Raw genomic sequence first — 69,065 nt, 5'->3', positions numbered from 1 at the left:
AAATTTCATTTTTTCGTATGATACCTGTACCAATCGAGCTGGAAATTATCTTGCTTTACTTCTAAAGTATTATGTTTATAAAACAAAGTTTAAAGAAAACTGTTGTAGGTACCTCTCTATACCAATGTTCAAAGTTTATTTTAAAGATAAACTTATAAGTTTGAAATACATTTCAGCCATAAATAATAAAATATCTGAATTCGAAAAGAATTGGTCTCAAGTTATCGAAACGATAGATAACTAAGCAAAAATTAACAACAGAATTTAAGAAATAAAGCAAAGTAAAATATCTCCTAACCTGCCAAAAGATCATCTTTAATAATACCAAAATATTGAAAAATAAAAACTTGTTAATTCCGACCTTTTATTAATAGAGCTAACCATAACTGTCTACTAAGAGTTATTAAGGGATTTTCATTTTATTAAATCAGTTTCCCCCATTTTTCACTTTTTTCTTCCTCTTTTCTTTCTTTTTTTTTCTTAAACAACTTGCGCATATTTCTGTTAAATATGTGCTCTTATTTCCTGTCTATATTTTTTTTCTCATACACATTTCATCATATTTTCGTAAAATATTACCCCAATTTGTAAATTGCCTGATAACAAATGTCAATGATAATATACGACTTAAGATAGTATATGAAGTAGTTATAAAAATATGTATACATAATAGATTACTAAGATTACATGTTAAACAATATGTCTTGATATTTACATTATTAATTCATGTAATTGTACGTTTGCATCATGTGTTTATATGTATCTATATATGTACGTTTGCATCATGTGTTTATATGTATCTATATATGTATACAATTTGAAATAAACGGGGTTACCAAAAAAAAAAAAAAAAAAAAATATTATATGCTTACGTGACATTATTATAATAATATGTTGGCTGTTTATTATGTCTGTACCATATACAAGTTTGATTAACATGTTTGATTAAGCAGATAATCTTCCGAGTGACTCAAAAGTGCAGAAAATACAGTTAAGTATCAATACAGTTTATCAACAAATGGGTCAGCTTAGATAGACATGTATTACTACCCGTTGTAAATTAATGCATTGAGAAGAACTGTTTCATATCAAACCTTCTAAATTAAGCAATCTGTAAAAAGTTTAACACCCAATAGCTTTTATATGTTTGTATAATGTAAAAAAATATATATGTGAATACCAAGGTTGCATGTATCAACAGTATATCTTATTGGCTCGACAGTTTTCTGACTTTCACGTTCTTATGCTTTTAGGACAAATCTAGTATTGTCAGAAAAAAACACACGGTGTTTTAGTACTAAAAATATATGTTGATACTTGTTTAATAATAGCCCAAAATTACTTTTTTTTTCAGTTTCTTATTTTTTTACGTTACTTTGTGTGTGTTTTGATTCTAAGATTATTTCTTATTCTTTTGATACTGCGTAATTTTATGACACTGTATACCACTGTACAGTTTTCTTAATAATTGATTTTCACCTCATATTGTATAGAACATTGACTTGCTGGCTATATAGATAATCTATGGGCATGAATGGCTCGACATTTAAGTAACTTTTCACGTTGTATTAGTTGATCATTCCTAATAATTGGAATAACTGGAAAATATAAAAAAAAGATAAAGTAAATTGTCTTGTTTTGGTGTTTTTAAGGCCTCTCTTCTTAAGTTATGAAAGCACTTTTACCCTAAAGGACATGTATCGACATATTGTCTATCTTTCACTTTGCATGAATCTATGGTGGCTGATTTCTGCCATTTCATGTTTTCGTGTTGGCGGGGCGAAATCACGACAACACGAAAACACGACAAATTTTACACGAAAACATGATGTTTAGAGAGTGCCGACACGACACATTTATTTGTCGCGTTTTCGTGTTGACGGGTGTGAATTTGTCGTATTGGCGCCCATATTTTATCGTGCTGTCGTGTTTTTGCCCCGCCGACATGAAAACACGACAAATACCTTATCTGTCGAGTTTTCGTGTTTTCGCCCCGCCGACAAGAAACACATGACAGATACATATTTGTCGAGTTTTCGTGCTGTCGTGTTTTTGCCCCGCCAACACGACAAATACCTTATCTGTCGAGTTTTCGTGTCTGTCGAGTTTCCGTGTTTTCACCCCGTCGACACGAAAACACGACAAATACATTATTTGTCGAGTTTTCGTTTTTCGCCCCGCCGTCCCGCCCTTCGCTTTGGCATCTTCAGTTAGACATTCGCACAACAGTTACTGAACTGAACGCAGCATTACTGCATGCTAGTAAATATAAGTTTAAGAAAAAAATGACGTTATGTTTCATGTATATATCGACATAAAAAGATATCAAAAGACAAAGAACGAATACCGGGTATCAAAATAATGTCTCCTCACAATTTAGACCCAAAAATCCACCTGATGCCACACTTGCAATCCCTTTATTTCAAAAATGTCCATGGAAATACCATCTGACCCCTTAAATAGGAGGCATGACCCCCTCACGTACGTAAATTATTTTTGACAAAAATGCAACAGGGACCACCATTTCATACCTATACATGTATTTCAAAAATGACAAGGGAGAGACCCTGTGATTCCACTGTCAGGAGGGGTTTAATCCCCGTACCTCAAAATTAGGACTCAAAAATGCAGCAGGGGCCAACATTTCATTAATATATTTCAAGCATTTCTAGGCGGACACGCCCTGACCTACCTAACATTAATGGTTACCCCATTCCGTACCTAACCCAACTTGGCTCGCCGGTGCCGCCTTCATTCTTAAGCTGTTGCCGCTCACCGCACTCCAATGAAATATTTCTGGAACCGGGTCTGTTATACATGCACTTTGTATTCTTAAAATCTGTCAAAAATAAAGAATGTCACGATGTGTATGCATTTCGGACCCATCTCTCTGGTAAATGAGAAAAGGGATCCCTCTCTGTTCGCACACAGGACATTCTTTGTCATAAACAATGAACCGCTTTATCTGGGAACTCGGAAAATCCAAATTTTCGTCCTGGAAGTAAAACATATGAACCACGGGAAGACGTAGCTATATACCCTTGCTTTTTTTTTAATAATAGTTACATTTGTTTTATCAGTTGACGCAAGTCCAAACGAGAATGGAATGTAGACGGAGGGTCCCAGCTCGGGTGAACACCAGGCCATGTTTATAAACATTATACGACTTTCCTTGAATGTAGCAAGTATCTAGTACCTTAGATGAGAAGTCGTTCATCCATTCTTATTTGTAAATCACTTAATGCGGTAATTTTCATCATATTTCATTAAAACGCCCTACTTTCGATTTTGTTAATGCACGGGATCCCTCTCGGTCGGTGCAACTTTGCTTCACGGGTTTGCATCCGGCACGGGAACCCTCTCGGACAAAATTTTCTATCAACACCAGCAGTCGCGTCCTCAGTATTAGAATTGTGAGATGATATTCTTATTGAAAACGACATCTTTTTCTAAGGGAAATAATTCATGGTGTTTTACCTCCCTGAATATGTTATTAAATTGAAAATAAATTAGCAATTTCACATAACATGCATATTAAAATTTTATAATCAAGGTAACCTATACCTTAGTGATACTTAAATCATTTTTAAACCAGACTTTGTTTAATTTGATTTGATACAAAGAGGGGCTATTCATGTATAGCTAGTCTGAAAAGGGGGCATTTCAGCAGCACATCTATAGGAACCCTCGTCCGCCCGGGAATACAAGTCTGTATTATTGTGCAGCTTTTAAATACGAATACCATATCATAATTCTAACACTGAAGTTAAATTGAGAGGGCGCCGGTGCTGATAGAAAATTTTGTCCAAGAGCGTTCCGTTCCGGGTGCAGAGAGTCGAGAGGGATCCTGTGGGGCAAAATTGCGTCGACTGAGAGGGATCCCGTGTATTAACGAAATCAAAAGTAGGGCGTTTTTAAGGAAGCGTGATGAAAACAACCATATACTGTGTATTTACAAATAAGATGGGATCAACGGCTTCACATCTAAGGTATTAGATGCTTGCTATATTTAAGGAAAGTCGCATTTAAGTTTCATAATCATGGCACGAAGTTAATGCGAGCAATACCCTCCGTTTACATTTCATCTTCGTTTGGACGTCTTGTGTCAAATGATAAAACAAATGTTACGATTAAAAGGTAATGGTAGAGAGCTATGTCTTCCCGTGGTTCACATGTTTTATGCAAACATGTGTTCATGACAAAAAAATTCGATTTTCCCACCTCCCTGCCAAAGCGGCGATGTTGGATTTCATTGTTTACCACAAAAAAATGTTCTGTGCGCGAACAGAGAGGGATCCATTTTTCCTTTTTCCACAGAGAGGTTTCCGATATGCATATACACCGTGGAATATCCTGTAAACCGTCCCAAGAGAGATAAATAGTCAAGTATTTTCTCGTTTTAAAAAGTTTATGAGGATGACGGAGACTTAATCTAACACACTAGTGTGATGTTGCCACTTTTAGATACCTAAACTGAAGCATGCAAGATATACTTTATACCTCCCGAGTACCTATGACTAATGGTGACAAGAAAAAAGTAGAGAAGGAGTTTTTAAAAAACTGACGCTTAAATATAGAACATTCTCAGAATTTTTATTAAAATGTCTGTTGGCATGTTGACGTAATAACAATTGTTTTTGTAACTGTCCGCTGTCTACGATATACTGCACATATTCATACTGAAAATGTTGACGACAATCATGCTTCGAGTAGCCTAAAGAAATACTCATATTGACATCTATCCACAACGTTTTCAGTAATTTACTGTTATGGCACTGTATATCATGGCACTTTATCTTACCTATACCTTGCGTAGAGTTACAGTAAATGAAACAAAATTACAATGCAGTTCATGTATCAACGAGAGCATGTGACAACATCTCAATAGCAACTGTTACAGTGTCGCTTAATATATGTCTTGGCTGAAATTATAAACATGTATAATAATTGAACCGACTACATGTATTTGACCCCCTTCATTAAATGTGTCCAAATTCAAAACGTATATAAATCATAAAAGAATTGATTTTATTAAAATTTTCAAATCACTCGTCTGATATAGAGTAATAGTAACATAAGGTATTTCCCATAAGAAATCGTCAATATCATACGTTATCAAACACTTCGCCGATAGACAGTCAGTGGGGGATGAAATGTAATGCTAATTTCAACTTCAAGAATATTTAGCTAATATCGTGTATCTGCGGTATTTGATGGAAGACTTCCAGTGTGTGGGTACGAATATACATTGTCACTTTACAGGAGAATATGAGTTAAGCAGTCGGTGATTTCAGTCGGTACCCGTCCCGTAAGCGAGGGATCCCTGGTTCCAGCCATAGCCTGACTGCACTTATTTCTTACCCTGTGGCATATATTTGATTTTGTAAAATATAAACGAAGACAGGTGCAACGTTTAAAACTCTCATTGAAGTTTAGTCGGACATGAAAATATTTCAGTTTGTTTTGTTTAACTTGTTGTTGAATTGTTTTGAAGCTTTCAACATATTTAATAAAAATGCCCCTTGATTATTTTGTTAAACTCACGAAAAATCTGTGCTACATGTTTTGTTTATCAAAGAGTACGATAGAAGTCTATAAGTAGACTATTTGGGTGAATAGAACGCAATCACGCAAAATAATGACTGTCGGTTTGATTGATTCATTATGCTTACAAGACGTACACCACCACTCACGGCCCTACCTATCACTGGCTTACGTTGCAACAGATACATATGATTGTTATTGAATATTTATTGAAACGTCCATGTGTTACATGTGTACCGGCAATAAAATGGAGTAAGTATCACCTAATTAGGATTTACTGTCTCTTTAGTCTTTACTACTTATTATAGTACTGCCCTAGTAGTGCTCTCAGGTGAGCTGTAGCGGTGCCCTGCTATCCGCCGTCCGTTCCTCTGTTTGTTAAACCTTTACTTGTTTACATGATAAAGATTTTGATTACCAAACTTGATTATTGTATTTTAATGAGGAGAATATCCCTATTAACAAGGATCAAAAAGATAACGTCAGCGTTTCCACAACGGAATTGATGCCGTAGGTTACAAACAGCAACGGCAGAGAACACGGCTGCTACCCATGCCGGTATTAATCATAAAGAACAAATGCGATAATGACGAAACTGTTTTCATAGATGCTGGCGATTAGCTCGGTTAGTTTCGGCGGTGAAACTGAAGACAATTTCAAAACTGACAATAATGACTAAACTTTCGTCGAAGATCATCCGGGCGACAACAGAAATGTCTAAATGACGGCGAAGTGTACATCTTCTACAGCCGAGCCTTAAAAGGTTACGACATAAAGGATAGCGATTGAAATGAAAAGTATGTTGACGCATTACAATTATGTAACGACGGACAGTTAACCTAGCCAGAATTGCTGAATTCTGCACGATTACTAACTTGTTCGAATATCAACAAATATCTGTCAGCCTGAAGTGGAGGACGAATGATTTCAGAAACAATATCAGTTATCAATCGTCGCAGAGAACATACGCCTTGCCCGAGTATCAGTCGAAGTGATCCATAGTTCTGCGCTCTCCCTTTTGAGTTAAGCGGGTGAACTGTCAAGAAAATTTATCTCCTGGTTAATAGTTACTACGTCCTAATTTAGATGATAGATATTCCTAATTAGTAGGTGCAAAATCCTAAATGAGAGATTTACGCCCTAGTTCTGGGTAACTAAGTACTTATTTGAAGGCAGTATGCTATAATAAGGAGATATTACAGCCTATATAACAAGTCCTATTTGGAAGGTTGCAGAGTCGTATTTAGGAGGTAGCTAGTCATATCTATAATGAATACTAGTCCTAATCATGAGTTACTTTGTCCTAGTAAGGATATATTTCAGTTATTACAATGAGAAACATTCAAAACTTTTACGAACGTAAAATTTGAACGCTTTCAAAGAAATTTAGGTGAGTGTATTAAGTTCTATAAAGTAAATAAATATGCACGAAGGATTTTTTCAAAGCGTAGAATGCAGTCAAGTGAAATAATATCAGATTCTCTTTGAGTTTGTTCGTGAGAGAGTACAAAACGTGCAACGCCTCCTCCCCAACGCTTGCAACGTCTTGCAAGAGCTTGACCTCTGTCGCTTTCTTGAAGCCATGGCATATTATACATAAACGAGTCCTTGTGAAACTACCAGATACACAACACTCTTGCGTTACACAATACTAAGTGTAACTCTTCGATAACGGCGATATAACAGAAATTACAAATGCAAGTGCTGTGAATTCTAACACTTTTGAGACAAAAATTGTAAGTTGTATGAATCCAACTTATCTATACTCGCCACTGCTGCTGATTTCTCCTACTAGTATGTGCCGTTATGTAGAGGCATATAGTGATTTTTTATAGGGATAGAGCAAAACTTTTTCCAGAAATGTTCCTGATGCCATGTGTAAACATTCGTGCACGTGGTTGTTGACCGAAATTTTGTAATTTTAATTGAGAGCGCGACGGCTCAAACTCACAACACCGTTTTGGTAGTCCGAAGTCTTGCTTGTCATGAAATTGTTTACAGCGTTTAATAATATATCGCATTTAGTAACAGTTTGATTACTGTTTAGTTTGAAATTAACTAAACTTGTTATAATCTTAATATTAGTTATGAACCATAAAGTTTTATTCATACAAACCCGATGGAAATGTTTAGGACAATTGGTATTACTAAGCAAAATACTCCTGTGGTCTTCATTCGTACAAGTCAGAATGAATCGAAGTTTTTAATTATCTGTCAAGTTCAGCGTGTTTAAATTCTTTTTCTTTGAAGGCATAACTCAGGAACCAAATTTAATAAAAGAAATAATGCAAAATTATATAGCTGCATTTTAATGATAGAAAAGAAAACAAGTTCCGATGAAGTTTTGGACATTTTCCTTTCATATACATCTTGTAATTAGGGAAGTGAGTAAAAATGAATTTCTTACAGTGATATTTACAACGACCTGAGTATTACTTTAGTGAAAAGTCGATAATGTATACTCGATAATTTTCTACATTAACACCGTGCAAATATACCGCACTGTTAGAAAATACATATTTACAAACGAAGCTGTATCCAATGGATAACAGTAGCATCTGTTACGCCACATGTATACAAATGAAAGGTTGTAAATCCAGATTGTACTAAGGTGTGTAATGTTATAGGATTTAAAATATATGTAAGTATTTTTACAATATTTTTTCAACGTTCAGTACTAGTTTAAGTTATAATCAGGTAAGTATTATTCAGCTATGCGATTTTACTAAGAGATTACAATTGGCCTAAAATGTGTGTTTCCTGTCTCTCAACCGACCTTGCTTTTTAACTGTGATATCGTATTCAAATGCAACCATATTATAATTGCAAGCCGTTGGAAACATTTCATAGATAGATCCAATGTGTCCGCCAAGTGTCCATATCTAATTAAATCAATGTTTATGCTGTTAAATTATACCTTGTTTAGATCTAGAGTGAAACTGGAGTGAAATAATGTCATGTCATAGTTTTATATTCCACCATTTCAAATACAGAATACGTTGATGGAAGCGTCTTTGCCTGAACAAAGTAGAGAAGCTAATAAAAAATGGAAAAATGCTCGACAGAGCCTCGTATTTATTGTTTTATTCTGCCCGTTTAATGGGTTCAATACGATTAGACACAATGATGTGTATCTAATGACTGCGTGCCTTGGAAATAAAGTATCAATAACTTAACAGAAAATGCATTTCAGAATTCCAATATTAGTGAAATGTATTTTCAAAGCTAAGGACTGTCGGTAAGAAAGCTGAAATCTATATATTTAAATGTGCTTATATTTTAAGGTAGACATGGACAAAAGCCAAAGGAAAGCCGTCATTAAGAATGCCGACATGTCGGAAGAGATGCAGCAGGACAGTGTAGACTGCGCCACACAAGCTCTTGAGAAATTCAACATTGAAAAGGACATTGCGGCTTACATCAAGAAAGAATTCGACAAAAAATACAATCCAACCTGGCACTGTATAGTTGGTAGAAACTTCGGTAGCTACGTAACCCACGAGACCAAACATTTCATCTACTTCTACCTTGGACAAGTTGCTATTCTTCTCTTCAAATCTGGTTGAAGCTGAAACAACACTTGATCAGTTGCAGCACTTATAAGACAATCTGTCTTAAAGCTTTTTTTATATTATTACACATAATATTAATGTGGTATCAACAAAGATGAACAAAAGATACACAGTGTTTAATTTGGAAAGGATGAGCTTGAGTGGTGAATAATGGTCTTTCTGATAAGGATCTTAAAATTGTGAAATTCATTTCTGAATAAAAAAAAAAAAGAAAAGAAAAGATCTAACAAGCGGAAAGGGTCACAGATTTTTATCACCAGAAACTGTAGCACAAAGTCAGTGTATATCTTATATGAATATGTAACTATCATTTATTTATCTACATATCTTTGTTAAAATATATAAATGCAAAATACAGGGCACAAAATTACTTTGCACATTCCAACAAACTCGTAAGTTACATATGTTAAGATAACACAGTTAATAGGGCTAGTCAAGTAGTTGCTTCATTGAATTCAGTTTGAGGTTGTTGATATTATCACGTTGTCGTTAATTCCCTTTTATGCTTTTTAATGAATAAAGTATTTACAATTCTGATTTTTCTTGAATTTTCAATACTTTAAGGCTCTGGAGTGAACATGGTTAGATATACATTTGAGGGTATTCTGCACTATGAATAATCAATACTCTAACTGCACATTGCTGAGCGATAATTCTTAATGTCAGCCTTAGCGTACGTTACGTAATTGCATATACATGCCTGAATGTGAGCGACTGTGAGCTCTTTCTGTCCTTCATATTTTCTTGAAATGAAATCTCCTTTAAGACCATTCGCTGGAAATTGATGGCACGAATGTTCCTTGGATGGTCCTCTATCGAAGTTGTACCTGTTCTTCTCCACTAAATTTACACGCAAAAATTGAAAGTCATTCGGCAGATATTTTTCTTTTTATACCTTCTGAAGCTGTGACCCTCTTGTTTAAAGGATGCTTAAGTTTTCCTGAACCTCTGGTTTATAAAAGACGAAATTATACGAAATTATAATACAATACCGAATTCGAAGAGGCCAACAGTAAGTCAGCCCATTTTCATTAGGTTTACACTTGCCTTGCTGGAACAAAAAAAAAAACAAAAAACAAAAAAAAAAAAACAAAAAACACCAGATACATTTGTAGATAAGTTCGTCCCATTAGCCATTTGTCATAGGCCGTGTCTGTTCGTACCTAACGAATTCTAACTTGTTTCTATTATTAGAAGCACCTAGATGTTATCAACAATGACTTGTGATGCATTATTAGAAGCCCTGTGTCAAAATTAAGTTCATCATTTTGCAAATCAGAGATGACCTTGATGTAGTTAGTATGTTAGATGAAGTTTGTTCTACCACTGTTGCAAAGATCATGTTGAGACGTATGTACCTAGCATATGAGAAAATAATTTAGAGATGCAGTAAAGTTTAACGTTACCTTATGACTACTGAAAATGTAAGGCTTATTAATATACTGGGCGTCATTGAAAAGTTACCACTTAATATACAAAATGTATACCTCTTTACTTTTTTATACAATATCGACGCCACTCTTTCATGGCCTGTGCGCGGTCTATTACTCATAGACCCTGTCTGATCATGTCTCCTAACCCATTTCATGACTGTCAGGTGAGAACAGCACATACGACGTGCAATTTCACGACATGAAAGTTCGGCGTCAACCATGCCAATGGCTTGATGGCGTTGATCGTGCCTTAAACGTGGCATTCTTAGCAAGGATATTCTGGTATTTTTAACGTATTCCGTGTAGTCTGTCGACTAACTTTCAAATGCGATGAATGAACGTGCCTCATATGGAGTTAATCGAATTCGACAAATCTTTACACCAGTGACGTCTCAGTTGCGTCAAAAATGTAGTCGTGTTATGCTTTTAACACAGTCCAATGCGATTTTTAAAATATAAGGGCCATTAGGGTAGTAACTTTTCAGTGACGCTGAGTATATAAGACTATTGGCAAACAAGACCGTCATAATTATAGTGAAGTGAACGCCTGGCCTACCTCCATGATGTTCAATGATTATTAACCCAATTAACTCAAAAGCCCGCCCGCTTAGCTCAGTAGGTAGAGCGTTGGTCTACGGATCGCTGTGTATGTTTGATCCTCGGGTGGGGCGTATGTTCTCCGTGACTATTTGATAAACGACATTGTGTTTGAAATCATTCGTCCTCCGCCTCTGATTCATGTGGGGAAGTTGGCAGTTACTTGCGGAGAACAGGTTTGTACTGGTACCGAATCCAGGAACACTGGTTAGGCTAACTGCCCGCCGTTACATGACTGAAATGACTGTTGAAAAATGGCGTTAAACCCAAAACAAACAAACAAACAAACAATTAACTCAAAAAGTAGGGTTTTGCTATTTGTTCTGACAGAGCGTAATTCTATTTTAGTAACATACATATTTAGTCTCTCGTTAAATACATACAATTTTATACCCATTTCATGGTTACATGATCAACTCGTACAATTTTTAAGTAGAAAAATATCACAATCTTGTGCGTATAGAGTAGACGATCACAATTTGATAGATGTTGTTATATTATACCTGTACGGTAAGATATCAATACGTTTTATAAAATATAGCAGTAAATTGTTACTATAGTAACGAGTGTGCATGGTATAGTGAAAACTCGATAATTTAACTCAGTTGACAAATAATAACCGTCAATATCATAATAACGAAAAATGCCAAACAAGTGAAAGTGATTTTACCTTTATGTTTATATACAATTCTTATATTAACAGGAGCTTGTGTAAAGCTGGATATTCGTGTATAAAGTTAGGCCTGTGAACAGTCTGTAGAAGTCTCAAAACACAACAAGCGTAATTCGTACCCAGATATAAGTTACTCAAGTCCGGATTCATCTCTAATGTTTACAGCTTTTTCATTTTTCATTTTTTTTTTTAATTTTGGATTTAACGTCGCACCGACACATGATAGGTCATATGGTGACTTTCCAGCTTTAATGGTGGAGGAAGACCCCAGGTGCCCCTCCGTGCATTATTTCATCACGAGCGGGCACCTGGGTAGAACCACCGACCTTCCGTAAGCCAGCTGGGTGGCTTCCTCACATGAAGAATTCAACGCTCCGAGTGAGGCTGTTTACAACTCTTTCTTTACCATCAAGTAGAATTAAATTCAAAGGAAATGAAATGTAACATTGTTTTCATTAGGGGTTCATTTTGCCTACAAGTATCTTACAATGAAAACTAAATGTTACTCGATTCTAGAAGGGACCTGGTACAGAGAGTTTTTGCCTTTATGCTTCTTTGCGTTCCGTTAAGAAATAAATGGCGGTTTTTAGTTCACATTAGGAGTATTTAATGTTCCACATTCACTTTAAACGAACTTTAATTGTTTCGTACTCAAAAGAAAACATATCTCACTTTAATATTGAAACGAAAGTTTCTCCTACATTAAGATTTTCTATACATCAGCTCAACCATTGTTCCATTTGTTGCATGAATTTGCTCAACGTTACCAAGGTGTGCTTAAAAAGTGGTTTGACTTCGGAAATACAGTCCCCTTTACTGAATTCGTATAAAAAAGTTTTAAAAGTAGCCTTAAGAAGGTTCTGGTGTCATTTTTTTTTGTTGGGTTTAACGTCACACAGTTATATTTCATATGGCGACTTCCCGGCTTTGATGGTGGAGGAAAACCCTCCGTGCATTATTTCATCACGAGTGGGCACCTGGGTAGAACCACCGACCTTCCGTAAGCCAGCTGGATGTCTTCTTCACATGATGAATTCAACGCCCCGAGTGAGGCTCGGACCCATGTGATTATTAACGAACACTTCTGAACGAATTTAACCCTCGTATATTTATGTTCTTTCCCTTGCATGTAAACTACAAAATGTAATATTAGACACAACAAAAAAAAAAGCGATAAGTTGAGAAGAATCGTTAAGGCAATTTGGGTAATTCAATTACAGAATCTCTGCTTTGGAATCACTGATCTACTGTATGCTTCCAGCAGTTGACGTTAATTAATGAAAGTGTGAGCATTACAGTAATATCACAGTGCTATAGACGGATAGCCACAGCACTTCAGTAAGGAGAAAGGAAATACATCGTGTAATTGCAAACTGATTTTAATACGGGTAAGAAATGCTTTATATTGAACTCAAATTTAGATAGCGATATGATTATTTAATGCTGTAAGTGGCAACGTTTTTTCCTCACAAATAGTTCTTCTTTAGAATCGAAGAGCAATATTTGTTTAGCTTTCCTGCTGTAGAAGTATGAATTTAAAAGCATTACTTATCACTAAGTTTTCATATTTAATAGTAAGACATTTCAAAATTCGCTATGTGATTTCTTCCAATAACAATTTCGAATTAAAATGTTTAATGATATCAATACTAAAATACCTTTTGCTTTTACGCGTTGAACATGCAGTTAAATATTTTAAATTGTACGCGTTGAACAAATCTTTGACGGCACATGGTGTCAATGCACTTTTGATAATTGCATCACTCAGAATGACTATTCATGTTGGAAAGTCTTTGATTGCAATGAATTTTTAATCATTTATTTATTTATATTGACCTAACCTGGGTGATGATTTTACTGTCACATTTTTATGGTATAAATTTACAGTATAAGTGAAAGACCTTGTAGAGTAGCATGTTTTTACACATGCATATATTACTTTGACTGGCGTAACTTCATCAATATAAGATTTGTGTTTAGCCTTAATTATCATATATGGCTATTTTAGCATTTTTGTATGTCACAATAATATTATAAGAGCGAGGTTAAATATATAAGTAAAGATACGTCAATACACACAAAAGTTGCAGTATTTGTATGCTTGCAAATCAGTATGTATATATGAAACAAATTTCGAAATTTTGGAAGTTGCAGAAGGAAAGATTGACGGTCATGTTTTACTAAGTTTCTTAATGCAAAGACGAATAAGTTTAAGTTTGCTGCGCTCACCTTAATGGTTCAACAATCATTTTGAAATTAAAATAAATACTTAGAGAAATATCATGTATGTTGTAGATTTACTCTATAACGAGGGGAACAGACAGTTAAGTGAGGAGAAATTAAAACAATATATACCAATTAATAGAAAAATATATCTAGTCAAAATGCATAAGTAAAAAAAAGACAGATCATGTATTTGAATCTATATTTAAAGATGTTGAATAATGCCATATATTTATGATACAATCCAAGATAGGACCACATTAATGGGAATATCAATTTAATTTCCGGGTAAACAATAATTATACTTGCTACAAACTCATATGAGCCGCATTATGTAAAAAAAAAAAAAACCAACATAGTGCGTTTGCGACCAGAATGGATCTACACCAGCCTGAACATTCGCGCAGTCTGGTCAGAATCCATGCTGTTCGCTAATGGTTTCTCTAATTGCAGTAAGCTTGGAAAGCGAACAGCATGGATCCTGACCAGACTGCGCGGATGCGCATGCTGGTCCGGATCTATGCTGGTTGCAAATGCACTATGTTGGTTTTTCATGGTGAGGCTCAAATATTCACATTCACTGTATTTTTGTATAGAAAGAAAACGCGTTTATTTTTGTATTTCACACCATTTGTGCAATAATGAAGGGTAGTTTTTTCCACGAGACAGCACGCGCGATCTAACGCCATTCGCAAAAACGTTAACAAAATGGCGTCTCTCGATAAAAAATCTTTCAAAATCAGACATCAAAAATTCAAAAAGAATATCGAATTTCAGTGAAATCTAATTTTTCTGATGGCAAAGATCAAAACTGAATCGACACGACTGCATGATCCTTTAATGATTTAAATAAAAATCAGGAACGAAATTTCTGTCGGAAGGCAAATTACTATTTAACATAAGTGGGTCTTTTTGGCTGTTCCAATTAGATGACTTATTTTGATTTTCTGATGATACTTATAGAAAGCAAACAACTTATTTTGTAGCTAGCTTCAGTAAAAATGTAAAGACTGAATGGTATGTTTGTGCGTAGACGGGTATTAGCCTCTTTGGGAATTCTTGTAATCGTAATTCATGGATTTTGCAAGAAATACCAATAAGGTTTACATCCGTCTTAACGAACAAGATGACAGCTTATAATTCTAGCTTAAGCCGCAGCTAGGAGACATGAGAGGTGCTGCGCATTTCATTATCTTTCATGAACAGACTCGCTCCAACCATATCTGTTATTACTTTGCTTGGTTGCGTTCTTTTCTTCAAAATAGTTTTCTTATAGATTTTACTATCTATCACAACAGCAATCTTTAAGTGCCGTGTGACGACTGTATAAATTCTCCCCAGTAGGATTCAGCGTTGTTAGATCCTCTGATCCTTTGAATCGTGGAGTCCATCACAATTCCAGTGCTAGGGAACGAAATGGCTGTTCCACATTTCCGAAATGTTACAACAGCAGTCGTGTGGTGGCTGTAAAAGCCTTCTGGTACTTCTAATAAATGTTGGGAGTGTTAAGGGGCTTTAAGTTGTCACAAATATTTTACCTCTCAAAAAATAGACTCAGTCTAATCGAATCTACAATTATTTTGCTTGCTCGCGTTATATCTACTGCCCTTTTATCGGATGCGGCTCTGTCACTCTGTCCGGAAGTTAAAGCAGAAAATCGACAGTAAGAAAGCAAATACTTCACACAGAAAATGTCCCTTTAACTGAACACACACTTGTACCATTCCCTGCTAAAAAGGACATACGCCGAGGATTGTTATACGCTAAGCACTGGTCCAACCGGTCTTAGATAAATGTTCAACAACAACATCAAAAGGAGTAAATGTCTGTACATTGTGCGGATACATGTGGATCATGATTATTTTTCACATTTAACTTTTAAACTGTAAATTCTATTAAGGCTGGTAGCTCTTCGCCGGATCACAAAAACACATGCATATTTTGGAGGCATGGGTGATAATATTGATAATTTTATAGTGGCAATTACACTGATAGGTTTTCCTCATTAATTAGAACCGAAAGACAATACGATTAACTTAATGAAGTTCACACGCTGATCAGTTGGCATTTATCTATATAGAATGTAATACTGTATACATTTGTTTCCTTTAGGGTTGCTATGGGAGACAAGAAAGTGACCATGAAAAGTGTGGAGATGCCGGAGGAGATGCAGAAAGCGGCTATAGAATTTTCCATCCGGGCTATCGAAAAGTACAGAATGGAGAAGGACATTGCAGCCTGCATCAAGAATGAATTCGATAGAAAGTTTGAGCCAACATGGCACTGCGTTGTTGGCAAGAAGTTTGGAAGCCTTGTATCCCACGACCCTAACAAGTTCATATACTTTAACGTCGGGCAAACAGCTGTTCTTTTATTCAGGGTCGGATAAACGTGTTTAAACTGAGACGTATATATTTCTTAATTGTCCTCATATGGGCTCTATACGCAATAAGAAATTCACATTTTGGCGATATGATCTGTTACAAGAAACCTTCCTTTAATTTCAAAAAACGATCTCATACAAATATTCTTGTAGTATTGTAGTTTCATATAATTGTGTAATGATATAGAGGAAGATCTATTGCAGAGTTATACATATATAAAATCATTTCACTTGTATAAATAAACAATACAGTTTTCATATTCGTTAAGAACTGCACTGCATGTCTTTTATTCATTCTCTCATATTTCTAGTTCTTTACTATTACATGCTACTGCGGCATCTCTACAAACAGTGAAGCTATTTCTCCTTTTCAGTCTGTTAATATATTGTCAATACATCTTGTGAGATTATCGTCTTGCTTTTATCTCCTAACCACAAAGAAAATTAAATCGTCTGAAATTTACAAAGGTTATCAAAGGAAATGTGCCATTTGGCGCTTTTGTCCATACTCATTTTAATATCCTTAAAGTTATTTCTTTTCAAAACATTACATTCATATGGCTTTATTCAAGTCAGTCTATACTATGTTACGAAGTTTTTATGCCAATCAGTAAAACACGTATGCCCCAATGACTCAAATAATTCTTTTTCAATACATGATCCATGGCAATTTTCAACATGATGTACTTAACTGGATAGGGATAAATCAAAAGTAGATGCTACGGATACTTGAACACATTACAAACATACATGATACATGTTCAATGATCAATACTGTATTACATCAAAGGTTCAATAGTAATACATTGTAAATCATCTGCAAAGACAAAATTGTCTTATATAATACTTTATAATTCGGTTACTTGTCCACACATGCTTAAAACCTGTTCTTTTCTAGAACATTAAGTTTGCTGACAACTGGAATTGCTTTTAAAACGACACTCCAACCTAGCTAATAAATCTTGCAGCAAAACAATCACGTTTAATGACCTCCCGACCACTGTCACATCTTCTTACATGGTACTTTTCCTATGTCTATCTAAGAAGAACATAGTCTTAATTTTTTCAAGGAACTCCCCCTTCGTTTGAGATTTGTGCAGTAGGCCTATGGAGATGATGAATAGTTTATTGTTCCGTAACTTTGCAATTTTAGAGAAACAATATATTGGCTAGCGTCAGTTTTCTAAAATACTGACTTGGGGGTTATATAATGCGATATCCTTGATACCTCCAACACCGTACGTAGGTGTTGCCGCTGTAGGTCTCTTTTGGAACGAGTCTTCAATTCCACCGTTACCATGAACCAATGTTAGTAACAAATATTTGGTCATTAACTTAAGGAATTGTTATATCCAAGCTCGTTTACCGTTTCCTTTATACCCTTATATAAATATTTAGTCTTCAAAACCATACCTATTCATGCACTTATTTTCGCGCTTACAACTTATGACAACTATCAAAGAAAAAAGATTTAAAAGATATTTGGTAGTAAAATCAGTGAAATGCATGATTTTCGAACTTCTTGCGCATGCCCCTCAAACTGATTTTATTTTCAAATCGTTCAATTATAAGTTGTACGCCTCTCGTAGGTGAAAATGTTAGTTAACTACCTTTATTGGATACCTTTTATAACAGGACTGGTGTTAAAATATCTATATGGGCGTTAAATTGTAGTTATAATGCTATGTGGCATTTCAATGTCTAATGTTATACACCTGATACTGACATTTTTTTAAGTAAACACCGTGCATATAAACCGCGATGTTAGAAAATACTAAGCCATATGTATGTGAAACACACCAATAGATGCTGGATATTAAGATGCAGGCACGGACGTATACTATACGCCCGTATATATCTTTCACTTTCATCGCTTAATCGGACAGGTGTGTTGACTTACAAGATATAATTAAGGTAAGTAATTTGATATCTTCTTCTGATGTCTTAATTTAAGACGTAAAAAATGTAATAAAATCAAAATGTAACGGTACAAAAAATCTTGATCTACAGAAAAAGTAGCTTATTAATAAAACACATTTTTACAGCGTACGTAAATTATTATATATGTCGCTAAAACGAAGAGCAGTATAATTTGTTAGTGTTTTAAAATATCCTGTTTAGTTTTGCAGAGCCAATTTGAAGATAATTGACAATCTAGTTTATAAATAATTTTCAACACTTTGTCTCATGTATCTTGTGTGAAATGTTACACCTGTATTTTTTAGCAAAAAAACCCTTTGAATAAGTAAACACAGCAGCGTAGAATGATCACATTTCATGGTGTATATTTTATTCCCCTCACTATTTTTATTATATCATCAATGTGCGCTTTTTGACACAATGTTCAGGTTCTCTTTAAAAGGCGATATATTCCGAATACCTGATTTTATTTCATTCTAATATAGTACTAAAATGTGATGAATCCGCTTCGTGCTTTCAATTTTGATTAACACTCGACGGTGAATTTTGGAGAAAAGAAAATCAAATACGCAACTATAATCGCACATAGACTAGAAAAAGCTATTGCCCATAGACTGTTAGCTGCAACGTTACTGAGAACAGGCGTTGTCTTGCATGAGCACTTAAAATTATGACTTTTGTTACCATTATTCACCCTATGAGGATAACTTCTAATTATCTTGTCCTTTAATTTTGCAACAATAGTGTAGGTTTGTGCACAGTTAGCCGGTTAAAAAATCCCCAGGCGCTGTCCAAACTGTATTCTATGATCCTCGTGTTATACATGATTTATATTGTCTATAAACGTTTCTAAACATATACATCATGTATACAGTCAAATATACACTGTTGTGGGGTTTTGCTTACCGTACGGTAGTGGACTCGTAATAACAATCGGCAATTTCCGTGATATTACGTATTCTACGGGTGCGGTTTTAGGCATTCTCCGGTTTTACGGGAAGCCATGTTGCCGTTGAGCTACATTACGTCCGAATAAAGCCGAAATAGCAAAAAAGTATACGAAATGACACGGAGATTACCGATTTTATTACGGGGTCCACTTCCTTAATAGAAAAGAACTATGTTCTTTGAAAGTGGCTAGAACGTGGTTGTTCCTTTTGAGTATGTGTCCTTGTTTGTATTTAAGAGATTATTTTTTCAAACTTTTAACTTTGTGCAGAGTAACAAAATATACGCACACGTATTCCAGTGCAAGTAGTATATGATATGTACGTGCTTTTTAAAAATTGTAGCTTCGTTTCTCCGTAACAGAATAAAGACACTATAAATGTAATTAATGTGATATCTGAATATTTAAGTTTTAAATTGCCAGTATTAACAATAGTTGTACTGAAATACATTTTGTACAAACAAGCCAATCTTTATAACTTGCTAAACATTTTTCATTTTCGTACATCTGTGAATGCAGCTAAAACAGAGTATCTTTATTTGAGAAAACAATGAGTAAAATTATTTTACATAAACGGACCATTAATAAAAATATCTATTTAAAAGGTAAAGATGTCGCACGACAGAAAGGCCGTTATCAAGAATGCCGACATGACCGAGGACATGCAACAGGACGCTGTAGAGTGCACCATACAGGCTCTAGAGAAATACAACATTGAAAAGGATATTGCCGCCTACATCAAAAAGGAATTTGACAAAAAGCACAACCCTACGTGGCATTGTATTGTCGGCAGAAACTTCGGTAGCTACGTTACCCACGAGACCAAACATTTCATCTATTTTTATTTGGGACAGGTTGCCATTCTTCTCTTTAAATCTGGCTGAAAGAAAAAGAATCATAAGACATTCCAACTACTGATTTTGTATCAAGTATTTATTGCCTAAATGTCTTTCTTTTGACGTTCCGGAAAGTTGGAAAACATGCTTGTTTACTGACGCAGACTGATAATACCATACAGAATCAACTTGTGAGGTGCTTTAAAGACAAAATTGTATCATTAGTTACATGAAATTTCCGTTCTCTGCTATTTAATATCTTTTGTATTTATGCCTATATATATATATGTTCTGTGTATTTCTTATTTTTTTTTAAATATAAAAACGAATTATTACAGTCACGTGTCTCCTTACATGGAACTGCCATTTTATTTAGTTCTGATCCTTAGATTTAGATTTTTAGTTCTTTAATCTTTAGCCTGCTGCTGGCAGCAATTGATTCTGCTTTTGCGACCAGTGCAGACCAATATCAGCCTGAACATCCGTGCAGTCTGATCATGGTCTGCACTGTTCGCTATTCAGTCAGTAAATTTTCAGTGAACACCCCTTTGTATAATAAGTGATAAGTTCATTATAGAAAGTTAGCAGTGTAAGGTTTAAGATACAATGACAGTCGCCTTTATGAAGACACAAAAGTTTACGGACTGGTTGAGGTGTGTAGAGAGAAAACCGTTATAACAAGAAAAGACATGTGCTTGTCGCGAATGACTGGGCCTAATACGATATGTGTTTTTTTTTTTTCAAAACTAAAATTGCCATTTTTGATCAAAAATGGCGGACTAATCTTTTCAATCATATAATCATGCCGCAGTTGGAATATTCACACGTCTGTACAACCACGTCAGCTCAACACAGAAAGTATCCATCGGAAGTAAACTATTGAGTTAATAATATCACACAGTTCGTTGTAAAACAAGTTGCCATGATCTAGTGTACACGTACATAGATTCTATTCCAACATGAGAACTTTCAGCTGGCAAATTATCTATTTTTGATTTATTAGACATTAAAAGACACAACAAAATGTATTTGCAATATTAAAACAAAAACAAAACCATAAAAAAGAAAAGAATACACCATGCTAATCAGAATAAGGCGTTGACCTCTTACTACTACTGGAGAAACTGTATGAGGTATTTAGGTCATGCACCCGTATAGTAGTGGCAATAGGCAAATAACATTGTATGTGTTCTCTATATGCGGTTACGTCATTCTCTGTTTATACGGAAACAGCTACAGTTTTGTTCCAAGAATGCTGAACCCTTATCATGTTGGACACAACTGGTTCTGCCTTTGCGGCCAATGTAGATCATGATCAGCCTGCACATCCGTGCAGTCTGGTCATGATCTACACTGTTCGCCATTCAGTCACTATCTTTTTAGTAGGCACCCCTTTAAACAGTAAATGGTACTGTCCGAATTGAAAGATGGACAAGTTAATTATAAAAATTTAGCAGGATAAGGATTATTTGCCTATAACGAGAGTACGTAAGCAGAGTAATTATGGGTACTGTGAAAATACTTATAGTAATTAACCCTTACCCTGCTCAATTTCTATAATGAACTTGTCCATCTTTTAATTTAGACAGTACTATTAAGTGTTAAAATGGGGTGTTTAACAAAATGAAGCTGACTGAATGGCGAACAGTGCAGACCATGATCAGACTGCCCTGATGTGCAGACTGGTCATGGTCTGCACTGGTCGCAAATAGGCAGACTCACTTGCAGCCAGACGGCTAAAGGTTAATGATAGAAAGAAATCTTCGATGTTACCCTACTGAAAAATCCTGGGTATAAATATAAAATAATTATAGGTTATTAGCTTTGTATCGGGGAATATGCACGAGTTCTTCTGCGAAAATATTGCGCGACTTTAAGAGCGCAATATTCTTCCGCCGAAGAACGGGTGCATATTTCCCGATGCAAAGATAATAACCTTTTTATTACATACGAATCTACACGTATAAATATAATGTAAATATTATGAATTCGTTCAATAGCCTGCGTAGGATTGACAATACTGAACTAAATAAAAGAAATAGTGCAATAACGCACACTAAATTACGTCACGCACCCGATATGAAGTTCGGGCGTCATTGTACGGAAAATATTGACGTTTCCGGTACCAGTGTAACTAAACGGGGAATAGAAACGAGTATGTAAAAACTAACTTTATTGAATTTTAAATGCTATTAAACATTTAACGATTACCAGACAATGTCCCTTTACGAACCGAATAAACAGAGTTGTATGTTTTATAAATGCATGGACGCTTTAAGTTTACACGTTCATGAGATAAACCATATGGTACATCGTTTAAAAATCTTACTACGTACGAGTTTAATGTCGCTTTTTTGTGTTCAAATTATGTATCAAGATTTAACCTTGTTTATACATAAATAATTACAAACTAAGCTTGATCATTGTACTAATTAACTTTCTGTTAGCTTGTGGTCATTTTACACAACACCTGGTGACATATTTAGTGACAAATTGTGGCAACACTCCCATTCAGACGAGTAAATTCTTTAGTTGCGCACTTGTAACCCGGACATATAGCCTTTCAGTTCCAGCTAGCTTCAAGGAAGCATTGAGCCTTGAATCATTTCAAAACAACAGCTGATTTTCTTTTAAAAAGATTGCAAATTACTCTTAAAACTTTCTTTTATTACAAAAGCAAATAAACACAAAGTAGAACAAAATAATGACAGTATATTACATTTGGAAAATGTTGAAAAAATGTTAAAAATTTCCGAACTTTCAAATACTTATAGCCAGTTTATTTCTGCAGCTGGTAAATATCGTGTTCGATATTTTTCTACATTAACACCGCACAAATAACCCGCACTGATAGAAAATACTTATTTACAAAGATGCTGTAACCAATGGATAACATAAACTTCAATAACCTGAGTCATTCATTCAGCTATTTTGTAAAAGACGAAGATATTAACAAAACAAGTTTTGAGTTAAGGTGTGTGATAATCAGGATCTTAAAATGTAAGTAGTTTTACAATATTTGTATTTCATTTTCGATGTTTTAATGTGTATGTATAATCACTAAATAATATATATACATATATAAATTCATCTTCAGACCGAGCTTATCATCAGGCCGCCGGCTATCACGATTATAAATTGTTGATAAAAAAAAATACCGACAATTTTTGTATCAATGTTTTTGCTGCAGAATGATGCAATAGTCATATGAACTTATTGAAATCTAGCCAAACACATTGTCAAATCTAATAGGTCATCCACTTTTAGCGCAACTAAGTACAGTCTTAAAAAAATATATATATAAAAATAGAAAATGTTAATAATGTTGTCAAAAAATCTAATTCGCAAAAAAAAAGCAAGTATGCCATACAAACGCATGAACACGAGGTCAGTGATGCTTCTCGTATCAAAGTCTGCTCGAAATCAGACAAAAAGGTTTTAGGAGTACCTGTCAGCTGAGAAGATCAGTGTTAATGTGTATTTGATATAGGTGAACCATTTTGCTGTCACAGAAAACACCTACATTTTATTTCGTATGTGTAAATTAAGTGTACATATCGTCAAACAATCTAATTCCAAGTGAAATATGTAACGCTTATTGTAGACAGGTTATCTTTGTTTTTTTTAAAGTGATCAAGAAACAAACATTTTAGGTCTAAGTTAGCAAGCCTACTGAACTTCAATGTAATCGTAAAGCCTAAAAAAATATTGTTTTCGGTAACATGCTAAAAAAACTAAGGTAGGTAGGTCAGTAGATAGGTTGCACTTTATTTTATCAAGTGGGAATTTTCTGAAATTATTTTTGAGAATAAAAATGAATACATTGAAGGGACGGGGTTGGGGATGCAGTTTTTCAACTTTTTGTTAGTTTAAAAAAAAAAGAAAGAAAAAACTTGTCCAAGGCCATAGAAAAACATTTAGAGTCGGACCAAAAATTAAGGGTAGGTCGGGATACCGGAAACAAACAATTTTTAGGCCGAAAAATATTTTTCTTTTCTATCCTAAAATTGATGATGATATACAGTTCGCCCGTGGAATTACTCCATTTCGTTCAAATCTGGCCATTCTATATCACATATGGTTGTTACATCAACTATCTGTATTAAATCTAATGGGGTACAAGTTGACTACAGCAGTTTTAAGATATTGATTTCTCGCTTCGCTAACGCTCGCTCGTAATTAATATCTTAAAACTGCTGTATAAAACTTATAACCTATACATACTTTGCACATATTTGAGCGGTATAGAAACAGAAAAAAATAATGAGGGTTCTTTTTGTATTTTTGCACAAGTATGTCAAACGACAAATCGTTGAAACAGGTCAGCTCTGATTATTTCTTGTTACTAAAAGTTTACTCTCAGAATCTTGATAAAACAGAATGATTTGTACCTAGTCTGGTATCATTAAATGAAGAAACAAATTATTATTAACTTATAAAGACCAGTTCACATCGACTTTGTGTCTTAAACTTGTTGAGAATGCACTGCAAAAGACTATTTACATACATTGTTTGAAATACGGACATGCGTAGAGTAACTAAGTCTGATACTAACTTGAACGTAGCTTTATAAGTTAAATCCATTTTAACACTTGTAAACTGTAAAGGAATCAGGAGTAACGGCTGAGCATTTACCATAACATCGTTACATCTCCTGAAAGTGTAGTTCAGAGTTCTATCAAAGTTCATTGCACATTTCAGTGTGAGGATGTCTGATAAGGCTAAAGCTGTGATCAAGAATGCCGACATGTCGGAGGAGATGCAGCAGGATGCTGTAGATTGTGCTACACAAGCTCTTGAGAAATACAACATTGAAAAGGATATCGCTGCTTACATCAAGAAGGAATTCGACAAAAAATACAACCCAACCTGGCATTGCATTGTTGGAAGAAACTTTGGTAGCTATGTAACCCACGAGACCAAACATTTCATCTACTTCTACCTAGGACAAGTTGCTATTCTTCTCTTCAAATCGGGTTGAATAACAATACTAAAAAGACTTTGTAGCTACATCAGAGATAACGGAATTGTCAAATACACGCTTTAACAGTGGTTCGTACATTAACAAATGGAATGGGCTTTGAACCAGCTTGCACAACATGGGTTTGAACAAGACAAACTGTTTCTGAAATATTTAATACTTTTGTATTATTTACTAAGACTTACAGAATTGTCTTTTTTTTTTGAACTGTTGATAAAACGTCAACCCGTCTGATGATCTCATATAAATCTATTGTAAACTTCTTTGTTTGTAAAGTGTTTTTTTCCAACGTAATTATGTACTTACAGGTATAACCTTTTATCTTATCTTGTAATTCAGTAAGGTGCTATATAAGTGTTACTATAAATAGAGCAGCTGTGATTCTTGATGTGCTTGTACATAGGGATTCTATGTTCTAGGCGACTGTAATTGTTAATTTTGGGTTTCAATTTTGTTCTATTAATGCTTTATTTTGTTTAGATAAAAATGATTGAAATCTATGTTTGTGTTTTTTTTTAGTCTTAGATAGACTATATGAAAATATAGACAAGAACTATCAAATAAACTTATTTATTTAGTTGGGTTTTACGGCGCACCAACACAGTAAGCTGTCAAGGTTTAAGAATCTGTGTGTGCGCAAACATAACTGCGCGTTTCAGTTTGCCGAATTTACAAGAGATCTGATATATGCGCGAGATCCGAGATGTTATGTGCGTGATCTGACATCAGTTTGTAATTTTAACCGTTCGACAATGATTTTGAAGTAAACAGGTAATCTTATTTCGAAAAGAATTTAAGCATTATAACAAATACAATATTCAGAAACATCTGATCTTACTTTTGCAATATTTATCAGTTTTCATCAAAATACTTAAAAGTAACGTATTCATGGACAACGTTTCAGTCTATGAAAATGAGCTGGACAAACATTAATAATTGAGCCGTGCCATGAGATAACCAACATAGTGGCTTTGCGACTAGCATGGATCCAGACCAGCCTGCGCATCCGCACAGTCTGGTTAGGATCCATGCTGTTCGCTAACAGTTTCTCCAATTCCAAAAGGCTGTTAAAGCGAACAGCATGGATCCTGACCAGACTGCGCGGATGCGCAGGCTGGTCTGGATCCATGCTGGTCGCAAAGCCACTATGTTGGTTTTCTCATGGCACGGCTCAATTATGATACTTCTATACGGTTTTTACGGTGCACCAGCTCTTGACTAAAACGATTGGTTTCATATTCTAGTTATCGATTATGGAATTAAAACTTTTATATCTGATGAAATAGCAAAACCTCGAGTTCAGACCCTATAAGTCACCTCTTTCGATCATGCTCTGGTTCCTTCCATACATAAGTATTCCAGAACCTCGAGGGACCAACTATTGACAGCCCAATCATGGTTTCATCAGAAATCTAAGTTGCGTCAACGGTCATTGAACTGCTCACGGTACTGATAAGAAGGGAAATTACGCTGTTGTTCAAATATCTGAAAACTGTTAACAATTAAGTAGGCGCCATAATGTGCAGATGTAACAATAACAAACTTTATGCATAAGGATTACTTTCTGTGATAACATTTGAAAGCAGCCATTCATTCAATTTCTGTCTTTACCAATCTTTTTAAGCCGTCGTTTTAAATACTTTGGTGTGGTGCCATGTGATCAATAGCGAAAGTTTCAACCCTCAGAAATGTCTACATATTGTACTTTCAAGGGCTTTTTGAATTGTTATTCAATGGCAGGGCCTTAATGGTTCTAAATATTCTGGCAGATTTCCAAGCAAATTTTCCAATTGAGCCACACCATGAGAAAACCAACATAGTGCATCTGCGACCAGCATGGATCCAGACCATCTGCGCAGCTGGTCAGTATCCATGCTGTTCGCTTTCAAAGCCTATTGCAATAAGATAAACCGTTAGCGAACAGCATGGATCCTGAACAGACTGCGCGGATGCGCAGCTGGTCTGGATCCATGCTGGTCGCAAATGCACTGTTGGTTTTCTCATGGTGCGGCTCGTTTTACTGACAACTAGGCGATATGAATTTATTCAGGGACATCAAACTTTGAACTGGTCGTTAACTCGGACTACAAATTGCCATATAGGCGTCTTTGTACAATGCCCTACACAGTTTACAAAATATGGGCGACTGTGAAGCAGGAATGTCAGACAAAGATCTATATTTTATTTATGATCTTGTGTAGTTCTGACATCACCGTAAAGTCATTATAATCAATAAATACAAAGAAACGAAGCAATGGTTACAATGTTAACTTTATTGCTCATGTGGTAGTCATAAAATACAGTTTAAATGAAAGCAGTAAACTTTGGTAGTCATAAAATACAGTTTAAATTAAAGTAGTAGAATTTAAGAAAAGTTTCCGTAGGACGATATATATGCGAACCTACCTACAATGTCCATGTGTTTAAACAATAAGGCCAAAATTGAAAAAAAGTTTATAATCTTTCAATGTTCTACTGACAGTACTGAAAACAGGATGAGCGCCATCTAACATACTATTTGAACTCCTCAGTGCCAAGTAAGAATCTATTTACAGTAAAAGCGTTTCTTTTCAATTTCTTCAAAATATTCGCTGTATCAACTATGGGAGCAAGTTAGAAGCACGACTATGACAAAAAAATGTAGTACATATTCTGTACAAGTACAAAAAGACGAAGACTTTAAAACTCTGACGCAGATCATCATAAAACTATGCATATAGCTCCTAAATGATTTGTTTGGTTTAACGTTGCACCGACACAATCCTGTCATATAGTGGCATACAGACCTTCCGTAAGCCAGCTGAATGGCTTCCTCACATGAAGAATTCAACACCCCAAGTGAGGCTCGAACCTATATCGCTTGTCATAACAGGTCCACTACGTTAACACTGGCTTTCCTGGATCAAATAAACAGCAGTCAGCAAATGCACAAAATAGTTGTATCTGCCTGCGTCCACTGTTTAAAAGAAATCCGAAGACATTTAAAATTTCTTTCAATGTATTATTTCAGTATGAAATGGTTTCTTTTTTATTCTAAAACTAGTTTTAACATCAATACTTGTGGCAGTTTTATCTAAAAGCTAAGAATAATTTCCAGTTAGATTTTTATCACACCTGAAACATACGCCAGTTAGTACTAATGTCACGCAACAATAAATAGTACATCACAAACACATGGTCATCACATTGGCATTTAATGCTATAACTTAAAACCAGAGTGTATTGCAACGACGCCGAATGTCAAGTTTTCGTAGGTTACCGCTTTGAAGCCACACGATTCTATCAGCGCTTTGAAGTCTTCCTGAAATGAAATAAAAAAAAATCATAAACAGATAATGAATTATTTAATAACTAAACTAAACAATCAATTTTACAAAAAGTAAACAAGTTTTCAGTTTCACTGTCTAAAGTGCAACAACAATTCAAAAATCCATGTCTATAGTCATACGTTTCTTAAGGATGAATTTGTATCTACTGGCAATTTCTCAAAAACTCACGCCAGCATGATGAATTGACCACTGTTTCATGTTGACAGGTCACGTATTTCCCAACAAAAAGAAAAACGCCCAAACTACATCAGTTATGATAAAAGTGCATCATTAAACATGCATTGAGTAAATTCTCCACTGATTGTTTTTACTTCCTACATGTATTTTACTTAATAATTTATTAAACTAAATTAAAGATATAAATAAATTAGTATGCAAGAAATTATAAACAATAATTTGGAATAGATATTTAAGTAGACATTAACAAGCCTGCTGAGATCTGGATAATAGTCTGAACATTATTTTACAGTAACAAAAAAAAAAAAACCTTCATGTATATATAGTAATTTTACCTGCAACAGCGGCCATATTTTCATTTATTTATTTGTGTTTTATTTAATATAGGTATACGCAACCGCTATGTCTCTAGAATAAAGGTTACGTGTCTCTGAAAACACATTATATGTTTTTGACAAAGTGCATCGTTAACATCAGGGTGTAACTCAATTATAAAATCAGACAGGTGTAATTTATAAACCGGTTCAAATCCCAACTGGCTACGGTCCAATACAAGGAAATATTTTATCAGATTTCACTAGATGTGAAAGCATCCACCGCAACAGCAAATATCTAAAGATAAAATCAGCAATATCTCTCTAAATATGATATCTTTTGATCACTTCACTTTTTACTGCGATTTACATGCGCTTTTCAGATTTATTCGTATGCACGCATTAGTATGAATCAAAACAAACATCCTAAAATGTTTTGATTGATACGTAAGTCGACGTTAAAAGATAAAGTACTGATACATAACTTATGCATGTACCGTTGGTGAGGAAAGGAAATTCACTGAGTTCACTGCTTTGGAAATTCTACAAGACCTGGATACTGATACCGTAGATCTTTTACAGTGAAAATCGCATACGTGGGGGAATAATGTAAACACTCGATTTTTTAACAGAGCTACACACTTCTACAATATAGGATGAGTCAATCAATGAAATATTATTTATATCGTGAATACTGAAATACGATATTATAACGAGAACATTTTACACACAATGCCAATATGATTCTCTTGTACTTTAGTGCCAGATGGCGTAACATTGGATTTATAAAGGGTTTCTTCAAGATTGAACATAATGATCTGGTTTCTGATCAAAGATGACCCGGTTTCCACCTCTGCTTCGTTTATATATAGAAAACAATTTGAGCAGAATTCATGTATATCTGGTAGAAAATATGGGCTCTTTAGCGTTTACACTGTAAACTGACTTGACACAGTGACCTAGTTCCTGACCCTAGATGACATAGTTTCAACCTTAATCTAGATTTTATAAAAACATTATTCTGACCAGGTTTTTTGTATATCTGGCAACTGGCCTCTGGAATGTTAACAAAGTTTTTCTATGATCTGACCTAGTGAGCTAGATTTTATTCAAATTATCAAGTTTCAAAAATGTAGATAGGTTATATAAAGACAAAGTTCTTAACAGGTTTCATGTAGATCAGGTAAATAATAAATGTGGCCCCTACATTGTAATGGAAAAGTATTTAACCCCAGATGACCTAGTTCTGAACTTGACCTAGATTTTATACAGGCTATCATTCTGACCTGGTTTCATGAAAATCAAGATGGAAATGTGACCTCTAGAGTGTTAACAATGCTTTTCTATGACTTGACCTAGTGGCCTTATTTTTGACACAAAATGACCCATTTCTAACATGACCTAGTGTATACAGACAAACATTCTAATAAGGTTTCATCAAGATGACATTGAAACTTTGGCCTCTAGATTGTTAACAAGGTGTTTCTATGATTTAATCTAGTGACCTAGTTTCAGACCCTAGATGACCAGGAATCAAATTCATATACTTAAACTATCTTCACGCCTGATTTGGAAACTGTGGTTTACTTTATACAAGGTATATAACTAGATTCATACCTAACTGGGAAACTGTTGTATATATTTCTACAAGGTATATAACTAGATTCATACCTAACTGGGAAACTGTGAGTAAACTTTCTACAAGGAATATAGATAGGTTAATATCTAACTTGGAAACTGTTGTATACTTTCTACAATGAATAAAGCTAGGTTCATACCTAACTCAGAAACTGTTGTATATATTTCTACAATGAACAAGAGCTCGTCGAACACGAAATGCCCCCCTTGATGCATTCAGTAATTGCACAAGGAACAGAAATTATATGCTCACTGTAAACAAAAGTTCTACCATTCTGGTTTAATCTGACCTTGACCTTTAACCTTGTAACCTAACAAGAGATTACAGAGTGATCCTGGCGCCATCCACTGAGCCATTTTTGAATGTTCCAAATTTCAAGACTAGCTCAAGGTCAAAATCAATGTCAAATTTCATTTCGGTACAAAACAATGTGTATGTGGTCCAAATTTGAAAGCTGTGGCTTGATAAATGTGAAAGCAGGTCACTAGATCAATTTCAAGGTCAAAGTTCATTTTGGTAGACAGAACTATGCATGTGCTTCAAATCTGAAGGCTGTAGCTTGAGAAATGTGAAAGTAGGTAATAGGTAAAAATCAATGTCAAATTTCAATTCAGAACACAAAAATATGCATGCAGTCCAAATTTGAAGCCTGTACCTTCAGAAATGTGAAAGTAGGTCACTAGGTCAATCTCAAGATCAAAGTTCATTTCAGTACCAGAGCTCCAGATAAGATGCGTATTTGCGTAAATACGTTTTGAAATTAACAAAAAACGCATTTAAAATCAAACCTACGCGTACTGATACGCATTGAAAAAACGGGATACGTATTTTACTCGATTTAAGTGCGTAATCCAATTTTATCGTAAATCAAGCACATCCTTTTTTGTAATCGAGTACAACAAACAAAATGGTGTCTCATAAAAAAGCAAACGCAAACGATATCGTAAAATAATGCCATTTTCTTCTTCAAGTATATTGGTGTGAGACAGGAGATGACTCGGACAATGCCTATCGCCAAGCATGTGATCTATGATATATAATGGGTAACTGTTGAAAAAGCCGAAGCACATACATGTTGGTGTTTCTGAAAAAAACATTGACAGTCAAAGTATTACTGGCTGTTGATATATCGCAGTGGTCAGTAACTGAAATTAAGATGTAATGTATGCAGTAAACTAAATGTTAAAACTATTTGAATGAAGGCTCAAAAATATTCAGGAAAACAGCATTGGTCAACAAAGGCACTTCAGCGGAGCACATGAATATCAGAAAATTATAAATACAAACAGTTATTATTATTACCCTTTTAAATGATTTCGAATTCTGAAAAACCATTTAGAATTCTAAAATACACTTTTGAAAAAACATCTAGGAGTAAAATACCATTTGAAAAAAAAACTAGGGGGTAAAATACCCTTTAACCTAAAATCTTATCTGGAGCTCTGAGTACACAAAACTGCTTGTGGTTCAAATTTGAAGGCTGTAGCTTGAGAAATGTGAAAGTAGGTCACTAGGTCAAAATCAAGGTCAAATTTTATTTTGGAACAAAAAACTATGCATGTGGTCCAAATTTGAAGCCTGTACGTTCAAAAATGTGAAAGTAGGTCACTAGGTCAATAACAAGGTCAAAGTTTTTTTCGGTACACAAACCTATGCATGTGGTCCAAATTTGAAGGCTGTAGCTACAGAAATGTGAAAGTAGGTCACTAGGTCAAGATCAAGGTCAACTCATGTCAAGGTTCATCTTGCCACTCAAAACTATACATGAGGTCCAAATTTGAATGATGTAATTTATGCACATGAAGGTTCTAAGTTTTTCCCTATATAAGTCTATATGGCCCATATGATCCCTGGGGTGGGGCCATATTTGACCCTAGAGGGATAATTTGAACAAACTTGGTAGAGAACCACTAAATGATGCTACATTACAAAATATCAAAGCCATAGTCTTTGTGGTTTGGACAAGAAGATTTTCAAAGTTTTTCCCTATATAAGTCTATGTAAACCATGTGACCACCAGGGCAGAGCCATATTTGACCCCAGGGGAATAATTTGAACAATCTTAGTAGAGGACCACTAGATGATGTTACATACAAAATATCAAAGCCCTAGGCCCTGTGGTTTTGGACAAGAGGTTTTTCAAATTTTTTTCCTATATAAGTCTATATAAACCATGTGACCCCCGGGGTGGGGCCATATTTGACCCCAGGGAAATAATCTGAACAATCTTGGTAGAGGACCACTAGATTTTGCTACATACCAAATATCAAAGCCCTAGGCCCTATGGTTTTGGACAAGATCAGAAACCGTTTTAACTGTTCCTGACCAATGTGACCTTGACCTCTGACCTCAAAATAGGGGTCATCTGCTGGTCATGGCCAACCTAACTATCAATTTTCCTGACACCAGACCCAAGTGTTCTACAGTTATTGCCTGGAAACCATTTTACACTTCCTGGTCACTGTGACCTTGACCTTTAGCATACTGATCTCAAAATCAATAGGGGTCATCTGCTGGTCATGATCAACCTCCCTATCAACTTTCGTGACCCTAGGCCAAAGCGTTCTTGAGTTATCATCCGGAAACCGTTTTACTGTTCAGGGTCACTGTGACCTTGACCTTTAACATACTGACCTCAAAATCAATAGGCGTCATCTGCTGGTCATGACTAACCTCCCTATCAACTTTCATGATCCTAGGCCCAAGTGTTCTTGAGTTATTACCTGGAAACCGTTTTACTATTCAGGGTCACTGTGACCTTGACCTATGACATACAGACCTCAAAATCAATAGGGGTCATCTGCTGGTGATGATCAACCTCCCTATCAACTTTTATGATCCTAGGCCCAAGCGTTCTTGAGTTATCATCCGGAAACGGACTGGTCTACATTCCGACCGACCATCAGACCGACCGACCAACATCTGCAAAACAATATACCCCTCCTTCTTTGAAGGAGGGCATAATAAAGCTAGGATCATACCTGACTGGGAAACGGTGGTAAACTTTTTGCAAGGTAGGTATATCCCTGATTGGGAAACTGTTGTATACTTTCTACAAGAAATATAGCTAGGTTCATACCTAACTGGGAAACTGTTGTATACTTTCTACAAGGTATATCCATGATTGGGAAACTGTTGTATATTTTCTACAAGAAATATAGCTAGGTTCATACCTAACTGGGAAACTGTTGTATACTTTCTACAAGGTATATCCATGATTGGGAAACTGTTGTATACTTTCTAAAAGGAATATAGCTAGGTTCATACCTAACTAGGAAACTGTTGTATACTTTCTACAAGGTACATACCTGGTTGTAATAACTATGGTTCACTTTCTACAAGGTATGTAAGTATGTTCTTACCTAATTGGGAAACTGTCATATACTTTCGACAAGGTATATAACCAGGTTCATACCTGAATGGGAAACTGTAGTATACTTTCTACAAGTGCACCGCAATGCGGAGCAATATGCGCCCAAAGGTATGACCTTTGACCCCTAAGTGTGACTGAAGGGTTATATCAGAGGATGGGAGCAAAATCTAAAGAACTTGACTGTTGAAGCTCAAAGGACAGGAACAACAAAGGGAAGAAACTAAAAAAAAATAATTGTAAGTCCACAGAAAAAAATAATCTAAGACCACAAAAAAATCCTTACCAGGTATAGATATGTTAAAATACACCTAAATATTGGAGGTACCATCCATGTTGTACCACAGAAAAGTGGTCTTGGTTTTTCCCTACAGCCAATAATAAAAAAGTTACCAAAAAAATCTATTTATAGTAACATAAAAGGGAAGTAATTCAAAAAAAATATTGTAAGTGAACAAAAAAGGGATCTGCCAAATACAAACAAGAGCATCGCAATGCAGAGCAGTATACACACGAAACAAAGTCATATGACCTTTGATCCCTAAGTGTGACCTTGACCTTGAACAAGCCATCGGAAACATGCACTCTGCACGTCGTCTTGATGTTTCTTTGAAATCTTTCGAGTGGTTCAAGAGTTACAGAGCGGACACAAACAAAGTCATATGACCTTTGACCCCTAAGTGTGACCTTGACCTTGAAGTCAGCCATCCAGAACATGTGCTCTGCACGTCTTCTCGATGTGGTGAACATTTGTGTCAAGTTTCTTTGAAATTCTTCAAGAGGTTCAAGAGTTACAGAGTGGACATGGAATTGCTAACGGACGGACAGATGGACGGACACCGGGGATATAACATAATACGTCCCTTCGGGTGTATAACAAGGTATATAACCACGTTCATACCTGATTGGATAACTGTCGTATACTTTCTACGAGGTATATAAGCAGGTTCATACCTGATTGGGAAACTGTCGTATACTTTCTACGAGGTATATAACTAGGTTCATACCTGACTGGGAAACTGTCGTATACTTTCTATGAGGTATATAACTAGGATCATACCTGACTGGGAAAGTGTCGTATACTGACTATGAGGTATATAACGAGGATCATACCTGACTGGGAAACTGTCGTATACTTTCTATGAGGTATATAACGAGGATCATACCTGACTGGGAAACTGTCGTATACTGACTACGAGGTATATAACTAGGGTCATACCTGACTGGGAAACTGTCGTATACTGACTACGAGGTATATAACGAGGATCATACCTGACTGGGAAACTGTCGTATACTGACTACGAGGTATATAACGAGGATCATACCTGACTGGGAAACTGTCGTATACTGACTACGAGGTATATAACGAGGATCATACCTGACTGGGAAACTGTCGTATACTGACTACGAGGTATATAACCAGGACCATACCTGACTGGGAAACTGTCGTATACTGACTACGAGGTAAATAACCAGGATCATACCTGACTGGGAAACTGTCGTATACTTTCTACGAGGTATATAACTAGGATCATACCTGACTGGGAAACTGTCGTATACTGACTACAAGGTATATAACCAGGGTCATACCTGACTGGGAAACTGTCGTATACTGACTACAAGGTATATAACCAGGGTCATACCTGACTGGGAAACTGTCATATACTGACTACAAGGTATATAACCAGACTACAAGGTATATAACCAGGGTCATACCTGACTGGGAAACTGTCATATACTGACTACAAGGTATATAACCAGGTGACTGTGACTCAATGCAGACTTTGAGCGCAGGTATAAATTACAGACTCTGGTATATACCGGATTAACTAAATTTGAACGAAAAATATCTTAAATGTATATATTTTGTAACCATGGTGATACTAACCCTAATCTTTAGTCAGTATATTATGCATATTATACACTAAATGCGTGCGGACATGCAAAAATATGCATATTTTTGCCGTCGCTACAATTGATAACCATTTTCGGGCATGCGCAGAAGACCGCTCCAATTCTGCGATGAGTTACATCGAAACCAGGTTCATACCTGACTGGGAAACTGTCATATACTGACTACAAGGTATATAACTAGGTTCATACCTGACTGGGAAACTGTCGTATACTTTCTACGAGGTATATAACCAGGTTCATACCTGACTGGGAAACTGTTGTATACTTTCTACGAGGTATATAACCAAGTTCATACCTGACTGGGAAACTGTCGTATACTGACTACAAGGTATATAACTAGGGTCATACCTGACTGGGAAACTGTCGTATACTTTCTACAAGGTATATAACCAGGCTCATACCTGACTGGGAAACTGTCGAATACTGACTACAAGTATATAACTTGGGTCATACCTGACTGGGAAACTTTAGTATACTTTCTACAAGGTATATAACTAGGTTCATACCTGACTGGGAAACTGTAGTATACTTTCTACGAGGTATATAACTAGAATCATACCTGACTGGGAAACTGTGGTATACTTTCTACAAGGTGTATAACTAGGATCATACCTGACTGGAAAACTGTGGTATACTTTCTACAAGGTATATAACTAGGTTCATACCTGACTGGGAAACTGTAGTATACTTTCTATGAGGTATATAACTAGAATCATACCTGACTGGGAAACTGTAGTATACTTTCTATGAGGTAAATAACTAGAATCATACCTGACTGAAAAACTGTAGTATACTTTCTATGAGGTATATAACTAGGATCATACCTGACTGGGAAACTGTCGTATACTTTCTACGAGGTATATAACTAGAATCATACCTGACTGGGAAACTGTGGTATACTTTCTACAAGGTGTATAACTAGGATCATACCTGACTGGAAAACTGTGGTATACTTTCTACAAGGTATATAACTAGGTTCATACCTGACTGGGAAACTGTCGTATACTTTCTATGAAGTATATTACTAGAATCATACCTGACTGGGAAACTGTAGTATACTTTCTATGAGGTATATAACTAGAATCATACCTGACTGAAAAACTGTAGTATACTTTCTATGAGGTATATAACTAGGATCATACCTGACTGGGAAACTGTAGTATACTTTCTATGAGGTATATAACTAGAATCATACCTGACTGAAAAAACTGTAGTATACTTTCTATGGTGTATAACTACTACTGACTGAAAACAGTATACTTTCGAAGGTGTATAACTAGAATCATACCTGACTGAAAAACTGTAGTATACTTTCTACAAGGTGTATAACTAGGATCATACCTGACTGGGAAACTGTCGTATACTTTCTATGAGGTATATAACTAGAATCATACCTGACTGAAAAACTGTAGTATACTTTCTATGAGGTATATAACTAGGATCATACCTGACTGGGAAACTGTAGTATACTTTCTATGAGGTATATAACTAGAATCATACCTGACTGAAAAACTGTAGTATACTTTCTATGAGGTGTATAACTAGAATCATACCTGACTGAAAAACTGTAGTATACTTTCTACAAGGTGTATAACTAGGATCATACCTGACTGGGAAACTGTCGTATACTTTCTATGAGGTATATAACTAGAATCATACCTGACTGAAAAACTGTAGTATACTTTCTATGAGGTATATAACTAGGATCATACCTGACTGGGAAACTGTAGTATACTTTCTATGAGGTATATAACTAGGATCATACCTGACTGGGAAACTGTCGTATACTTTCTACAAGGTATTGATAAGACTTCCAGTCCGCTGCTAGCAGCTGTCCCATTACAGGGATAACTTGAAATGAATACTCATCATACACACTGAAATATAAAAACAAAACTTCATAAAATCATTATATTTTTAATGGCTTATGTACGAAACAATGAAGAAATAAAACATATTATTTCAATATTTTTATCTTTATACTGAGCTATCTATTTTGTTTTATTTCATGTTTCCTAATTTCTAAAAAGTATTTCAAACTGACAATTTTGTTGATTTTTATCACCAGCACAAAAACAGCATTTATTTGTCTATCACAAGTGGATGATTCCAGGTATGAAAAAGATATTAAGGACAAATTTCTATTTCAGTTTGTTTGTTTGGGAAAAGTGCTGCTTTTCAAAAGCATTTTATTTATGCTATGGTGGGCAGTTAGCCTAACTAGTGTTCCAAGATTCTGTCCCAGTAATAGCATGTTCCCTGCAAGTAAAATGATTTTTTTCTAAAATGAAGTATATAATAATAGTATGTTTTCTTGATATAAGCTAATGCTATATTTATACCTTAAACAAAGTTTGGTATACACCCAAACAATGTTTGATATATCACTAAACACAGCTTGGTATATTTGGTATACCCACAAACAAAGCTTTGTATATCCACTGAACAAAGTGTGGTATACCCCCATATACATTTTGGTATATCCCTCAAACAAAGTTTGGTTTATCCCTTAAACAAAGTTAGCGGGGACATAGAAGTTAGAAGTTAAACAACGGCTTGACAGTCATGTTATACACCATCTACAAAGCAAACTGGTTATGCAGATAGACAAGTTCAACATGTTCTTCAACTATGTACTAGTCCAAAAATACCCTGTGTTGTACAAGACAATGCTACCTTATCCTTTTATTCTACACTTTTTTCTATAAACAGGAGACATGAGAACTCCCTGAAAACCAGGTTTTTTTTTTCAAGCTCAAACACATTCCAATGCTAGTTGTTCTTCATACAAACTTGCTATACACTAAGATTGGTACAGTACTAAAGATCAAAACCAGTAACCACATTTTTTTATGATCCCTGGCAGGACATTTTGTTTTCTATTTTCAATAAAAATGACAGTCATTGATCTTGACTCTATGGCATCATCTAAATGGATCTTTTTTACCAAAATTACAACAACAAGAAACTTATAGTCTGGATTAGATTAAGAACTACTAAATTTCCACTATCCTCCAAAATTTCTACATTCAACAAGAACTGTCTAATGACAACATCGTCCACTATTTGAAGCCCTTCAACCTACTTCCATACAAAACCCTAAGCAAAGATGGAAAAGGGGTATAATTTTGCCAAAATGCAAAGCCTTAGCAAAGCTGGAAATGGGGTATATTTTGCCAAAATGCAAACCAGAGTTATGAAACTTGCCCTGTAAAGTCATCCCAAAGATAAGAGTGGAGAATTTGAAACATCTGGTCAAGTAATTCTTAAGAAACGTATGATTACATGCAAAACCTTCACAAAGTTTCTATGTTCAAAAGGGGACTAACTTTGAGTTATGTAACTTGCCATGTGAGGTCATCTCATGATGTGGAAAACCTTTATAATGTTTGACAGCATCTTGCAGTTTTAGAGAAACCTGCTTACATGTAAAACCTTTGTGACACGGACGCTTACACAGACACCATCCTTATATTCTGCAGATCTTGTAACACAGAAAAACATGTATTAACCCTTCAAAATTAACAAGTAAATTTTAAACACTCATTACTAATGAATTTACATTTTTACCTTCTTATTACTGGGTTCGGAACCCTACTAAATTCCAGGCACATGAAACGTCCTCCTGGTTTCAACACTCTGTAAGCTTCTTCTACAACCTGGAATTAAACACTGCAGTTGCTATACCACATGTGATTTCATACATTACTATGTATAAATAATAACGAACTGTACAGAATTATGTAATTTTTTCTTTTTGTTGGGTTTAACATAATACAGACACAGTTATAGCTCATATTGTGACTTTTCAGAACCATGGCGGCCTTATTATTTGATGAAATGGAATAATTTGTATCATCTTCCTAAAGCGTCACGCAAGAAACACTTATGTAAAATATGTGTAAAACGATAACAAAATCAGTCCAGCAGTTTCTGACAAGGAGATTTTTAAAGTTTCAACAATATACATATTGGGAAAAGTGACCAGCAAATGGCCCGCCTGGAGGCAATGCTTTCTGACAATAAATAAATTGAACAATCTTCGTTAATGTTCACCAAAGGAACATTTGAGTAAAAGTGTTTGAAATCTTTTTAGTTTCCAATCTGAAAGTCTTAGAAGAGGGTCACAAAAGGACAAAGTGACCATTCTCCCTGGTGGTCATGTTTTTGACAAATCAGGACCATTTCAAATACCTTGGTAAAGAGTCACAGAAGGACTACTTGTGTGAAATTATTTCAGAATCAGACAAGAATCAGGTTTAGGACAAGGTGTCGCTTGTAGATTTTTCTGTTTTTAACTCTGACAGGCCATATATGCAACCAAGAAGAATCTTTTGAATAGTTATGAAAGTGGACCTCCCAGTGAACATCCAATGACAGTTTCATAAACTGTCAACACTGTTTTAGAGATGTCTTTTGGAAAAAGTGTGGATGGACAAATGGATTGACGACAGACCAACAGATGGACCGTAAGTAATCACAATAGCTCACCCAAAGAACTTTGTGTTCATGTTATCAAAAATTGTAAATCCCTACTGACAGTAGTACATACTTAGAATGTGTGTTATTAAGGTTATTCATTAAAGATTTTTGTGTGCATTTACACAGGTACAAACCACATTAGGATTTTTTTTACAAACCGTAAGTTGCACTTCAAAATTTCAAAAATATACTTAGAAAATTCAGCAAATACAAATGATAGGGTTGTGCTATACTGATTTGACAAACACATGCATACATTAGAGGATTCAAAAACAAGATGGTAAAATACCAAATGCTATCTGTAAATATACAACTTTCATAGACCTGTTTATGGTTAACAGTTGTATTATTTGGAAATATGTCATTAAAATAAGTACAAACAAGAGCACCGAAATGCGGAGCAATATACGCCCAAAGGTATGATCTTTGACCCCTAAGTGTGACCTTGACCTTGAAGCGAGCCATCCGAAACATGCGCTCTGCATGTCATCTCTATGTGGTGAACATTTGCGCAAAATTTCTTTAAAATCCTTCAAGCAGTTCAAGAGTTACAGAGCCGACACGAAACAAAGTCATATGACCTTTGACCCCTAAGTGTGACCTTGACCATGAAACGAGCCATCTGAAACATGCGTTCTACACATCGTCTCGATGTGGTGAACATGTGTGTCATGTTTCTTTGAAATCCTTCACTGGGTTCAGGAGTTACAGACTGGACAAGAAATTGCTGACGAACAGACAGACGGACAGAGGCGTCATAACATAATACATCCCTTTGGGCATATATAAAGATGAGAACCTTCCACTCCCTCCACTAACAAGAGCTGTCCGTAAGACAGCGCGCTCAACTTTTCTCAGTGCTTGACTCTGAATTAAAGCTTTGCCAGTAAAGAAAATTCCAAAGGGGACATAACTCTGTCAAAATTCAAATCAGAGTTATAGGAATTGCGTCTCCTGGTGCAGACTTTGACAGTAAATAACTATTTTGAGTTTCAAGTCAAAAGCTTTAATAGTAACAGAGATATTTGACTTTATCAAAAATTTTAACAAAAAATTCTAAGTTAAAAAGGGGCATAATTATGTAAAAATTCAAATCAGAGTTATGGGGATTGTTTCCCCTGGTGTAGACTTTGATGGTAAATAAGTATTTCAAGTTTCAAGTCAAAAGCTTTGATAGTAACAGAGATATTTGACTTTATCAAAAACTTGAACAAAAAATTCTAAGTTAAAAAGGGGCATAATTCTGTCAAAATTCAAACCAGAGTTATGGGGATTGTTTCTCCTGGTGTAGACTTTGATAGTAAATAACTGTTTTAAGTTTCAAGTCAATAGCTTTGATATCAACAGAGATATTTGACTTTATCAAACACTAACCAATGGCGACGCCGATGCCGAAGCAGACGCCGACATCGACACAGGGGCGACTATTTTTTAGCTCTATTTTTTTTTGAAAAGTTGAGCTAAAAATGTATCTGGCTCTTAAAAGTCAAAACTGTGAAAAGAAAAACTGAAATAAAAATTTTGCTTTCTCACTCCATCTTTTTATGAAAATTTTCGTAAGAATTTTTTACCAAATAGGTGTGGCCTAAAACCACATGTACACTTACTTTGTCTATATGTGTGCAATTTCTAATACCAAATGCTATTGTATAGGCATCATATGAGTTATCTTCTACTGGCAAACACTCTGCATTCCCTTGTAACCATGACATACCTGTAAACAAACAAATTCAAAACTTATTACAAGCTACAGTATTTTGAAATAAAGGTGTACATTAGGGAATTTGAAAACAGAATGATAGAATGAAAGATAAAATGTGTTCAGCCTGATAACATCAGTTAAAGTAAAAAAATCTTGTTTGTTTTGTTAAAGAGATGACTTGGACTTCCATTGTGACCTTGAACTTTGCATAACTGATCCTCTTAACATATGGAGTCATCTACAGATCACATGGAATCATCCAATGAAGCCTGAAGATTGTGTGCCAAAGCACGTTTTTATTCATTGTGCAGAAATGTTTTGTATGTAAGCTGGGAATGTGTTGAAACTTCACACACCCGTTCACTGTGATGAGCTGCCATGCATTGGACTGGTTCCATAACTCTGCTTTGCATTTTTACAAGATTGTAATCCCTTTTTGACTTTTATATTCATTCAATTGACAAGGCTGTTAAATAGTTGAGCGTTGCTGTCCTCCAACAGCTCTTGTTTACCTTGTTATGTGGACAGTTAGCATAATAATAATACCACTCCAGTAGCATATATGTTGCCGGGAATCTATTATATCCCATGTATAAAGTGTTAAACAGTCGGTGTTAATGTTTTTGTTAAGGTTAATTATGACAACACTTACGGCGCGACGTAAAATAATTATAATACTGTGAAATCATTTAATTTCGTCGGCACAAAAGTTCATGGTTTTGGCCAAAACGGCTGTTTCATGGGGATGTAATCCACGAAAATTAATCCCCCACGAATAATAATGATTTCACAGTAATACCATATTGGTTTCGAAGCAGTTTCCGTCATAAAATGAAGGTTTTTAAAATATCTTTTTTCTTGAACGTTTCAGTTCCGTAAAATGCTCCCAAAGAGAACACCTTAGCTCTTCTGCTTTACGAAAACATAAATATCAATAGTGTCTAGCGCACGTGATAACACACAGAGGGGCTCCAAAAGGGGTGAATAAATAGAGCTGAATGGGTTGACTACAGAAGCAGTTTCCGTCATCAATTATTGTTTTAATATTTATGTGCATTTTTACAGTGATTACGACTAGAAAAGCACCATCCGTGTTTTTTTAAATCTTTCTGGTGAAACTAATTAATACAATTTTAAGAAATTTGAAGGTTCAGGTGTTAAATTAGGCTTGTTGAAAATAGGAGGTAAAAAAAAAAGAAGCAAAACCTGAGACTCGAACTTGCAATCTCATGCTTGTGAAGCCGATGTTCTACCGATTGAGCTAATCAGCCAGTTGACATCACAGCGACAATTTACATTATCTTATATACACATCTACTACGTACGGGATACAACCGTCACTTTGTATAGCACATAGTATGTGACCAGTTATCCCCCTTGGATAAGAAAATCTGGCAGGAGTAACCTAATCATCTATATTTCATATTGGTTGAAAAAAAAAAATTATTGCCGATGCACAAAAATGACTCATTTTTATCTTTATTATGTATTTTTGGTAAATCATCTGGTTTCGACTGCCAAAAGGAGGAACTTTCAACTTAATTGGGGATTACGGAGTTATTCTTTGCGCATACACATTAGTTGCACGTGAAATCCCCCATGTGGGGAATGTAAACAAAACAATTATGGAATGAACAGTTCGAGTTTTCTTGGAAAGTTTTTACCCTTTGTTGCTGAAATTTCACAGAGCTCTGGAATGCAGGGTAGCGTTATGGAAACAATCTCGACTTCATTGTGAAGAACGTCATGAAACGTAAAATAACGCGTTGACGGATACTACTAGCCGACAGAAACTGTTTCAAAACCAGTAATATAAGCAGCAATGACAGAATACCAATTCTAATATGGCTAGAAATGCTTAAATCATCACAACAATATTAAGTTGATGTCACATCGATGTGATAGTTTAGCGCTATGGCCCATGAATACATTAAGAAATAATGCTTTCAAATTTGATAATGTATTTTACTTAAAAACATGTATAAAATGAAATGTCACATAGCACAACCGTCTTGATTAACTTACACACAAAATGAATTGGTTATTTGCTGTACAGAAAAATTCATCATTATTTGTTTTCTAATGGAGCTATTCCTCAAGACATATTACCATTTCTGGTCATGGCATGTATAAACAAAGGAGTGTGAGGATCAACCATTTGGCGCCATACATGCGTGAACAAACAGTCCTATCATATTTGATCATCTCTTACAATAAGAGACATATTAGAATCGAAATAATTTATAGCAAAACCATGTTTGAGCACCATTTATACACTTGGGTGGTTATACATCATACAAAATAATTTTGCTCGGGCTGCGCCCTCGTGAATTTATTACTCCCGACATATAACCGCCTATCGTTTATAGTGTTAAAACACAATTTTGCTATAAATTATTTCTTAATTGATATTTGCCGAATGTACAAAAAATAAGCACACCAACATAACCCTTTTATTTTGCAATATGATTAAAGTACAGTCAAACTTCGTTTGCTCGAACTTGTCGGGGCCTGCAAAATTTGTTCAAATTATATCTGTAGCCAACAAGGCTTTGGATCATTAATTTATTTTAGCACATGAATTTTAAGAAATCGACATAACGAAATATTTTACATTATTTTACTCAGACTGACCTGTACATCTAAACATATTATTGCTCAGCCACTCTTTAAAAAGTCAGGCAATGGTGCATGTGTTTCATGTATAAATTTTATCATACAATTATTTCATCACGGGCGGACACCTGGTTAGAACCACCGATCTTCCGTAAGCCAGCTGGATGGCTTCCTCACATGAAAAATTCATCTTAAAGAAAAGCTAAAATTAGCCAGGAAATAGTTCACCAAAAACATCAGAAACAACTTGAGGCTAATACAAATCATGCGGCTGTGACACATTCTTGAATGTACTTATCAATTTGTAATACTTAAAGTGTTTTATATTCCTTCAATCATTATCAAGTACTTTTTAACCTTTACTATGCTAAATTTCTATAATGAACTTGTCCATCTTCCAGTTTGAACAGTACCATTAACTGTTAAAAGGGGTGCTGACCAAAAAGATACTGATTGAATAGCGAACAGTGCAGATCTTGATCAGACTGCACAGATGTGCAGGCTAATCATGATCGACACTGGTCTCAAAGGTAGAATCAATTGTGTCTAGCATGATATTAAATGAGCCGTGCCATGGGAAAACCAACATAGTGGGTTTGCGACCAGCATGGATCCAGACCAGCCTGCGCATCCGCGCAGTCTGGTCAGGATCCATGCTGTTCGCTTTTAAAGCCTACTGCAATTAGAGAAACCGTTAGCAAAAGCATGGATCCTGACCAGACTGCGCGGATGCGCAGGCTGGTCCGGATCCATGCTGGTCGCATACCCACTATGTTGGTTTTCCCATGGCACGGCTCAAATGGTAAACCTACTATTTGCCTACAGAAAAAAAAAAATCAGACTTATACCAGAATATATCCCAGCATCCAGAGCTCTGGCCATGCCCACATCCAGCATTGATTGGTTAATATCACATACAGTCACATGACTGGCAGGTACTCTGTTGCCTAGCAACTCAGAATCATCAGATGTATCAGAGTTGGATGATGTATCCTCAGCAGGGTCCATATAAACATTAGCTGTAACATTTCTAGGTATGGACACATCAAAGTCTGCCCCTCCACTCTCACTTAGTGAATTTGCATATTTCAGGAATCTAAAGGCAATATCTCCTGAAATAAAATAGACATAGATGTGTTTATTATTTTTTTTAATAAATCATGTTATGCATTGAAAATTTACTTATTTACATGTAAAAACTTGAAGCTGAATATAACTTTTAAATAAATTATCTTCAAGCTTTGCTTGACTTATTGATACAAAAACTTGGAGCCTGACTTTTAAATAATGTACAAAAACTTGGAGCTTGACTTTTAAATAATGTAAAAAAACTTGAAACTTGACTTTTTAATACATGTACATAAACTTTGAGCTTGACTTCTTAATACATGTACAAAAACTTGAAGCTTGACTTTTTAATACATGTACAAAAACTTAGAGCTTGACTTTTTAATACATGTACATATGACATAAACTTGGAGCTTGACTTCTTAATACATGTACATAAACTTGGAGCTTGACTACTTAATACATGTACATAAACTTGGAGCTTGACTACTTAATACATGTACATAAACTTGAAGCTTGACTTCTTGATACATGCACAAAAACTTGGAGCTTGACTACTTAATACACGTACATAAACTTGGAGCTTGACTACTTGATACATGTACATAAACTTGGAGCTCGACTACTTGATACATGTACATAAACTTGCAGCTTGACTACTCAATACATGTACATAAACTTGTAGCTTGACTTTTTAATACATGTACGTAAACTTTGAGCTTGACTTCTTAATACATGTACAAAAACTTGAAGCTTGACTTTTTAATACATGTACAAAAACTTGGAGCTTGACTTTTTAATACATGTACATATGACATAAACTTGGAGCTTGACTTCTTAATCCATGTACATAAACTTGGAGCTTGACTTCTTAATACATGTACATAAACTTGGAGCTTGACTACTTAATACATGTACATAAACTTGAAGCTTGACTTCTTGATACATGCACAAAAACTTGGAGCTTGACTACTTGATACATGTACATAAACTTGGAGCTTGACTACTTGATGCATGTACATAAACTTGCAGCTTGACTACTTAATACATGTACATAAACTTGGAGCTTGACTTCTTAATACATGTACATAAACTTGGAGCTTGACTTCTTAATACATGTACATAAATTTGAAGCTTGACTTTTTAATACATGTACATAAACTTGAAGCTTGACTTTTTGATACATGTAGATAAACTTGGAGCTTGACTTCTTAATACATGTACATAAACTTGAAGCTTGACTTCTTAATACATGTACATAAACATGAAGCTTGACTTCTTAATACATGTACATAAACTCGAAGCTTGGCTTTTTAATACATGTACATAAACTTGGAGCTTGACTTCTTAATACATGTACATAAACTTTGAGCTTAACTTCTTAATACATGTACATAAACTTGAAGCTTGACTTTTTAATACATGTACATAAACTTGCAGCTTGATTTGAATTCTTAATGCATAAACATTGACCTATAACATGTACCGGTATAAATAAATACTAGTATACTTGATACAACTGTAGCTGTCCCAGCACAAATATTTAACAAACGTTTGGCTGTTTCCATCACACCAACTGACATACAATGAATATATTTCACAAAGTCACATAGGCAGGCAAAATGGTTCAGTAGTAATACTGTATGACTACAAAACCTGACATGGTGGGTTCAATGCCTGTTCTCACACTTAAATATAACTAACATTTGGATAAGAGTCCTATGTATTGTTTCTTTACACCTGTGAAGCTTCTGAAACTGGACTATTTTCTGTACTGTGATTTATAATTACTAACAGCCTTCAGGTGGAGTCTCTCATAATTATATCTGAGCTGCTGGTGGAGACTATAAGAAAGCTTACATATACACACACACACACACACACAAAATTGTACTATGGAAAATGTCCAAGTGATGCCTAGTATGATAAAGTAAGTACATAATTACCAGTTCCACCAGCTACATCAAGGAGTTTTGTTCCTGGTCTTGGTGCCAACCTTCGTATAAACGCGTCTTTCCAAAGTCTGTGCACTCCTACACTCATTGCATCATTCATCAGATCATACTTATCGGCTACATTCTTAAACACAGAGTACACTGAAATACGAGAAGAACAAGACCTATTACTAATGGTGCTGAATACCCTCAGACAGCAGCTTATTGTCAGAGGAACAGGGGTATTGAAAATATGATACAGATTACAGTTGAACCTGTCTGAGTGGTCACCTCTATTAAGCAGCCACTTGCCTTCAGCAGTCAGTCAGCTTACTTCCAAAATTGAGTTTCTATTCTAATTTCAACCTCTCTTAAGCAGCCACGTGCCTTAAGCAGCCAGATTATGTAGCTCCCTTGGCTGGCTGCTTAAAACAGGTTTGACTGTATGTCAAAGTAAAACCTACATCATTGGATTTGAGAATATTTTCTTCTAAAGCACGGTTTTGTTGTTGTTTCAGTTTTGTTGTAACTGTTGGTGACATCACTGCACCAACCAGGGCTCCAGATAATTTTTTTGGTCTATGAGTATTTACTCATCATATTTTTTGTGAATGGTAAAATCTGAAATTGACTAGGAGTAATTTTACTCCTGAAAATTTGTAAATGTGAAAAAAGAACAGAAATCAGTTTTATAATATATTTATTTGGTGTAACACCCATGAACTTGTTTGCAGTTCAGTTTCAATTCAACATTCAAGTGTTTGCTTCTTTTCTCTCCCTTGGCTTGCTTTGGCTTCACACTCGCTACCGAATCCAATAGAATATTCAATATACCTTTAGCTAACTTTTGGGGATCATTTTTGTTTGTTTAAAGAATGTTTAGAGTGTTTGTTCACTTTTACATTCTTAGAAAGAGACATTTTTGTTGTTTACTCCGCACCGAAGTTGATACTTTAAATCGACACCGCTTTAAAATACGCTACCGTACCATCAATATTAATTCCCAACTATTTGATTTATGCACGCATTGAGTGTATAATATAGTTTAACCTAGGTAGGTTTATAGAGTACCATTCAATGCGTGTGCACGTTCAATGTGGGAGAATAAATGCCGACTGTGCTCTGTTACATAAAGCATCCAGACGATTCAGATTTTGTTTATGCTAGTAAAAATTCATTGCGTGCGTTTCTGTAATTTCATATACGTTTTCAACACTTAAAAATTATCAGACATGCGTATAATTATGCATTATTTCAAAGCTTAATTTACGCTAATACGCATCTTATCTGGAGCCCTGAGTCCAACACTGCTTTGCAGTGAAAGGCAGGCATCACCTGATTGAATATTTATCCCTTATGCCTGCTAAATTTCTGAAATGGACTTGTCCATCATTCAATTTGGGCAGTACCACTTATTATTCAAAGGGGTTTTCACTAAAAATTAACTGACTGAATAGCGAACAATGCAGACCATGATCAGCCTGCACATCTGTGCAGGCTGATCATGGTCAGCACTGGTCGCTAAGGCAGAATCACTTGCTGCCAGCAGGCTAAAGGTTATATTTATCAGCCAAAAATCATAAGAGACTGACTTCCATTTAATTGACAGATTGATAAAAGTAGTTTACAGATACATTTTTGAAAGGAAATGGAACAAAACTGCCTTTATGATTTATTCCAAGATGTCATTATGTTATGTATGATGTTATGCAGTTATAACAATTGTAAATCATGTAGATGAAATCTATTTTTAACTTCGAACACAAGAGTTTACAGTTTGCAATATTGTCTGGTGCTACAATCTAAATGTAACTGAAAGTATAATTGAAAATGTAACTGATCATAAACCAAGTTTAAAGTCTGTAATTGATTACATTACGATTACAAGTACTCAAAAATGGCTTTGATTATTGATTACTGTCAATTACTTAGCCAAATGTATTTGATTCAATCAATTATGATTACTGATTTCAATTACACCATTCCTGGATCTAGGGCCCACGCTACTGTTCGCCACTTGAGCCAACTGGCAGTTTTGCAATCAAACTGGCGAATAAAAATTGTGAGTGGAGAAAAAGGAAAATTCTACATATTTCTTTGTTCTATATTGTAGCCTCTGGAATTCTGAATGCTTCCAAAAATTTTGCTTACGATCTGGATGGTAAAACATCACTATACTGATAATGCAGTCTGTGTTTAAGCAGTGAGTGAAGTAGTGCATTATAAATATGGAAGTGTCTAGGGGTACGGATCCATAGCTCTAGAATCTGATTGTACCGTACGGATCCGTACCTCTAGACAAGCCTGTTAGGGTTTTCAAGGGGTACGGACCTCCTTTTTCTAGAGATTTAGGGTTATTTATATCTCAAATTTTGTTGAAAATGAAATAACAAATAAAACTTAACCAGTGTTCACTTGAAACTTGGATCTAAATGGTTTACAGATACCAGCATTCACTTGATTGTTTACCTTATCTTTCAAGACCTAAATAACAGAGGAACTCCAAATGAATACACTGTTCTGTGCCGATAAGTTTGTTGTAAAATAAACTGTTGATAACAGATTAATGAGTGAATCTAACCCATAAATGAATTCTATTTGAAATTCGGCAAAAAAAATTAAATTAGGCATAATAATATGCACCTATTTATTTTATTATTTAACAAAATATAATGATAATTGGCATTTAAAAAATAAAAGAAACTGTTTGTAAAAACGTCGTAACGGCTACCAATGTGTGGAAAACATAAATACACTAAGGGTTAATTATCATTAAAAACAGTTTTTTCCCCAACATATTTAACATTATTTTGTTTAATCTTTATATCTTTTTTCTGCCAGTTCGAATCCTCATGATTTATTTGGTGTTCCTCGGTTATTTACGTTCCAAAAGAAAATGTAACAAATCGGATGAACGTTGTTATCTGCAATTAAACCATTTAGATCAAATTTTAAGGTTAATTCTGATAAAGTCTTATTTGTTATTTCATTTTCAACAAAATTTGGAATGTAAATGACCCTTAATCTCTACAAAAACAGAGGTCCGTACCCCTAGAAAACCTCTAACAGGCTTGTCTAGAGGTACGGATCCATACCTCTAGAATCAGATTCTAGAGGTACGGATCCATACCCCTAGACACTTCCTATAAATATTTTGACATGTGGCTTGCAATTTGCAGACAATTAGCTGATAATTTATCTGCAAGCAGCTATTGTTTTTGTTGTAATTACACCTGATAAAATGATTTTATTAATTCCTTTCATTATTTTTGACTGTTCAAAAAGAAGCTTACCTCAAATAATTTCATAAAATTCACATATTTGTTTATACCAGTGAGAATTCTGAGAATTCCCACCCCTGGGAAATTTATACCAGCAAACCTTGGTCTTGCGGTCCGGTTACCAGCGCAATATATCATGTGATTCGTGAAAGAGTATAGGATAGTATTCACAATACATTCAAACTTGTGCTAGCAACCAGCCGTGAATAGCGACCACCTGTCGACAATGACCGGTCTCTGGTCCCCCCGTAGAAAAATGCTCATTAAAAGGCCTTGAATAGCGACCACCTGGCGACTGGCGCCTAATTCATTCCCAAGGATCATACTTGCCCCCCCAATAACGACCAAGCTGGACCGTTCCGGTATGAAAATATTTGAAAACCGCCGAATTTTCACGAGTTTCGCATTATAGCAAATATGATTATTACTGCTTGATTGAAAATTTGCAAGTTTGCACTGGCCGAATTAATACATAGAACATAAAGAAAGCAAGAAGCTGTAAAAATCTACATCTATCTACATCTACATCTTTCACCCAACCGTCGATTTCCGACTATCACTGGGCGGCGCTGTCAGAGAAACAGTTGTTAAAGAACTGATATGTTACAATGTTAAAAGAATAAAAGCTAAAAAAGACAGTATGCTACAGTTAAAATGGGACAGAGGCAACAGAATTACATACTGACCACCGCCAGCCTGTCTCTAAAGATACTGAGACTGGGGCTAGATTTAACATGAGTTGGTAGGGAGTTCCAGAGTCGGATGGTCCTAGGGAAGTAGGAGTTAGAAAAGTACTGAGTGTGAGACATGGGGATTAAGTAATTTAGGTTTCTAGTTGGAATAAGATGAGATTGGTCGACTGCAACTGTCTGGGTCCTTATTTTATAAAACATTACTAATGAATTGTGTAACCTTCTATATTGGAGTGTATTCCATTCTAAGGTTTTCAGCATTTGTGTAACACTACTGGTGTAACTGTAGTCATACATGACGTACCTAGCAGCTGACCTTTGGACATTTTCGACTTTGCTAGTGAGGGTTTTTTGCCAAGGATGCCAGACGCTTGAACAGTACTCAAGTTGAGGGCGGACATAGGTGTTATAGGCAGCAATTTTGACCTTTTTATTATCAGTTTTGACATTTCGTTGTATGAAGCGAAGAGTGGAAGTTGCTTTGGAAGTGATACTGTCAATGTGTTTGGACCAGTTTAGATCTTTGGAAATGGTTATGCCTAAGTATTTAGCTGCCTCACAAGTTTTTAACTCTATGTTGTGAAGTTTGTAGGGGTAGACTACAGGATTTTTCTTTCTAAAAATTCTAAGGACTTCACACTTGTCCGGGTTGAACTCCATGGACCATGTCTTCTCCCAGGTTTAAAATACTTTTTATCAGAATGATAATGGCTAACTGAGAAGTGACCCTTCCCCCACCCCCCCGAATAAAAGTCACCTGTGAACGAAGACCACTTTTGCTTGTTCCAAAGAGTGGTCTTTGTTCACAGGTTTGACTGTATATAAAACGGAAAAATCGCTACCGAAAACGTTTAACAAATGACTGTCCGAAAACCGGTCTGTTTCGAGTACCTTTCTCTTCCTTTTCCGCCTCTGTTACCGTCTCAAAGCCGAAGTGTGTTTTTCTCTGTGTGGAATCATTAGCAGCAGAATCATTCCCGCTGCTTTTTGTTGATGACAAAAGTCTCAATAGTTGTCTGTCACACAATCTTTTCGCTAAGATACGAAGTTTGCATCTCGTCATGGAGGCTGCCATCTTTGTTGTTGTTGTTCTCCATTACGCAAGGCAGTGGCTACGATTACGGTACCGTAATCCTAGCCTCCGGCCGATTCTAGGATTACGGAAGTTCCGTATTCCTAGACAACCTTGTGAGGATAAGCCAAGATTTTCCGCGAAGAAACAGACGAAATCAACACCCGTATACATAAGTTTTCCTTTCCAAAACCATATTAAATATCTAAATATAAAACGAAAAACGTATACGGGTGTTGATTTCGCCAGATTCTACTGTATACGCAGAAATTTTAAATGACAGGCAAAATCAAGATATAAAATTTAAAGTGATAATTTTTTAAAGAATCATTTTAAGCTTTTATTCACGAAAAACGTTTGAGGGTGTTGTTTTGGACAGAATTTATATGCAAAGAAATCTCAAGTAAAAGGCAAAATCAAGACATAAAATCTAAAGTGTTGAATACTTTTTAAAATCCTTTTAAGCTTTTATTAAGTATATATTTCTACGTGTGCATGCCAATTTTCGAGAAAAAATATACTTATACTAAGTATTAATTAGAAACGAAAAGTATATACGGGTGTTGATTTTGCCAGATGGTCATCGACATGCAAAATAAAGTCATAAAGTCATAAAGATTACAGGGAGCACTTTGGTAAAAATTATTATCATTTCATTTCAAACCACAGTTTGTGGTTCCCATATCTTGCCATCCAAATTAATTGCCTTATTTTTTCAGTTCACTTAGAGATAATCGTCTTTCAGATATGTAAGTCAAGTGTTATTTTACATTGTTTTAAAGAAAAGGAAGTAATATTCAAATCACTGAACTTAGCGCAAATATCGGTTAAAAACCAGTAATTACCGGTATGTTGTTAGTACCAGGTAGATAAATGGTTTATAGCGGTGGAAGAACAATTCATCAGAAAATAGTTTGTACTGTGTTTCAAGGAATTTGTTTATTTTTTCAAAGTTTCTTTTTAAGAGTTTTGCTTCAGTTTAGACCACAATTACTGCCTGTGCTTGTGAACATGTAGAAAATATTATAAGTCCTCTTATAAAACAATGTTTCACATTCTGAGTACATTTTCATGTTTTTATTGAAAAGGGGAAAATCTGGGTGAATTCGCCAATTTCACAATAGATACTTATTTGGCAGATGTGAAATAAGTACATGCACTTGTTAAAGGACGTGGCTTAAAGAAGCTGCATAAAAATTTGATCTTTTCAAGGAAAAATAAGTTTTCTAATACCACTTGCATTTGGCCTCCATTACATGTTCATTATCATTAAGTCTCTGTTAAATTTTGATTGGAAGGTAGGTGCATTTTCTTTCGGGTGGTGATCAAATATTCATGCATTAAGGCTTTCATTGCCGGACAGCTACATATTGTGTGTGAAAATGCTTAACATAACATTGACAGGAAAATGTGTCATTTGATGATTTTCCAACCTTTCTGGTACTAGAGGAAGAATCCAGGCGCTTGCCAGGCACGTAGGAAGCATTTTTAGAGCGGTGACGGGAGCTAGGGCGGCGTACATTTTTAAAGTCAGCCGACCTATAACAAACCCAGTTCCATGAAATGTTAAACAACGTTTTTTTTTTGTGTGTTTTTTTTTTTTTTTTTTTTTTTTTTTTTTTTAAAGTGGTTGCTAAAACCTCAAAAACAACTACAAAACTGCAGGACACAGCTAAAATTGACTCGTTGTCAAAAGATTGTTAAGAGAATTAGCTTAATTGGTCAAATTATTAGGAGGGGGCGCCCTGGGCGTGAAACTGAAAAGTAAACCACTTGTTCGAAAATATACCAGTTGAATTAATTCAGTACAATGCAATACAAGGTGGACATACAAACTGTCTTTAGAGCCGTAGGAATAGCCACCTGCGGGCTATTTCACTATTCTTACGGGAGAGCCGTAGGAATAGCCTGTGAGGCTATTCTTACGGGACCGTAGGAATAGCCACTTCCAAATCTATATAAGGGTAGTTAATCAGATTTTGGTCAACTGATGAATTCGTTTGAAACTTAATCAACTGAACTAGTTTTTCACTGAGGATTTTATTTCCTATCCTGGTTGCCCATCCAAGATAGAGTTATTGTCTAAGCAATGACATCTGGGATGCATATGAAATATATATCGTCTTATCAATATATTTGTCAAAAAATTGACAATATATTCCACATTGCAATAATGACTATATCGCCAAAAAAATCCTACTTCACAAGGACGATCCGGGAGTAGAATGCGCTGCCACCGGACATGGTGTCAGTGGGGACCCTGGATACCTTCAAGTTCAAGATGTCCAAACACTTTGCCTAATCTCTGTACAGTAATGTAGTTTTGTTTTTAACTATCACCTGTACATAGAGTATCTTTTAACTCTTATCTTCCCAAACGTCAGAATAATCAATATGTTGATTGCGGACGCAACCCGGCAGAAGCAGAATTGCATTGACAATTATATATAGTCAAAATTTATTAGAAATTTATGCAAGTTTGTAAATATTTCTTTTCACCCCTTTGCCTGTTTTGGTTGCGCATAGAAAATATATTGGAAAGTGGTAGTGTACGTCTGCTTTGAGTGCGGGAGGTCTGGGATTCGATCCCTGGCCGTTTCATACCAAAGACGTGAAAAATGGTACATGGTCGCTCCATTGCTCGGTACTCAGCATTTAAAGGGTAGTACCGGGAGGTAAAATAAGCACAAGTAGATATATACATATAGATGGGACTGGATACCTAGTTTGTCGCACAAGAGCTTTATAGCTCGTGTTATCTGTTGGATTATATGCGACGTTAAATAAAGCTTATCTTTAACTTTTACCTTTACTTTTACACCCGTGCAGGCTGATCATGGTCTGCACTGGTCGCTATTCAGTCAGTAAGTTTTCAGTGAACACCCTTTCGAATAATAAATGGTACTACCCAAACTGAATGATGGACCTGTCCATTTTAGAATTTTAGCAGGCTAAAGGTTAAATTAAAATATCTAACAGAATATACGAGTTAGAGTTAGAAGTGTCATAAAAGCTTGATTAAAGTGCTATCTGACTACCTTATAAAATTTGACATACTTAACGAACTGCATCAAAATAACACTGCTTTGACCTGACTAAAATTGAATTTTACTTCAACAAATACAAAACCCTCGTTCATTTATTTGTACCAAAATTAAAAAATACACCCATAATGAAATGGAAGCAAAAAATGGAAGCCTTAATTTTTACCTCTGAGGCCATCCCAAATAAAGTTTCATAACCTCGATCGATCACCAGTGCGCGACTAGACTTGATTACCCCTGCGCTAGTTCCTTAAATTTGGCGCATTTAGGCCAATAAGAAAAAAAAACTGGTTGGCCGCTTAGCTTAGTAGGGAGAGCGGAGACCTACGCTGTGAGTTTGATTTCCAGGCGAGGCGTATGTTCTCCATGACGATTTGATAAAGACATTGTGTCTGAAATCATTTATCATCCACCTCTGATTCATATTGTAAACTGGGCAGTTATTTGCGGAAAACAGGTTAGTACTGGTACAGAATTCAGGCACACTGGTTAGGTTAACAGCCCACCGTTTTTTGAAATAAATAAGTGGGTTAGTGAGTTATCATTCTCGGAATAAGTCTGAATGGTCTTGTAACAGACTGAAAATACTTCAGGCCTGACCGGGAATCGAATCCGGGACTTCACCTAAGGCGGACACTTACCACGTCGCTATAAAAGCTTTGCTCAATCAAGGAAGTATAGTGCACCCTTATACCTACCCTATACTACCCCTTTCCATTCTAGAATTCGTCTCGAATTCCAGGAGTTTGAACCTCTGTGGGACGTTCCAAGGTGTCCATTCATATCTACTCATGAGTTATTTTACGTTGGACGCCAAATGTAATAGGCTGAAAATACTTCAGGCCTGACCGGGAATCGAACCCGGGACCTCTAACACCTAAGGCGGACACTCTACCACGTCGCTATAAAAGCTAGCTCAATAGCAAGGAAGTATAAGTGCCCCCTTATACTCTACCCTACTACATACACCCCTTTCCATTCTAGAATTCGTCCTCGAATTCCAGGAGTTTGAACCTCTGTGGGACGTTCCAAGGTGTCCATTCATAATTACTCATGAGTTATTTTACGTTGGACGCCAAATGTAATAGGCTGAAAATACTTCAGGCCTGACCGGGAATCGAACCCGGGACCTCTCACACCTAAGGCGGACACTCTACCACGTCGCTATAAAAGCTAGCCCAATAGCAAGGAAGTATAAGTGCATTCTTATACTCGGTTATACTCTACCCTACTACAGTCTCACTACACTCGCTCTGTTCACATATTCCTTCACACTTTAAAATGTCCGTAAACGCCATGCAGACTTATTCCTCGAACGATAAATATAACTTAAAGGTTTGTTACTTAAAATTTAAAAAATACACGCCTTAAACAGCTGTATAACACGTCACCGCTTTAAATAACTTATTGAAAACACTCTGGAGGAAACTTTGCTGGTGTCAATATGTACAACTGCTACAACAGGTGCGACAGTGAGCCCCGTGGGGCTCGAACAAGCAATCTTCGGTTAATTTACGAACCGGGAAAACAATTTTGGAAATTTTGAGTGACTAAAACCTGTTAAATAAATTCATTTCATTTTCTTGTTTGAAGCATACCTTCAAATGCAATGAAATTTGCAGTTAGTACTAAACATACTTAAGGAAGGTGCAGGGTACACAAATTAGATCTCTGTCACAACTGCCTGCAGAACTGAATCCCTACTGGCATATTTCTGAAACAACATTCGAAACACTATGTATAAGATCACATGATGAAGCATCATCGGGCAACATCCAATGGTTCGGTTGATCTTCTTGTTCAACCTTGTAGAAGTATTTCTGGAAATATTCAGGTGTGTGGTGTTCTGTATTCAATTAAGGTCAACTCCAAGGGGATCCAAATGTAAACAGTTGTATGAAGTTAGAATTAAGGCTTTTGTTAGCCTTTGTCATTCACTTTATCATGATGATTCATATTGAAATACTGTCTTGAATGAACTGCAAAAAGCGGTCCTTCATGACCCGTTGTCGACAACAAAGGTTTATTAACATTATTTATGGTGAAACAGGAAGAATACAGTTTGGCCTTTATATGCAGATCTTAATGTCGTGGCCTATATTCCGGAGCTTAGTTTATATTAATTTGCTTTAGCTCGATTGTGATAAAAGCTACCACATGCGAATCTACATCCTGAAAAAAACCAGTATCGGTGTCGTATGAGAAGGTGTGGTCGTTATCTAATTGGGCTCGAACCCAATTAAGAGCTTCGGGTTGAGCGGCCGACACCTTATCCACAAGTTTGACTGTACAACAATTATGCTGCGAAACATGTTTTCATTGAGCAGGTTTTCCACGTATTATATTCCAGTTGTGCTTTTTTACAGTTTCGAGCAATAAATATGACTTTTTCGTAAACTATGGTAAACAAAACTTGTAAACAATGTAACGCTGTTTGCGCTTTTAATAGCTACTCAGATAACAAAACAGTATAGCAGTAAGGCAGCATTAGTTTAATTTTAGTAAAGATAATCCTCAAATGAATTTCGTTTGACTATATACATAAACTTCTTTTATTGAATTACATTCACTGTGAAATGCCAGGAGCTTTAGGTAAAGAAAATACTTTTAGTCATTTAGCGGTAGTACACAATTATACTGTGCATAACTATACATGTTTTAGATATTGAAAAGAATAAATGAATGGTATATCAAAAGAACTTTCTTTCATATATATATACATTGTATATATAAACGCTGGATGTACGAAACATGTTTTATCATGGTATCAGAATTATATGACATCTCAATGTCACATCTCTGGTTACTGAGCGATAACAACAATGACATCACTCTTAACCTGTAGGTCTAAACAACTGTAACATTCTTTCACCCACACAGCTATTTGTGACAGCAAGAATAGATCGACCCTTTGGAACACATACTCTGCCTGGATAATCCATATCTAACTTAAACGTAGATAGGATCCGACCTGTATGACAGATCTGTACAATAGAATTTGTGCCGTCACTGCAAACCATGATACAGTCGGATGGACCCACTGTCACACCACGTGGTTCCTTGATCTGATCATCCTTGACAATAACGCTGGTGTTGGTCGCAACGTCATATATATAAACAGTATGCTCGTACCTATCGGTTAGTATCATTTTCTCAGTATTCCTTATATAGCTGCATGCACTAGCGCCTATAGGATATTTCATGTTTTGAAATTTGATACTGAAATCTTTCTCTTCTCCTGACAGAGATACAATACGAACAGGTCTTGTATCATCGATTGTTCCAACGACAAAATGTCTTTCATCTTTCATACATATAGAGGCATACTTTGTCTTAACTTTACATGTCCTATATAAAGTTATTTCATTAGATTTACTGACACGTAGAAAGTCTATCTTGTATTCATAGCTACTTGTTATCGCCACTTCATCCTCAGATACAGCAACTACATCCTGTGGATAATACGATAACTGATATGATCCTACTTTCTTAAGCTTCTCATTGTAAATTAAACAGTTGTTGTTTTTATTATCCACGGCAACCAGTCTACCATCTGGCAGGAAATCCAGTCCTGTGTATAGCGGTTCCTTGACATCATCTCCAGTCTGCTTCAAATCAATGGAAGTAATCTTCGTTAACTTAACAATCGGGTCTACATGCGCGACAGATTTCTTTGCTTCAGGCAGGGTGTATTCTAAGGTTAGCTTTCCTGGAACGTAAACAGAAATGGGAAGTGGTGGTAATTTTAATGTTTTATCAAATTTAAAGGAAACGGTAGCAATCTGTAAATTTTGACAATCATTTTCAACGTCCCTGTAAAATTCATTGGCCTGTTTTTTTAACTTCTCTTCTACTATAAACTGTTGTGATGGGGTCCCATTCTCTAAAGCTGTATCAACAATTTCCAGTGACTTTGTAACATCAGCGACATGTTTCTCACCACTGGATCGCTTCTTTGCCAGTTTATTAGTTACTTCAGCCTTAAATACATCAGTTTCCCTGGTGACGAACTCTTCCAAGTCGTCGAACATTTTATTCATGTCACCTCTCATTCTTTTTATTTCCACAAATATTGTTTTGATATCTTTACTGAGTTGTTCTTTCGATGAATCAGTGTGTTTAACAATCATCCCCGCCTTTGATTTTACTTCTTCCAATTTTCTCTTTAACTGGGAACCAGCAGAACGCGACTTCCCTGCAATTTTCGGTACATCTACGACGCTTTGGCATTTCCGGTGATCCACTATAGCACATGTACTGCAGCAGAGCTGGTTCTCGTCTTCACAGAAAAATTTCAACAATTCACTGTGCTGTTCACAATTGTCAATTCCTTTCATATCAAAAGAAGATGGTTTCAATTTCGCTTCTGTCGCATTCACTAATTTGTGATTTTTCATAAACGTATAAACTCTATGTGCCTTTGAACATTCACTGCACTGAAATTCGTCACACTCTAAACAAAACACATCAGCCGTTGTTTGTAAATCCTTTCTTGAACATGGCTGACATAATATTTCTTCTTTGCGCCCAGGAACAGCATCGCTGGAACTGTTTTCAACTGAATTCAATTTACCACTTTCCGCCATTTCAAACGGGTTTTGATGAGTGACTTCAAAATGCTGCTTACTTTATATTACTTTAACAATACACAATATTATAACCGGACGGAAGGAGGAAGTAAAGTGTCTTTCAGTTTAAAGTAGATATCCTTATAAGGTCTATATTCTATACAAAAAAGTCATGATTAAAATAATTCACTTACAAACATTCAGATGTTTTACTAAAGTGTTCCTTCGGCCGCGGCAAGTTAAAATGACTGCGATTTACGTTGGGAATACACCTAATCTCTCCATACGAGATCAAATACTATTATGTTTCTATATTTTACAAATTGATGATTGCACTAAATCGACGTTGAATTCTTCATGTGAGGCAGCCATCCAGCTGGCTTACGGAAGGTCGGTGGTTCTACCCAGGTTCCCGCTCGTGATGAAATAATGCAAGGAGGGGCACCTGGGGTCTTCCTCCACCATTAAAAAGCTGGAAAGTCGCCATATAACCTATTATTGTGTCTGTGCGACGTTAAACCCAACAAAATAAATAAAATAGATATAGGAGTTTTACGGAAAAGGCAGGAAATTAGAATTATATGCTGACCGGAACATGTCTATATTGTAATTATTCCTGAACAGAAACTGCTGACAGAAAGACAGCGAACATAGAAAGCTAAACGATTTGAGGTTTTAAACTGTATACTCAATTCGTTCTCCACCTCTTACTCATGTTACTTGTCAGTTACTTGTTTAGAACAGCCTCAGGTTAGTACTGGTATAGAATCCAGGTTAGAAATGGTTTGAACTTGTCCTTGAAGATAAAGAGAGTTACGGTATCGCGTTCCTTATTTAATTGTCAAGTACATGTATATATAGTTTGAAATAAACATGTTTCATGGTAAGTTTGCAAGTTGAAGGCTAAACGATAAATGGACGTATATGGAACAGAATTAGGGCAAAACCTGCATTGTGCTTTCGTACATCCAACTTTGCGATTTACATGTATGCATTTGTGATTCTCATGCTCCTTCTGACATCCCATTTTGCATTGTGACATTACAGCATGTCCAAAAGCAACACGAATATCTTAGAAAAATGAAGCAAGCACAGATCATTTCTCAGAATAAAGCATGTATGAATGTCAGAAAGAAACACACAAACATAAGATGGACAAATGGTCACGTAACAATGCAAACTGGGATGTCAGAAGGAAGCATGTGAACGTGAGAATCACAAGTGCATATAAGTAAATCGACAAGATTGGATGTACGAAAGCACAATGCAGTTTTTGCCCCAATTCTGTTCCATAAAAATGCGCAGTGTCGTATTTTTTCCGTGGTTTAGCGGAAGCTTCCGAGCATGAAGATAAAAACGCCCTCTGGTAACATAATGAGAGATGTACATTATGGTAACCTCATTATGCTTAGTGCTATGCTGCATTCTGCATAGTACCAAGAGAGCTTGTGTGTGTCTTTAACTTTGTTAGCTGTTCATGCGTACGAGTAAGCACATTCAACCCGTCCAGGAGCCACTTCTGTCCATATCATCAGCACATAGACAACATAAACACATGGGGAAGGAGTGTCTAGATTAACCACAAGCTAATACACCGAGTGATGCATGTCACATTGCAGCGTGACCGAAAGCAAGATAATATAGACTAATGAAGAAGAAACCATGTTGTTAAAATGAAACATTTAAGCACGTATGAATGTCAGAAAGGAACACGTAAACATAAGATGCACAAACGGTCATGTAACGATGCAAAATGGGATGTCAGAAGGAAGCATGTGAACATGAGAATCATAAATGCATACTAGAATATGTAAATCGCAAGATTGGATGTACCTGGAACAACTGATACCTATTAGACCTTCCTGGATGTACGAAAGCACAATGCAGTTTTTGCTCTAATTCTGTCCCAAAGACGTAGTCAGTCATGATATTACCGCAGATATCAGTGACCTACAGAATGTCTCTTTAGTCAATACGAGGGCAATCTCTATTGTTCGTGATCGAGTCAGCGTATGACATTTCGGCATTCTCCGGATTTTACGGAAAATCGTGTACTTACGTCCGAGGCGGAAATATTACGTAATAACACGGAAATTACCGAGTGTCATTACTGAAACTGAAATTCTTTTATTTGATTTAACGCCTACTTTTAAACAATATTCAATGGCGTCACTACCTTAAGCTTGACGGTGGTCTGGTGGGCTAGCGGTAACAAGTTTGACTGTCAATCCTGAAGTCTGAGATTCGAATACTAGTCCAGGCTCTGGAAATTACTGAGATGCTCTCGAGTGCCTACTACCCAACTTATTTTAAGAGCCAGTGTTGGTTTATCCTAGGAAAGACGGTCTCGAATATATCGGTACTATACACCGGAAACGTTTAAAGAACCAGACAGCAACAAGCTAGGCTATGTTAGCCGGACAGGTTCAGTCCGATTTTTTTAAGGATCACAATAGGCCTTTTTTTCTGGACCACTTGCCTTCTTCACAATTAGACATTTAATACAGTTAAAGATGCCATTGTTTTTAATGTTGACATTGTTGGATAAACCTTTATCTGGAATGTTTTTTAAAAATGATCGTTTAATAACCTGTCCTTTTCTTTTGCACTTTCTGGTACTCGTCCATTAGTTTTCAATGTTCCGATACTGTTTCCTTGATTGCATAGCAATGTATTTCCAAATAACTGGATCAGTTTTATTCCTATCTGCTTCACGATCGGGCAAGTTACTAATATGTTTATATATTTAGAGTACGAAGTGCATATTTCATTTCTAACACGTTTTCGTAATTCCATAAATGTAATTGGAACTTTTTATAATCCTGATTGTTTTTGGCTTTCCTTTAAATTTTGAACGTTTCCCTGATCAGTTCATTGGTTGCCTAAGTCATCCACGTGTCATTTGTCATACCGGGAGAACATTTCTTCCTTGACAAGTTTTTTAAATGTTCCTTAACGTTTTCCTTAATGGGTGATTTGTAAAAAAAAGGTTTTGTCTGAATTTAGACGTAACATTTCAGGTTTCAGCCCAGTAGGATTTGTTGTCGTTATATTAAGCAATACTCTTTTATTCTTTTGATTAACCACAGATTTATTTGAAGTTATCTTGGACAGTATTTCATGCTCGCCAAAACCTTAGACAAAGTGTTTTTGATAAAGACCTGATAGATAGTGAATAGTAAATCTAAGATTCTATTTTGAGCTGTTGTTAATTTACTGATATGCACTAATGAAAACTTTTGATATAATCTATTTTGTACTATTTGTATGGGTGTTGTTTACCCCTCTATTCAGATGGAAGGTAACTTCCTCCCGGTCATTTGGATCTCCTCCTAACTATATTTTCATATTTTTCTAATTCTGATTTTTGTCACTTTTTTTGCAATGGCATTTAGCGCTTTGCGCTTGTCTCCATATGCTTACAGTGACTGTAAAGTGTTTAATTTAAATTACCCGACATGTACAGGTCCGTACGTAGCGATTTGTCTCATAGTTTATCGCATTACCCCATGGCTCTTCATTGATAATTACCATCAAATGCTCAGCCGAATGTTAATATTAAGATAGGCTTAGAGTGTCTATAACTCATCCTGCTTAAACTTATGTGTAAAACAAGCACAAACTAAACTGTACTGACTCATTTTTGACTTCTTAGTGTATCAAAATCAGTTTACCTATATCTCAACAGGGTACATTGAGCAGTTTAGTAAAGCATTCGCCTTCATGACTCACTGCTTTTGAAAAAGTGCTGCCTCTTATAGCTATAAAATGATTACATGCTGACCTTAATTAAAAAGAAGCTGCAAGTCAGCATAAAATAATGAAGGTAGATATCGTATTTTAAAATCAGTAACTGTTTTATGCTTTCAAAGCTTCGCAAGATTTTTAGTGGTACTTAAAATCCTGTATTGTTATAAAAAGTGACTGTATCATAATATATATATTATAATATAAAAGCCATTTTAAGGGACTATATTTATTTGTAAAAATGAACTGCTTTAAATAGCATTTTCTAACCTTAGATTGATTATTCCAGTGAATGCATGTTCTATAGTTAGCTGACCATAAGATGACACTTCTACTCCATACCTACCATACCTAAGCACATTTTGACGCTGATTTTATTAATTTACGAAGAACTTAGGCAGTGCTTGGAAGACAGGTTATTGTCATGTCATATAAGGATATCTGACAAAGTTGTGTTGTCTTTAAAAATAGTAAAACTAAAGCTATATACCCTCTGTATAAACATTGTAAGAATTACACACATATGACATTTCTTTTGAAATTCACGTACGTCTAGTACAGAGGTATGCGAAAAATTATAAGACCAAACAGGTTCGAACGTTAGAAAGCAACGTTGACGTTTAGTGACGGGTAAGGATATGAATGTTGGATTACATTTTGCAATCATGTCTTGTATTCAACTGTTATCTTGTACTTTTAAAGGAATTAAATGATCGCAGTTCGTTGCAAAATACAGTGTGATGATACAATATGGTTCTACGCCGTAATCTTACATAAAGGTTAAACACGTTCTTATTTTATTTTTTGAAACAGCGACAAGTTTAACAAAAAGTTGTCTCCATTTAAGTACATATTCATCCATCAAGAACTTGATGGCAATGTAAAAAAAATAGTGCATGGTTCGGCATATTTCAAAACTAGTTTAGATTACATTAAGATAGTTTGCTTTTAACAGGAAAATCCCATATAACACAATTATTATGCGCAACAAAAGTAGTATTACATAGAGAATGCAATGTAGCGTTAATTTGGTCAAATGATGTAACGCATTCCGCCAGGAAAGGAATTACGAAGGGTTTAGGTGATATCTGACTTTCTATTACAGAACGGACTAACTCAGTTAACTAGATTTGTACGTAAATTTATTATTTTTTGTTGGGTTTAACGTCGCACCGACACAATCATAGGTTATATGGCGACTTTCCAGCTTTGATGGTGGAGGAAGACCCTAGACGCCCCTCCGTACATTATTTCATCAGGAGCGGACACCTGGGTAAAGCCATCGGCCTTCCGTAAGCCAGCTGGATGGCTTCCTCACAAGAAGAATTCGACGCCCCGAGCGAGGCTCGAATTCACATCGATGAGGGTTGTACGTAAAGAGCTAGCACTGTAGATTATTTCCATTTGAGGAATAAAACAATTTTCTTACATCTACAAAGTGGAACTTTATTATGAAAGTACAAATGCATCGACAGATTTCAAAACATTCATTTTGAATAACAATACTTCTTTAAAGATTAAACACGTCTAGGTCCTGAGTGTATTTCAACTCAGTGCGCCACAGGTGTAGCATTATTTGAATAAACTATCCGTTGAACTGAATATCCTAAAATTGTTAACAAGCACTACAATACAGAATGTGTTTTTAGAAAATCTGAACGTTTACATTATCCTCTACGAGCGACTGTTCCCGCCACTGTACCGACTAAAAGAGCGCCTAAAAGTCCCTTTGCCAGTTCACCGCCAGTCCCTCCAAAGAAGCCTCTGTCATAATGGTCCACGTAATAAGGGTAGGCTGGATATTGTACGGCATGATACGGGTAATGACCGTTATACATGACGTGATGTCCTTGGTAATACGACGGTTGATGGTATATCGGACCCTGATGCATATACATTGGATGTATAGGTGCTGGGTGCATATATGCTGATGCTATATGTGAAGGATAATAATTGTGTCCCATCCAGTATTGAGCATCAAAGCTCGGATACTGTCTATAGTGGTTGTTGTACCCAGTCGCAGGATGGGCGAAGCCGTACTGTTGCGGGTGGTATTGATAGTGTCCTGGATGATTCCAGTACAATTGATTTTGGTACTGAGGATACTGTGGATATTTTGTGTAATGGTAAGGCTGACCGGTCCAGTACTGTCCATTCAGTGGATAGTTGTAAGAGTTTACAGCAGAAACAGGAAAATAGCCCTTCGCAGCAGGATGAGGGAAGTTATTGAATCCGGCCGACGGATAATAATAGTTTGAGTGCGTTTGTTTAAAGGTCGTTGCTACAAAAGAAATAAAACATGTCCAACTTTATATAATTCTATGCTGTCAACTACATGTTATTAATTAAGGTCTCATAATTCAATATAAAACTGGACACAAAATAAAATTTTAGCGTATGGAATTAAATTTTCAGTTTAGAATAAGAAAAACTGACAAATTTAAAAACAATTTAAAATTACTAAAATGTAAATTACTAAAATGTTTACCTGTATGTCCGGCAATTCCGGTTTGACCATACGTATGATGTATTACAGAAGATAATAGCAGAAGGTAAATATATGCAGTCTTCCTTGTTTTAGAGATCATCTTTATATAGGATGACTTGACCTGAAATCGAAATAGAATATTTCCAAATGGTATGTAAAATAAAGTGAAGAGAAACAAGAAATATCTTTAAAAAAGATATACGGCCGCATTAGTCAATGCGCTCTTTAAGCTACGAAACGTACATGTATACACTTTGCACTTTTACATACGATCGGGTATTTATAAAGCAAAACAAAATGTTGTTTTTAAAGTAAAATTTTCATGTTTTTCATGTAGAACATATATTACTGAACACATTATTTTACAAAGGAGGGGTGAAGGGATACGGGATGCGAAATGACCAAAATAGGACGAGTTGACTGGGAGACGAGTTGACTGTAAATCGTTTACGGGAGATCTGGCAGAGTTGAACTCTGCCGCAGGGGATTCAGGTTTATGACGTTTTACAAGCTATTTCCACAGGAGCCTTGCAACGGATTATACTGTCTGTCAATACAGCTCAGAGCATCTGCACCCCTTAAGAAAATATTATCTATTCCATTCGGATACCTGTGGAATTTTTCATCCACCGCTCAAAATTGAAAATGTATAATTTTAATCATTCACGTCAGATATAAACAAGAAGTAAAGATGAAATCAATACTGGCCGGCGGCCGGAAAAAAATGAACATCTAAAGTGATTGATAATAATTAAAGTCACATTGTACAAAATGAATACAAAATGATTCTTTATATTAAAATTTAATAATCTTCACCTTATTTTAGCCGGTTATGTAAATGATAAGAAACAGTTTTAATGAATAATGACAAAAGAAAGCTTATCACAACCGGCAAATATAAGTATAAGATTTAATATAGCTTGAATAATTAAATTTACGTTAACTTATTAATATACTCCTGTTATATTTCCAAATAAATTGCACATCAATGTCATTTTCTAAGAGAGATAACTTTACAGTGAGAAATCGCCGCGCGCTAAGTGGCATTTTTGAAATTATTAAGATACACACACTGCGGTTTTTTTTTTCACAGAGAGAACTATCTGTTGGTGTCAATGAACCACTCTAAAAATCAGTCGCCACATTTCACAAACCAGTAAGAATATTACATTGCGGTCTGTTCTGGAGTTAACACAGTATATTGGTAAATTAATATCTTTCCTAATTTATGTTATCTATATTTGTTTCGTTACATACTGCGATAACTGCTTTTTTGCTTCATCACAAAGTGAGTTAGCTCCTTTTTAATCTTAACATTATGATAAGATATGCCCAAATACATTTCATTGAACAAGTGGGATATAGCGTACCATAATAGTGAAAGAAGCCCGATTTTATTCAACCTGTGATTTCCAAAATAGAAGTCTTAAATTTCCCAAAACTTTTCAATAAAATTGCTAATATTTCAGATATCAAGAAAGGATTATAAGCATCTTCCACCTATTTGTTGTATTTTTCAAAAGTAAAAATGACATAAATGAGTCCGTGTTTCTTGAAATGGCTTACTGTAAGAATAAGGCGACGAAGTAGTAAATGTTTAAAGCTGATTATTTCTATTATGATAAAATATGAAAGTATTTTTGCATCTGTTGGTGATAAAATGTTGAATTTATATTTACAATCAAAGGCGTAAAGTTGAACATTCGTTTTATTTAAGGTAATCAAAATCAAATGATTCTTCACTGGTCACAATGCTACATAAGCGTTAGTTATATATTAATAGAAAGATGATGTATTGTATCACTTTGCATAAAAATCTTTTTAAACATTGCCGTGATGTGCAAATGATCGTGGTACAATTATTTCCGAAAAAGTAAAGGGTAGGTTTAACATTGTATAATTATAATTATAGACTTTGTAGAAAAAGAAAATCTCTTTTTATATTATAATACTAGGTAGGCAATTAGATTTAGCAGGCGGATGAATGCTAGTTAAATGAAAGAAACGTTGCTATTTCAATCGAAACAAAAAGTTTAAAAGTCAAATTTAACAAATGTACATACAAACACATAAAAATATACATAAAAGTTGTATACTCACCTATGAAAGCTGAATTTTCAAAAACAAGTTATGGATATATGTTGACTGTTGTCAAAAAGGTGTTCGCTCAGTTCCTTTCCACAAAACTCTGATTACATCGTGCTGAGAAAACTTATTTTATTAGCAAAATTATGCCATAGCCTAAATATAGAAAAAATAAACAAATTGGTAATCGTCAGATCTATCCACAGGTTCATTTAGAATGATGCGGTTTTCGCATTACTCAGTTTATTTAATTTGATATTCTGAATTCTGAGTGGTTAATTGAAATTTATTTAATTATTATTTCCTTTCCTTAGTATATGTGTGTATGACTATGAGTGTACATTATATGACCAAAGGCGATGTTGACTCTGATGTTGAAATATTGGTGACGAATTAAATATTGATTTTCATTTCAACTTAATTGTCAATACT

At 35.5% G+C, this 69,065-nt stretch overlaps 5 protein-coding genes across 6 annotated transcripts; 2 read left to right on the top strand and 3 right to left on the bottom strand.

Annotated features, from left to right (window-relative positions):
- The first annotated feature begins 15,458 nt into the window (after positions 1 to 15,458).
- Positions 15,459 to 16,431, top strand: LOC128547546 (dynein light chain 2, cytoplasmic-like). The gene is made up of 2 exons (XM_053520527.1): positions 15,459 to 15,508; positions 16,155 to 16,431. Exons 1-2 carry the CDS (start codon positions 15,459 to 15,461, stop codon positions 16,429 to 16,431), a joined length of 327 nt encoding a protein of 108 aa, XP_053376502.1.
- A 3,576-nt stretch (positions 16,432 to 20,007) lies between these two features.
- Positions 20,008 to 25,611, top strand: LOC123533746 (dynein light chain 1, cytoplasmic-like). 2 transcript variants are annotated; one of them, XM_053519754.1, is made up of 2 exons: positions 20,008 to 20,148; positions 24,832 to 25,611. In XM_053519754.1, the coding sequence occupies exon 2, from the start codon at positions 24,839 to 24,841 to the stop codon at positions 25,109 to 25,111; it is 273 nt and encodes a 90-aa protein (XP_053375729.1). In that variant the 5' UTR covers positions 20,008 to 20,148; positions 24,832 to 24,838; the 3' UTR covers positions 25,112 to 25,611. The 2 variants fall into 2 exon arrangements, with proteins under 2 accessions (XP_053375729.1, XP_053375728.1); XM_053519753.1 differs by lacking the exon at positions 20,008 to 20,148 and adding an exon at positions 22,973 to 23,130.
- A 1,753-nt stretch (positions 25,612 to 27,364) lies between these two features.
- LOC123533832 (2-methoxy-6-polyprenyl-1,4-benzoquinol methylase, mitochondrial-like) lies at positions 27,365 to 52,719 on the bottom strand. The gene is made up of 7 exons (XM_045315743.2): positions 52,521 to 52,719; positions 47,669 to 47,818; positions 45,503 to 45,766; positions 41,944 to 42,050; positions 39,425 to 39,513; positions 37,620 to 37,731; positions 27,365 to 28,412 (listed from the first exon to the last, which is right to left on the bottom strand). The coding sequence occupies exons 1-7, from the start codon at positions 52,702 to 52,704 to the stop codon at positions 28,311 to 28,313; spliced, it is 1,008 nt and encodes a 335-aa protein (XP_045171678.2). The 5' UTR covers positions 52,705 to 52,719; the 3' UTR covers positions 27,365 to 28,310.
- Positions 52,720 to 58,579: 5,860 nt separating this feature from the next.
- On the bottom strand, positions 58,580 to 60,331 carry LOC123533263 (E3 ubiquitin-protein ligase TRIM71-like). The gene has a single exon (XM_045314904.2). It carries the CDS (start codon positions 60,329 to 60,331, stop codon positions 58,580 to 58,582), a length of 1,752 nt encoding a protein of 583 aa, XP_045170839.2.
- Positions 60,332 to 65,490: 5,159 nt separating this feature from the next.
- LOC123534107 (histidine-rich glycoprotein-like) lies at positions 65,491 to 68,862 on the bottom strand. The gene is made up of 3 exons (XM_053519752.1): positions 68,649 to 68,862; positions 66,549 to 66,669; positions 65,491 to 66,341 (listed from the first exon to the last, which is right to left on the bottom strand). Exons 2-3 carry the CDS (start codon positions 66,646 to 66,648, stop codon positions 65,728 to 65,730), a joined length of 714 nt encoding a protein of 237 aa, XP_053375727.1. The 5' UTR covers positions 66,649 to 66,669; positions 68,649 to 68,862; the 3' UTR covers positions 65,491 to 65,727.
- Positions 68,863 to 69,065: the final 203 nt, after the last annotated feature.

Source organism: Mercenaria mercenaria, chromosome 12 (genome assembly GCF_021730395.1).
Source record: "Mercenaria mercenaria strain notata chromosome 12, MADL_Memer_1, whole genome shotgun sequence".
Taxonomy (NCBI): Eukaryota; Metazoa; Mollusca; class Bivalvia; order Venerida; family Veneridae; genus Mercenaria; species Mercenaria mercenaria.
Note: the sequence above shows the minus strand (reverse complement) of the source record. Positions and strands in the feature narration are given on the sequence as shown.

What these genes read in the sequence shown, in the direction of transcription:
- LOC123533746 (XM_053519754.1), top strand. Translation starts at nt 24,839, where the DNA reads ATGTCTGATAAGGCTAAAGCTGTGATCAAGAATGCCGACATGTCGGAG.
- LOC123533263 (XM_045314904.2), bottom strand. Translation starts at nt 60,331, where the DNA reads ATGGCGGAAAGTGGTAAATTGAATTCAGTTGAAAACAGTTCCAGCGAT.
- LOC128547546 (XM_053520527.1), top strand. Translation starts at nt 15,459, where the DNA reads ATGGCTGTTCCACATTTCCGAAATGTTACAACAGCAGTCGTGTGGTGG. An exon ending in ACAGCAGTCGTGTGGTGGCT is followed by an intron (nt 15,509 to 16,154) that starts GTAAAAGCCTTC and finishes TGTTTCCTTTAG; the next exon opens with GGTTGCTATGGGAGACAAGA.
- LOC123533832 (XM_045315743.2), bottom strand. Translation starts at nt 52,704, where the DNA reads ATGGCAGCCTCCATGACGAGATGCAAACTTCGTATCTTAGCGAAAAGA. An exon ending in TGATGTAGCTGGTGGAACTG is followed by an intron (nt 45,767 to 47,668) that starts GTAATTATGTAC and finishes ATTTTATTTCAG; the next exon opens with GAGATATTGCCTTTAGATTC. An exon ending in CCGAACCCAGTAATAAGAAG is followed by an intron (nt 37,732 to 39,424) that starts GTAAAAATGTAA and finishes TTTATATTTCAG; the next exon opens with TGTGTATGATGAGTATTCAT.
- LOC123534107 (XM_053519752.1), bottom strand. Translation starts at nt 66,648, where the DNA reads ATGATCTCTAAAACAAGGAAGACTGCATATATTTACCTTCTGCTATTA. An exon ending in CGGAATTGCCGGACATACAG is followed by an intron (nt 66,342 to 66,548) that starts GTAAACATTTTA and finishes TTTCTTTTGTAG; the next exon opens with CAACGACCTTTAAACAAACG.